Genomic DNA, 72,089 nt, shown 5'->3' on the forward strand with positions numbered 1-72,089 from the left:
AAACTTCGGCTCTTGAGGCAACGAGCCTGGAAGGGCGAGCGAGGGGGGGTGGGGGAGCTGTGGCACTCGCTGGCTGGCACCAGTCCAAGAAGAAGCGTTACAACTTTCTTTTCTCAGCCCGTTCATCCATGGTAGGCAATGGTGGCGTCAGGGCAGGGCTCTGGGACAGGATCCTGCTCAGAACGAGTAGGAAGGCCCTTCAAACACAAGGTTAAGGGGCCATAGAATTACTGGGCTGCTACTCCTTAACTATTGAAACATCCGGGGGCTGTGAAGACCGTATGTGCAGACAGATTGAAATAATTTAAACTCCAAAGCCATCCAGGTTCTACAGTGACTTTGATTAGGAAATGCATACAAACCTAAGAAGCTGCTTGATAATGAGTCAAACCATCAAGCCATTTAGTTCAGCAATGTGTGCACTGACTGGCAGCAGCTCTCTCCGGAGTTTTGGACAATAATCTCTCACAGGCCTACCTAGAGATACTGGAGATTGGGACCTTTTCCTGACAGACGAACTTTCACTTCAACCCCCATCCTCTCACCCAATGATATGTGAATTAGTGATGGGCAAGCCCTCACCAAACTGCCTCATAGGTCATGTGCTTTTTGAAGCCCCTGGTCTTTGTGAGTGCAGATGCAAAAATCCTACACACATGAAAGCAGCCTATAATTAAAAGCTTTAAAGAAAGGTTTCTTCCTATTCTTGACTATTATTTTTGTGACTGACCAACAGCTCTTCCTCCCAGGTTCACAGCCTGTGTATAACAACTTTACAACTAGATGGGATCTGTCCTTTCTATATTCAACAGGGCTCCAGAATTTAAAGAACCAAAAAAGAAATATTTTACCTCATAAAAAGAGCTTGTGTGAAGTCTGAGAGGTTAATTATAGTATAACATTTCTATTTTAATTACCCTGTGAGAGATGGCCCATTTTCCACAGGAGACTTCATCCCATTTGAATTAATTGATCCAACACCATCTCTAAGGGTCTTTTCTGGGATATATTGTCTGACGGAAGACTTTCCTTCATTGTCCTCCAAGGTCATGCACATGCCAAAAGCTAAGTGGAAATTGGTTATCCACTTATCTTTTGTTGGGATAAGGTCACATGCTTTTTATTAAACTAAGAACTTGTTTGCAGGATCATTACACCCCAGCTTACATAAATAACAATGCAGCATTTCTATGGATGCGTGGATTGCATTCTACACCTCAGTGGAGGGAGGAGCCAACCAACCAGCCCAGTCTCAGGGGAGGGTACTTGCCTGGAGGCAGAGTCCGTAGGCAAAGTTCAGTCCAGTCCTGAGGTCAGGAGTATCTCAGTTCACATAGTCAGATGATCCGGGGGTCAAGAAAGCCGAGGGTCCATTGTCATGAGAAGCAAGAAGCAGCAAGCTCTTGCCAGGAACGATAAATGTTGTTTCCAGTAACTGACTGAAATCCTGCTTAAGAAAGCTGGAGCCAACTGGTTCTCATCAGGAGCAAGAAGGCTGATCAGCAGCAGGTGGAGTCACTTTGCCTCCTGCTCCTTCAGGCTGCTACTCAGCAGGTGAAGCCAACTCCAGGCCCAGGGCATACAATCCCCAGAATTCCATGGGAAGAAGGCTTGGCTTTAAGCACTGTGGGAACTTAAGCTCTGTGAAGGGAATAGGGGCCTTCTAACAACTCAGCAGTATTTGACAAACTACAGCTCCCAGAATTGTTTGAGGGAAGCCATGACGGTTTAAAGTGGTATCATAGTGCTTTAAATGTATGGCATGAATGTGGCCTCAGAGTGGTGTTTTCTTCTTCCAGGAAATGTGGAGGGTTGGGCTCTTCCCCTCTCTCTTTCCAAGGCTTCCCATCTCATTGAATTCCCAACCTCAGCATGCACACCGTATTTCTAATAAACCTAATAAAGCAGGACAAATGCTATGAAAATGTTATAAATCACGGCTCACTGGCCATCCTGTCAAAAGTAACATCTTTGACTTACAGCAGAAGGAAGGAACTGAATCAACTTTTCTCTCTTTCTCCAGTGAAACATGTTTTTTCTATTCTGGTGGTGTTTCTGATTTCTCATGTCTCAACTCACTGAGGCATCCATCTTGGGTAACCATACAAACCACACCTACAGGTTTGGACAAAAAGGCAAATACTCACCCTTGTCTCCCATCGGTGGCATTTTAACCTGGAGAAAATAGGGTGCCCCTCTTTCAGCTGTTAGTAGGAACCTGACTAGGCTTTTTCCCCCTTAGTGTTTTGCAGCAAAGGGTGGATTTCACACACATTTTCAAAGTCATCAATTTTGCAAGGCAAGATTACTAAAGAATCAGATCCCTGGATCATTGATTAGTCTGCAACAGAGCGATGTGTCTTATATGATGGCTGCAGAAGCTTAAAAATATCTTCTCCCAAAATGTGCTCAGACAAACTTGGAATGTTGGACCACCCCCCACCTATCTTTGAAAATCAGATAATACAGAATGCTATTAAAAACTTTTATAGGGACACGGGTGGCGCTGTGGGTTAAACCACAGAGCCTAGGGCTTGCCGATCAGAAGGTCGTGGTTCGAATCCCCACGACGGGGTGAGCTGCCGTTGCTCAGTCCCTGCTCCTGCCAACCTAGCAGTTCGAAACACGTCAAAGTGCAAGTAGATAAATAGGTACCGCTCCGGCGGGAAGGTAAATGGCGTTTCCGTGTGCTGCTCTGGTTCATCAGAAGTGGCTTAGTCATGCTGGCCACATGACCCGGAAGCTGTACGCCGGCTCCCTCAGCCAATAAAGTGAGAGGAGCGCCGCAACCCCAGAGTCGGCCACGACTGGACCTAATGTTCAGGGGTCCCTTTACCTTTACCCCCCACAAAAATTGTTCATGTTAGTAACAAAACAAAAGATCCCTTCTTGTCAGGATCTCATGGGCTCTTTCCTGATAAAGGAAGCAGAGCTATTCCTCAGGAGGCGCCTCGCACCAACCCACCAGCCTTGCTCTGATGCATATCCGACAGTTGCACAGCATTCCTGACATAAGTGGGCAGCTTTCAGTAACCGTAGAGTTTGGTGAAAAAATAAAATAACAGCAAAGCACTAACTGAGAAGTATACTAATTATCTTGGGTAGAGAGGTCCTTGCCAGCTTAAAAAAAATCAAGGCATAAAAAGCAATTATTAAAATTAATGCAACTTACCATGTGTTCCACTTCTTGAAAAAGCTATTTTTGGCTAGAGTTGCCATCTGTCCCATTCAGAACGATCGGCTCCCGAGTTTTTGCTCTCTGTTCTGCCTCCTACGATTCCCACGTGGAGTTCTCCAAACATACTCGCTTGGAAAGGAAAACTCAAAGAAGTTTGGGTTTCGGCACCAGCTGAACTTTCCTGAAACTGGCAACTGTAAAAGGGGATGAGAGGAAGGCAGAGAAGGAGAGGGAGACACCAGCCATCTAAGGAGCTATTGCTACTTTCCCAGTGAAGGTAAGATCTCCCTTCAAGGCCTACGTCAAAGGATCTCCTCAGGGCCTCTTTAAACATGGCGGACCCTTAAATACGTAAAATGTGGATGTGGCAAAGCGTATTACAATATATGACTCATGGAGCCACTCTGTCAGTTTGTAGAGGTAACTGAATGGCATTCCTTATTGGGCACAATTGGAGCTAATCCAGTTTTGTTATTGCTACGGTTACTATTACTACAAGAAGTATTAGGAGCTAGTCTGGCAAAGCGGTTAAAGAGATAGTGTGGGGCCTGGAAGACTGGGGGTCAAATTCCCCACCCAGCCATGACCTGCATCACTATCTCTCAGTCTCACCACCCATCTTGCAGAGTTGTTGTAAGGAGGAGGGGAGAGAACCGTGTAGCCAACTGCACTCCTTGGAAGAAAGATGAGGAGAGAAATCTAATAAATAAGTTAGTACAGCAGCAACAAAAATATGTTTTCTCTTTATTAGACATGAATTCAAAACAACATATTGTTTGATGTAGCAGCCCTCAGTTCCTGGGGTCTGAATGTATGGAAGATGTACTAATATTAAGACTGTAACTTATTGGATGATCATTGCTTGCCTGATGCATATTGTTGTTGTTTAGTCGTTTAGTCATGTCCGACTCTTCATGACCCCATGGACCAGAGCACGCCAGGCACCTCTGTCCTCCACTACCACCCGCAGTTTGGTCAGACTCATGTTTGTAGCTTCGAGAACACTGTCCAACCATCTTGTCCTCTGTCATCCCCTTCTCCTTGTGCCCTCCATCTTTCCCAACATCAGGGTCTTTTCCAGGGAGTCTTCTCTTCTCGTGAGGTGGCCAAAGTATTGGAGTCTCAGCTTCACGATCTGTCCTTCCAGTGAGCACTCAGGGCTGATTTCCTTCAGAATGGATAAGTTTGATCTTCTTGCAGTCCATGGGACTCTCAAGAGTCTCCTCCGGCACCATAATTTAAAAGCATCAATTCTTTGGCGATCAGCCTTCTTTATGGTCCAGCTCTCACTTCCATACATCACTACTGGGGAAACCATAGCTTTAACTATACGGACCTTGGGTGTTCAAAGGAAACACCTCGTGCACTTAATGAATCTAGTGAAAGCAGCTTTTGACTACGCCATTCACATACCCTCAGTAGCTGCAACTTATGAATTAAAGTGGTGTTTCCAGCTGGTCTTCAAAGGGATACGCTTCGCATGTAGCACATCCCAGTAATCTCATCTGGACGTTACCTGCATATGGATAACTGTGACCCTATTTTCTTTGGGGAAATGTTGGAGGGTATGGAGGGGTTGCACTTGACACCTTACCAGTGGAAAGTGCTTATTGCCACTTGGCCTCCACTGACAAAACTGGACCAACCAGCGTTGCCAGAGTGGTTTTTTAAATAAGTAATTTATTGATTTTATAATAACAAAACAAAAGGAAAAAATGAAAAAATCATAAACACATTTTTAAACCATTACTTTTTGCTTGACTTCCCTCCACCCACCTTCTTGGTTTCATTATTTTAGACTTGTTCAAGCACGTCTATAACGCCTTATATTTTTAACAATCCAATTTTAAAACCTTCTTCATCCTATTACAAGTGACTTAAAAAAGTTATACTAATGTAGAAACCTATACACAAAGCTTAAAAAGTATGCATTAAACATTGACCTTTTAAAAATAAACTCAAAGTCTCTTTCTTTCTTGGGCTTCAAATTGCTAATTTGTCCTGCATAGTTCAATAGTTAATTTTGCCAATCTTCTTTATCTTCTTTGACGGAGGCTTCTTCCTTCTGCAGGAGCTGGTCTTGGCCTGGCATCCACTCTTAGCTACAGGCCAGAGTGATTTTTTAGGGCAAGGGTGGGGAACTTCAGGCCTCAGTCCCAAATGCGGCCCTCCAGCCCTCTCTATCTGGCCCTTGGAATTCTCTCCAGGCCACACCCCCTCTGCAGCCACACCCATTTTCTCTAGGCTAAACCCTTCACCAGCCTTGCTAGGCATCCTCAGGGTTTTTTGCCTTGCTGGAATGCGCCCTTGAACTCCGCTAAAGCCTCTTGTTCCCCTGAATGGAGGCTATAAAGGGGGTGTCTGAGTGTGTGGGGGAAACCAGCCCACTGTACAAAAACAAAATATATAGTTATCGCTCCGCCCACTTTTGCCTCTGGCCCCGCCCACCCCTGGAAGACTGCTGGGAAGATAAAGAGGCCCCAGGCTGGAAAAGTTTTCTACCTCTGCCTTAGGAGGAATGCAAACCCACCCAGAACAATTTTTGAAAACCCATCCATTCAAAATGTTTTGGGTTTTTTGCATTTAGCGGTTTGCTGCTTTTCTGCATGCTTCAGTCTAATGCTGCCATTTTATAGTTTTAATTGTTTAGTAGTTTTAAATGCAGTGTTATTAACTGGATTTGTTGTGTTTTGCACTCTTGATGTTAATTTTTTTATTTTTTGGCTCCATAAGTACACACATTTATAGAAAAGCAGCAACAACAGTAATGATGGTGATGGAAGACTATCCTTAACCCAGTCCAGTCCTGCATGCTGCACCAGAATAAATTCTCCAGAGAGGCTGGGTGTATCATCCCTGCATGAGCAAAGAAAACTACACTAGTACTGATGTTTAGCATCAAGAGTGTAAGTCCAGGAAAAGGGTTATTTGGAAGTGTTATGTACTGAAGTTCTCACCCTGGGCCAGCAGGGGGATACTGTAGATAGTTTTCAATCAGGTCCACATATGCAAATAAGGAACTGAAAGTGACGTTCAGTGATTGGATAGTTACAGAAGTTGTTACTGTTGCGTTGTAGTGGAGCTCTATATAATCAGGCTGACTGAACCCTTCAGTTCAGTTCTGTTCTGGCCTGTGAATAAACAAGAGCTGTTTGAAGAATCGCTGTGTCGTCTGATATGTTCATCCACAACTTAACAGGAAGAACTTTGCAAAAGTTCAAAATACCCTTGGCACTTATAGGGATCCAATCCTCAGCAGCTTAGTGGCCTGTTTTGTATCTTGAAAGAGGATTCCCTGGCTTGAAACACTCCCTGCTTTATTATCACCCCCACCCTCTCTTTTTTAGCCCTACAAATGAATAATTAAAATGATTGCAATTTGCAAAGTAAATTACACCATTAGCAACTCAGGAATTAATAAGCAGGGAACAAAGAGAATAATATATTGAGAGGCTGACAAGGGGAAAAATAACAATAAATCTCCTGGCAATTCACCACTCTTAGGATTTTAATTTTGAGTTCTCCACTCCCAGCTATCCATTCTTATTGCACATCCATCAAATTCCTGATGAATATAAAGGATCACCATATTTCATGTGTAAGGTTGCAGGTAGGGAGGAGCAATAGTGTGGGAGTCTAGAACTGCAGATGACACAATAGAGGGCCTTATCCCTCCTGCTACTTCTGAGTCCCCATCATCTCTGCTTAAAGGCACCAGTATCCAAATCTCCATTTCAAAGGCCCCCACATTCTTACTTCATGGCCAACCGCTCCCCAGGACTCACTTGTTAAAGTGCCATAGCTTTTAATAAAAGGCCTGTGTGATTTATGCCACAGTTTATTCATAGATTTTAGGGGTTCTTTTTAATTTCAGTACCTTGTAAGAAGCATTTGTCTTCAGCCCCCTTAATATTTACTGTTTACCTCCTAAGGGAGAAAGGAAAAGGAAAGGTAAGCAAGCAATATGTTCCTATTCGTCAGGTTAACATCCTTAGGCCTCAGGTAAAGAACATATCTGTCCTATTGTGCTGCTCCAAACAGTGAAGAATCCAAACAGAGAATCACTGCATTGCAAGATCAATCCCAGTCCAAAGAAAGATGATTGAATGTAGGCTTGGAGGTTAGGGAAAGTTATTTCTTTTTTTTAAAAAAAAAAAACTATCTATCTTTACAACAAACAAAAACAATTTGAAAAATTACACCTGCAGTTTTTGATTACGGTAAATTGAAAGAGAAATTTAAAATATTTTTAAATGTGTGTGATGTTTTTCAGAAGAGGTCACTTATAAACAACAGCATTGTGGGATATACATATTTAGAGTGTTGGGGAGAACAATAATGAAGACTGCAGCTGTTTGACTATTTTATTGTCCCAGTCTCTTGTTGCTTCACTGGCTGTGCTTCTTATTTATTATGGGTGTGGATTTGACAGAAAATGAATGTCATGAGTAACAAATGTGTATTAATTCGTGTTTTTCCATTATCCTGTTTAGAATATTGTATATTGGGGAGGGGACTTTTTCTTCTCTCTTTCTTCCTTTTTGGAAACAGCTGTCAATTTCAGCAGCTATCCCTTTGCAGTTGCCATTTTACTTTCCCAGAATGCTCTAGATGCTGTGCCCTTCCAGGGCCGTGCAGGAAAATTCAGGCCTGGGGGCCACATCTAGGGTCTATCTGGTCCTCAGGATTCTCCGCAGGCCACACCTTCCCATCAGCAACACCGCTCACTCACTTGGCCTCACACCCTCTTCAAGTGTTTTTGCCAGTCTGGAACGTGTCCTTAAACTCAGATAACGTCTTTTGCTTCCCTTAATGAAGGACAGAGAAGAGGATGTCCATGTCGAAACAAAACTGCTGTACGAAGACAACATTGACATGCATTGCTCCACCCAATTTTGCCCTTGGGTCTGCCCACCAATGGTATGTGCCCTTGGATATTTGCACAGGAGAGAATGTGGTCATTGGGGGTATAAAATTTCCCCACCCTCTTCCATGGCTTTCTAAGGGAAGGGACTGTGACTGCCATTTCCCCACCACCACCACCACCACCCCAGAATTCCTCAGAACAATGCAATAGCCAAGGCATTCTAGGAAAACAAAATGGCAGCCGCCAGGTGCTGACTGCTGAAAGCAGCTCTGCTGCTATAGCTCCCATAGGTGAAGGCACAAAAATTTGCAAAAGAAACAGGCAATGATGAAAAAACGAATGATGAAGGCAAATTCAAGTGAAAGCTTAGGTGCTGTGCTTTTGCTCCTCCGGGCAGAGTGGGGCATGAGGAGACCCTGCAACACCAGTCCTGCCATGGGGAGCACAAATGATGAGTGAGTGAGTGCTTGTCTGTCTGTGGCATATGTGTATGTGTGACTGTTCAGCCTCCTGTCCTCTCCTCCCGAGCCGAGTGCATGAATGTGCTGTGCATGTGTGAGATTCTCGCAGGTTGGCCTGTGACCCTTGGGACCAGGGCCAACCCTCAATGGGACCCTCAGAGGCTGGACAGGGTTAGACACCACCGGTTGAAGCAAAAGTAATGTAAACAAATGAATAATGAAACTAACAATGTTTTAATAATGAAAACAAATGAAACAAAAAATAATTTATGGCACACCCTATTATTTGTGTCGGCTCTCTATTCGTCTTTTATTTTGCTGTATTTTTTATTCTTTGTTATTATCACATTTATCTTGGATTTATTATTGTAATTTTTTGATTCTGTAAAGGGTAGGCTTTCTGCAGTTATTTAACATGCTGTAGTACCCCACATTGTTCTAATCTCTTTGTAGGCTATCTAGATTATTTATTTCTTGTTTATAGAATAATTTTCCATTCCCTTAACTTGGCTCATTAAGTATGTGCTCTTTACCATCTGACTGCTTAAGCCTAGTTTTGTATGTGTGTAGCAATATGTGCAGGTCCCAAGTATAAATGTTTCTATGGTACTCGTGTTTAGTAATTAAACTTTTTTTAAAATGGGTGGCATTTAAATGGGTGGTAATCCTATGGCCGCTTATCTGGGAGTAAGACCCATTCAGCTCAATGGGAAATACCTCAAAAATCATGCATAGGATTGTGCATGTCTGCTGCTTTCCTATACACACCCCCTGTGGATGCAATATGGAACATCACAAGCCCCATTGGGTCTATTCAAAGTATGGCCAATTCTGGCTCCAATCCACTGAGTTGTGTCCAGTGGGCTTTTTTCCCTTGGAGGGAGGCAACACCGTGAGAAGAAGACTGCAGAGATATAACCCATCAGCTAGAATATATATTGTGTTTGATGATGATGATGATGATGATTAATTTCTACCCACCCATCTGGCTGGGTCTCCCCAGCCACTCTGGGCGGTTTCCAACAAAAGATTAAAAATACATTTGAATCCCTCTCTCTATCTACTCTATATTAACAACATTTAAAACTGGATACAAATCACACAAGGGTCTCAAAAGTACAAATGTGAAACTGTCCTCATTCTGAATAAATGGGAGGTGCATTCTTAAAACAAACAAACAAACAAACAAACAAACAAACAAACAAAAAACCTTTGGCCAAAAAAGAGAGAGCTGGTCAGATAAGCACAAGAGATCATACATTGTTTTTATTTTAGTGATAGTTGTAACAAGGGCAAACTTTAAAGGGAAAGAACTGAAAAAAGACTAGAATTGTAAATATGTACAACTGGTTGGAAGATCAATGTGGCAGTGGAGAGAGAGAACGGAGTCAAGAGGACAGTAGTGTAAGGGGAAGACAGAGGAGGGAAATAATGCTATTTATAAGAGCAAAAGTATTCCTAAAACAATGGTTTGTGATCATTTCCACCCAACCATTTTACAGCAAGCTCTGCAAAGAAACTTGGATTACACATGCTGGGCTCTTTTAGCATATCCAAAGTTAAAAAGGCAAAAGGCCTTTGAAAAGGATGCAACCCCCCCCCACTGTGTCAAATACTTCTTAATAAATGAAGCCTTTTATCAAAGATTATGGATATCAAAGGTGACTGTAGAGATGAAATCAGAGGAAAAAGCAAGAGGGAGTTGCAAAGAGTGCCACATGTGCGCTTCAAAGAGGACTCTGAATTTAGAATGGAAGTGTGTATTTAGTACCTGTTGCAGTACAATTTTATGAATGCCTGTAGCCATCAAATATACTCCATGGCAAAGCAATGACATCAAGTTTGTTGTTCTGATGGCATCCATTTTTTGCAACACCTATTCAGATATTATTATTTTGAATGAAGCAGTAAGAGAATACTAGCTGCAGTAAGAGAAGAATACTAACTTTGCACATGACTGATTCATCTTCATGTACTGAGTGGTTTATCGTGTGAAAGGTGGCTCCCAAACATTTTTATTAAGCCCAGTAAACCCCAAATTGTATATCCTAGGGTGCAGTATGCATTCCATGCTAAATCTTCCAAAGGTGAGTACTTGTTTCTTCAGGTCAACTTGCTTCCTGTTGGTGGTTAAAAGGCCGTTCCTGCAACCTTTCAACAATAAATTGTGCTTTTTTTCATGACACCAAATGAATACTTGGTTGCACAAAGGTATGAGCAGCACTATCTGAAGTGAGCATAATATCTGAAGTGTGTGTGTGAAGACATGGAGGAGAGGACGGACTGAGAACTGCAGAATCAGCATTTGAAATGGTGAAATATCTGCCTGTCCACCGAAAACCCCTTGAAAGTGGGAAGAGGCTGTGCTCACTTGCAGGAGAAAAAGCTGCTCTTAGATGCTCAGGCATAGTCCAATTCATCTTGCAACCACACTTCTCTAACATTGTACAGTGGTACCTCGGGTTACATATGCTTCAGGTTACAGACTCCGCTAACCCAGAAAGAGTACCTCAGGTTAAGAACTTTGCTTCAGGATGAGAACAGAAATCGTGCTCCGGTAGTGCAGCAGCAGCAGGAGGCCCCATTAGCTAAAGTGGTGTTCAGGTTAAGAACAGTTTCAGGTTAAGAACAGACCTCGGGAATGAATTAAGTACTTAACCCGAGGTACCACTGTATATCTTAGCAATGGAAGTATCAGAAACATTTCCTTATCCTTGAGGGCCACATTCTTTACAAGCATGCTGAATTAGAGCCTAGAATTTTTCCATTTGTCTTAATCAACTAAATACATAAAACAGGATTAACTTGAGGGTAGAACAGCGGGATGGCTTGTTTGCCTAGAGCTGCTGCACTCTGAACTTAGATTAGTGCAATGGATGAGAGTGTGTGTGTGCATGTATGCGCACCTTCAGCTGCTCAGGCTCTTTGAGCAGAGATGGCCAAAGATACTTTGTTTCCTGAAGTGGACAAGATTCTCTCCACCCCACAAATAAAAACCAACTGGGCTGACTGCTGGATTATAGTTCAGCACTGGCAGTGGGACAGCACCTTCCTCTGCACCAGGCTAGCTGAGGCAGTCCCTGCGGAACAGGCACCCCCCCAAACTCTCCCCTCCAGATGTTTTGGGACTACAATTCCCATCATCCCTGACCTGTTAGCTAGGGATGATGGGAGTTGTCGTCCCAAAACATCTGGAGGGCTGAGTTTCGGGGTGCCTGCTGTGGAACATACAGCTCTATCTCCCGGCAAGGAGCTGCTGCTCCTGACTCCACAACATCTGTTGCCTAACTCTGTCTAATTGTAGAGCCATCCCTGACCCTGGCACGAATAACGTGGACATATATTTGGAGCCATTTCAATGTAAACACAGATCTTGAAACTAAAAAAAGGCAAATGAGATTTACAATAAAAATTTTCAGTGCAGACTAGTGCTCCTATTCAAAATTACAGCTAGTCGACTGCGCCCTTTCCTGGAATACTCCATTCCATTTCCCTCCCCCATCATTTGCCATTTCTCCTCCCCCGACATCTCATGTATCTACTGATCATGCTTAGTCCACATTATGATAGGGGGGTGGGGGCTGCCCTTAAAAAAAATTGTTTCTACTTCTGCAAACCTTGGGATTCACCCAGCATGTGGATATTCTAATCACACAGTACAAATAGCATAGAATCATAGAATCTAGAACTCCCTGCAATACTGGAATCTTTTGTCCAACGTGGGGCTTGAACCCATGACCCTGAGATGACGAGTCTCATGCTCTACCAACTGAGCTATATTCTAATCATCATTCCTGTTTCTCAAAATAGCCCCATTTGTTCCACCAGTCAGGAAGCCACGCCTTATTTGCCTTTCTCTTCTGCATTTTTTTCATCTTTAAAAGTCAGTAAATATCCAATCATCACTGAACATGCTGTTTCCCCCCACGTTGCCCCTTAGATTTTATTCCCTATTCTTTTTTCCCCTTTTCTTTTTTTGGCACTTGGAGGTTCTCTCAGCCTGCTGACACTTCCCCCTTATGTTTTGGCTACATAATGATCCACATATGAGGAATGGTTTTGTCAGTAGCAGTGTGGCATAGTGGTCAGAGTGCTGGACTAATGCAATCCCCATTCAGCCACTGCTTCTCAGCCCTACCTACACAGGGTTGTTGTGAGGATAAGCTGTAGTGGGGGGGGGCATGTTCACCCCCTTGAGCTCCTTGAAGGAAAGGTAGGATATGACTGCAATAATAATATTTAATGATAGATTGATAGATGAAAACTTAATGTTGATGCAAGGAATACAAAAAACTGGTTGCACTTCTGACTTTTCCATCTTTCTCTTTCTTTACAAAGAAAACCTTCCTTTGGGGAGAAGTTGATGTAGCCTAAACAAGACAGACGCCCGTTAAAAAGAAGAAGAAAGCCTTTCACAGGATGGCCTGGGAGCTTGAAGCAAAGGGATCTGGCAACTGGATTGTGTCTTTGCGAGATAACAACTTTATTAAAGGTTGAGCTCTGACAAAAATCAGAAAAAGGGGCGGCGTTGGGAATATTTACAAATGCCAAAAGCTGAGGCTTTTATCAGCAGCACGCTGTGGAGATAAGGAGCTGGGCTGGTCCATCTGTGGCCTGGTGTGGCCACACACTCTTTGCTTTTGGATTCTCTTAGGGAAGAGTGCAAGGAGCCGCTGACATTTCTACTTAAAAGGAAGAATCGATGGATCTTTGTTTCCCCAATGGCTGCTTCTTTGACCTTATTGTGTTACGGAACAGAAGAAAAAGAACGGGAGTCCACGGGGGGTGGGGGGCGGTATTATAAAGAAGAGATTCGTGCCATGCAAGCCCCAGACAAGATCACAGCTTTCTGATCAACACTCACCAGGGATGGTGTTATTTGCTTATTTGCTGCTTTTGCTCATTTCAGATTCTTGCCCCGCCGTAATAAGTCACACTCGTTCAGCCATCATCCCTGTATTGACAGGCAAATGTCACCTGCATTTGATTGACGTCCAATTGCTCCTGAATGCAGAAGTATGATTTAGGAATCAATTTGGCCTATTTGTTTAAGGCAGCCCTGTTCTGCCTTGTGCTTGGAAGGGAAATGGTACTAGCTTGATATCTGTTGCAGAGAACTACCAGTTCAAATTATGGAAAGCTGGTGGCTTAGTCACCTTGCCGGAGAATGACATTCACCCCATCTCCAGTGGGGAGGACGGGAAGGGGGGATGGAAGGCAGTTTAAGAAAGGAGAAGTCAGTTGAGCAAACACTACCTCTCTTTGGGAAAACGTGCTCAGAGTTGGCACAGAAACTTCTTGTCTTTGTTGTATATCGCCTTTGCTGGAGGGTCTCCTAGCCTCATATATTTAAAGGAGCACTATTATAAAGATATTTACAGTGTTGCCTAAGGAAATATTGTTAACAGACGACTAATAATAATAATAATAATGCAGTGTCTGGCCAAAGAGCAGTGGAAAGTCCTTTGTATCCTACATACTACCATAGTTCCGCATTTAATTTCCTGAGAAACAGACAGAGGGTATGTTTTCCATGTGTTTTAGATAGATACAGATTTAAACCAGGAAAAACGTCCAACTCTGTGCATGACAGTGTTTGGAGCGGATGTTGTTTCCAAATGGCTTTTTGCTGGGTGAACTGTAATACACTGCCCTTGTATTAAAAGTGATATTTCACATGACAGACAGAGACCGCTGGGGGAACTATCCAACAAGAAGTGTGGGTGACCTTTACATTCTGGATCAGTGATCTGAAGGTTATCCAAAAGGTGCTAAGTAGATCTCTCTCTCCCCCCCCCCTCCTTGATCTGCTCCAGCAAAAAAACAAAAAGAAAAAGAAAACGGGGTGGGGGAACTGTCATCACTCAGGGCTCAGCAAGGGAAATGCTCACAATTTCTCCGCTCAGCGAGAATTAAAAAAAAAAAAAGTAAGACGGGGAGGGGAGTTGTGGAGGGAGAAGGGAGAGAGGGGAGGAAAACATTTCCCCACACTTGTCAGAGAGATGCCAAACTCTGGGCGAGTGGGATGAGCCGAGCAGATGCTGGGATGAGATGCCAAGGCAGCTCCCCTTTCCCCTGCGCTTTCGGGCGCTTATAAATTACCCCGGCTGCGCCTCTGCCAGCCTCCTCTCGTCGTGGCTGCGCGCGCTCCGACGAGCCTGTGGGCAGCTCCCGGCAGCGGCACCGAGCGGCTCGCGGATCCCGGCAGCTCCAGCCAGGAAGGCGGCCAAGGCGGACGGCGGGGAGCGCCCCTCTCTCCTCCATCCGGCTGTGGCGCGAGCAGGATTTCCCCAGGAATCTCCGATCCCGCTCCCCTCGCCGAGCTGGTGTAGCTGACTGCTGAAGAGACAGAATGAATGAGTGACGGAAAGAAGGGGTTGGAAAAAGGAGAGGGGGAGAGGTGAAGAAAAAAAAAAAACCCGCGGGAAGGCAGCGAGAGGCGATCGGGAGGAGCAGAAGAAGGGAACTTGATTCGAGCTGGCACAGGCGGGGGGGAAAAGTCGATCGCCAGCAGCAGCATAAAAGTGTGCGCGGCTCCTCTCGAGGGGAGCAGCGGCGGCGGCGGCAGCCACAGGTGCCCCCGACGGGGAGCGAGGCTCTCGGGACTCGGCCTTGGGGATCGGGCGAAGGAGCCCTTCCGGCGCGCTCCTCCCGGCCGCGAGGAGGAGCACGAGGGCGAGCAGCCCCCTGGGTCGCGGGGAAGGTGCCCCGCGAGGATTTCGGCTCGAGGAGGTTCCCGTCCCGCCATCAAGATTTTGTCCAAAAGCAGGCAAGAGGATCGCCCTGCGCTGAGCCGCCTGGTGGGCAGCAGGCGGCGGCTGATCGCGGCCGGAGCGCTGGGGGTGGTCATGGTGCTGCTGCTGGTCATCCTCATCCCGGTGCTGGTCAGCTCGGCGGGCACGTCGGCGCACTACGAGATGCTGGGCACCTGCCGCATGGTGTGCGACCCCTACGGCGGCACCAAGGCGCCCAGCACGGCCGCCACCCCGGACCGAGGCCTCATGCAGTCGCTGCCCACCTTCATCCAGGGCCCCAAGGGAGAGGCCGGCCGGCCGGGCAAGGCCGGGCCCAGGGGGCCGCCGGGGGAACCCGGCCCGCCGGGGCCCGTGGGCCCGCCGGGCGAAAAGGGAGAGCCCGGGCGGCAGGGCCTGCCGGGCCCGCCCGGGGCGCCGGGCCTGAACGCGGCCGGGGCCATCAGCGCCGCCACCTACAGCACCGTGCCCAAGATCGCCTTCTACGCGGGCCTCAAGCGGCAGCACGAGGGCTACGAGGTGCTCAAGTTCGACGACGTCGTCACCAACCTGGGCAACCACTACGACCCCACCACGGGCAAGTTCACCTGCTCCATCCCCGGCATCTACTTCTTCACCTACCACGTGCTCATGCGCGGCGGCGACGGCACCAGCATGTGGGCAGACCTGTGCAAGAACAACCAGGTGGGGAGAAAGAGAGGGAGGGACGGGGAAGGCCGCGGGGAGGGGAGTCCGCTTTAGGGGTGGTGCAGCAGCAGCAGCAGCAGCAGCAGCAGCTCGGATCGAGGCCCAAGAGGTCAGGCTTGCCATCTGTTTTTGTTTGCCCGCGTTGGTATTGCTTGGCGCGACTCTCCTGGTTGGCCAGCCAGGTGGAAATTCAACAGGTGAGGAGGCAAAGGCGAGAAGAGCGAGTTTGTGCCAAAGCTGCACCTGTTGAATTTCTGCCGGGGAGAGTTTGCCAGCCCCAAACCCAAAGGACTTCAGAGGAGCGCCGCCTGGAAGTGGTAGTGAATAGAAAAGAGGCAGCCTCAAAGCCGGGGAGATGGTGAGATTTGGGATGGTGCCCAGCGCTTATTTCCTAATGTTAAGAGATCTCTTTTGTCAAACTAGCTTGGAGACTTTTAGGAGCTGTGAGTGGTGAAGAGATGGGACTCTGCGTTTATATATACTTTAAGACACTCTTCCTTGTTCACGTGCTGAACGGCTGAACCTGAACGTGGCGAGGAAGAGGGGGCGGGGTGCGACGGACAGACAACCCCGGGATCGTTAAAAAGGTCCCGGGGCTCAGCCTGCCCGCTCAGAGGAAGGAGGAGCTGCGGGAGGCTCCCAGGAGGCAGCACAGTCTGGAAATGGCAAGAAAAAGCCACAGGGATCGGCTGCAGCGTCCTGCTGCCGTTACACCCGAGGCAGCCCGTCAGCTTCGTATGTGCAAAGTACTGAGTAAGCGTCGCTGCTTCCCGAGGCGACTTAAGTTGCGCGAGCTGCTCCCTTCTCCCAGCCCCAGCGGCTGGATAAATGGCAAGGAAGGGCTTTTCCCTCCCCATATGAGGAAAGGCTAAATTAGGGAGGAAGCTGTGCTCATCCATAAGACAAATCCACGTGGACGCCTTTCCTTTCTCCCCTCCTCCGCGAGGGAAAACAGCGGAGGCTCCACGGGACGTCGGACGCGCGTCCCTATGAAAGAGCTGCGGCTGGTGGCAACCCCGGGATGGGGGGCTTGCGACCCCCATCGACGTGAAACTCCAACTCCCATCAGCCTCACTTGGCAGGGCCAATGGCCAGGGATGGTGGGAGCTGCAGTCTGGCACCCGAGCCTAAGTGGGCGCGTTGGAAGGGGCGGTTCAGTCAGTCTCTGGGGCAGAAATGTTGGCAGGATGAGCCTGAGGGAGCCTGAGGAAATGGCTGGCCGCCATTCGCAGCAAAAGCGCACATTGCCCTCCGCCCCGCCCCCCATTAAGTACAAGAGAGTGAAAGTGCCCAATTGATGGGGCTCAGTGGACCGTGAGTCGCAAAAAGCAGGCGGGCGCCGGGTCAATCAATTCATGCCGGGGAGGGGGAAAGGAGTCCTGAGAGACAAAGAGGGAAACGGACTCGTGCGAAAGAGGAATCCGGGAATAGGAATCTGGGGCGGGCGCGTCTCCACTGGGGCACCCGCCTCCTCTCCCTTCCCGAGGTGTGAAGGCGGCGTCTAGTGGAAACCCAGCCCGCTTGTGCCCCCTCCCCATGGTGGTCGTTTCTGAGGCAAAAGAGAGGACCCCCCTCCCCCCGCCTCGTTTAATTGGGTCTCTTAATAAACGCTCCTCCTCCTCTCCCTGCCCCCCCAGCCGCCTTCTCAGAGTCACAAATGAGCGAAGCCACAACAACAAAATGGGTTTACAAGGACTCAGTGGACGCGGCGCGAATCCGGCCGCGCTCAGTCATTAAGGGCAGAACAACTCACCTCGGGGATTTTGTTGGCCAGGTTGCAAAAAGCGAGGAGAAAGAAAGTAAAAAGCGCACGGCGCGCAGGCGTAGTTTTTACGTTTGTGGGGTTTTTTTTTGCGCGTGTGTGCTTTAAATGGAAAAAAAAAACTGGTATGAAAAGCATTCCCGTCGAGAAATGCTTCCCCTCTCCCCCTCGCCCTTCCTTCCTTTCGCGCGTCGCCGGAGGGCGAGGGAAAAGCGCGGGCCTTTTGCCGCGCGCCTTCCTCGTGGCGCCGGAGTCGGGCCGGAAGGAGAAGAGGGAGGGGATTGTGGAGGGGCGGCTTCCCGGGGGTGAGGAGAAGCTGCTGAGCAGTGGAAGAAGGAGCCATTTCGAGACGGGGGAGGCTCTCCATCTGCTCCGACGACGGAGCAGGTTGGAAAGGATCTCTCTGGGGGACCCACCCACGCCTCCTCGAGAAAGGAAGAAAATGGCCGGCGCTGGGAAGGGACTGGCCTCAAGGGAATGGGAGCTTTCCGCCCCAGATTCGTGGCTTTAGGCATAATAACCTGGAGAGTGGCCAGGGTTTTGTTTTTTTTAAAAAAAACACCAAAACTTTTTTTATATATACAAACTCAGCATTTATAGATGGAAAGACGGGGAGGGTAAATGCTAGAATGACAAGCATAAGTTCAAGATTCATGACGCCGCTGGCACTGCACTAAACATAACCCCCGGCATTACAACCCTATCAGTAAATGTTTTTTATTTACTCAGCAACAAGTCCTGCGGTGCTCGGTGTGGCTTACACATGCACAGGGTCGCATAGGGGAAGGAACTTTCCAACCTCTGTTAAGAGGAAGATCTGTGAAGAGGAAAGCTTTTAAAACAACGTCATTTTTGCTTCCAAATTTGGCACCCCTTCCCAGCCACACTTCAAGGCTTCACTAGGCCAAACATTAAAAGATCACACATTTCTATAAAGTGAAAGGCATATATAATCCATTTTAAGTAGTCAAAATGGTGGCACAACTGCCTGCTTCCTTTGGCTTTAAAGTGGCCCCCAGAGATCTGACATACATACCACACACAAACACACTTGCATTAATTATTGTCTTTGTAAGCAAGATTGATAATGGCACAGGGTAAGATAAAATGAGTCAGAACGTGAGCCTAGAAGGGCTTTGTTGATGCAGAAGTCCAATAGATTGTTTATGGGTGAAAATAAAGTATAACAAACATTACAGATGTATGCACAATCAATAAACATTTAATCCTAAAAAAGGGAAAACCAAAAAAAGAGTTTGATCAAACTATATCACATGTCGTAAGTTTAGAAATAAGGTAGCTTTTCAAACCTTTATCAGAAAGTATGAATTTTACATTTACTTCTAAATAGTTATTTTATATCAGTAGGGTGCTAAATGCTGTCCAGTAAGCATAGATTACACCGTTTCTCCCCAAAGGGCTTACTGGTCATTGTTTTCATGTTTACAGCGACTCACCAGACTATTAGGGGTTCACTTTTAATATTTTATTTTCATTCATTACTTTATATAGCCTTAATTGTAGGTAGCACAGTGAACATGATTTCACAGTATTCTAACCAAGGTTCCAAAAAAGCTGAAATATGATACTGCATGTTTGTAGAAAGTGCCTGAGACTGAAGAGATTTTTTTCCTGAAAGGCAGAATAATGAAGCTGAAATTGCTGAACACTGGTACTGGGGAATACCAGTGTACCGTAACCAGATGAGAGCTCTTTCAGTCACTTCAGCTTTGTGTTAAATGGCAGATCACAGATGGAAGCATCAAAGGCTGGTATATTAATCTGATACGCCACTTAACCTTTTGTTTATGGTTTCTCAAAAGCACTGTAAAAATGAAATTATGGGGACATCAGTAGAAATTAATCAAATTAGCAAACACCTGCCATAAATATTGCTTTTAGAGATGAGACCACATTGTTAAACATTAAATACAGCACAGCAAATTGCCATGTCTCACACGTACAACCATCTGGTTCAGGAAAAAAAACTTTTTAATTTTGGTTATTAAAAAGCATTATTAACACATGATAGGAATAAAAACAGAACACAGTAGAGTGCATGGCATATTTTTATGATCATAAATATTAAAATAAGCCTGAAGATAGACTAAGTACATAATTCCAGACATTTATAAATTGCTTAATTTAGTCACTATACAAACAGAATAGACAAATATTGATCATGCAGCTCTGAACTCAGTTTATATTTATTCAGCCATAAGAAATTCTTAAGACATTTTTTTCATATTAGTGAGTAGCTTTAGTTTGGGGGACTGTTTGATCTGATGAAGCTGGCAGCTAATGAACTTGGACAATAGAGCTTTCAATACAAAATATTGGTGGGACTGGCCAAAAAGAGAGCAGGGTGTTAATAGATGCAGCATGGTAATGTAGGAAAGCATGAGTACTGAGAGTGAATATGACTCGCAGGGTTGGGGGTGGAATCATTCAAGAGCAACATTTATTGAATATCTCAAGGACTCCCATGTAACACATTGCCTTCCTTAACAGTTAGCTTAAATATAGAAGTGCTGAAGCTATAACATAATTGGTTTGTTTGCAGTTTTAATGTCCCTGTATACTTGTATAACTCAGTGAGGCGAGCCATTGTGAAACTTATGTAACACACACATTAATTGTTTTTAATTTTGAGGCACCTTTAACGTGTGCTGCAATACACATAGGGTTTTTTCCTAAGATTGTCCTTATAGGCTTTAAAAAGAAATTACATTGGTTGCCAAACAATAACAAAAGCGGCAGAGTCTTGCAAAGGTAGCACACACATTGTATGGGATCAAGGTTAAGTCACAAGGCATTGTAGCTACACACAAAATGACTGCAATCTGCAAAGTATTTTTAGGAGTTCAATCAATAAATCTTTCAATTCTTTTAGTGCAGACAGTGTCCATTGCTGTGGAGAGTGCCCACTGCCTTTACATAGTGTTCATAGTGATATATGAAGCACATTTAATGCTAGAGCCAATAGCAAAATAGACCTCGTGCTTTTTTGTGGGGGGGTGGGGAGGATTCATCAGACTGTAACATGAAATGCTACATAAATTCAACGTGCAGCATTTAAATAGTGCATGAATGGAATTTGCACGATAATTTAAGCAGTCCGATTGAATAAAATGCAGACATTGGTTGAACTTAAAACGCTGTGATAATAATTCAAACCAAACCAATCATCCATTCTTCCTCTTTACTATTTGTAATATCAGTAATGATCTCAAAACAGGGTAATTCCTAGGGGTGAATATTTCTGGGATTAATGGTCTGAAGTCACCTGCTCTTCCGAAGCACCCGTTAACCCTTAGGAAATACACAATTTGATAGTTTTTGCTTTATGAGTAGCCAAGGCAGATCACTTCAGTATGTGTCATATTTCTGAAGGTACGAATCCAAAGTAGAATTGCCTAGGATATTATGCAGTATATCAGCTTAAATTAGAACATTTGTTAAGCAATTACAAATCTTTTAAGCCTTTCCGAACCTTGCTATATGATGCACAAGAGGAGGTTTTTCCTGCCTCTGTGATTTCTAAGCTTCCTAATACCTTATGAGATCTAGCATGGTGAAAAGTCTTATCCATTGTTAACATTTCTGAATTAATGTGGGATCATATCACATGAAGATTTAATTTGAAAACCTGTCATTTATACTTTTGAAAGGCATCTGTGTATTTATTATTTTTTTACTTACTGTACATTTTTCAATTCCAAAAAGATTTTAAAAATATATATCCAGGAGATTGCATGCCAAGTTATGCATTATTTAGTTCAGGTTTGCAAAAGCACTAAATCACCAGCAGTCATGTATATCTGTGGTGGAATAAGAACAGGCAACAAGGCAGATGATGTGTTATACTAACATAAATCGCATACAAATAAATAGTTAAATATTTTGCTACTGAAACCAAACTATAAGTTTTCTGAACAATTCTGTTAAACTGGTCTACGTGCCGTTCTGCTTCAGTGGGCTTAGGATTGTGGCCAGGTTTGTTAATTATATAAAATTCAATATGGCATTCTTTAAAACTCCAAGACACTTACAACTCTAAGCTTGTAGACACTGCATAATTAAGAATTCAGGATTTTAAAATATAATCTCAAATCAGAAAAGCTGGTGCGATGTACATGTTCCCTGCATTAGTTAAATTTGCTGAATGGCTTTCAAACTGCATATATTCAATGAATGTGGAGGTAGTTGATTTTGTAGCTTGCTCCTGCTCCTGTGTTGCATCTTCTTCGTACATCAATTTAAACTCTGCCTTCAGCATGATGTAAAGTTCATTGATTCAAAGGCATCAAGGGGTGGTTTTATTATATACTTACCCCTCTTGACATCTCTATGATAATCTCATATCCTTTTTCCTACAATGGGCCTGATTCTGATCACGAACCAAGCCAACAGGAGTCAAGTGCAATGTTAGACGGATGCATACCTGTTGAATCTGATATGAAATCGAGACTGTGGCTGGCTTCTCCTGCCTCCCCCACCCCCTCCCTCTGCTTAGGCTCATTAGGTGGGATTGTGCTGGCCCAGTGGAATGCTAGCTTATTCCTGTTTCATTTCATATGTTCACAAGCTGCTTTGAAAAATTCCCCTTCGTGTCAGAAGCAATTTGACATGCATAGTGGGAGGCACAGTTCAAGGAAAATAAGGTGCAAAGCACACCAGGCTCACAGAACTCGGCATCATGCTCTAACCAACTGAACTATCACTGCTTGTTTCACAATTCTGTATATTTTGGCTTAAGTCTAGAGCAGTGATCTGGTGAAGAGACTAGTGTTGTACTGGTTCTGAACACCTCTTAGCATTACAATTCTTGGGTTGACCTTGGACCTGTCTGTTTCTCATCCTAACATGAGAAGAATAATCCTCACCTATACTACCCTGAGCAACTAAGAGCATGGGCTATGTACAGTGCCGGATTTACGTATGAACTAAACAAGCTACAGCTTAGGACCCCACTCTCTTGCCCCCCCCAAAAAAATGTAAATAAATAACCCCTGGATGTACATTTCCAAAATATAAGATAAAAAGCAAATAAAATAAAACCTACATACAGCAACAGTGTTTTGTGTTGTGTAGGCTCCTATGATGGAAATAATGGGCCCTGCCTGCTAGCCTTTTGTTATGTCCAAATGGCTTTAGATACCTATTAGGTCCATAAATTACTATATAGCATATATTCAACACAAAAAACAGCGACAATTTGTTGACAAAGAACAGCTGGACATATAAAGGGCCCCATTACCTTCAGTAGCTTTGGCCTCATCAAACCTAAATCTAGCCCTGGCTATGCATATGGGAAACAAATACATAAAATAGTGTTTCTAGTTATTATAAGTGATTTTGCGAAAGGTTACAGGCGTATGTTGATAGACGGTAGTCATGTATTATTCAGTCAAACAAGCTGATGTTGGGTGGCGTAAGTTAAAATATTTTGCTGTGGCTGACTCTTCTGCTAGTCTGTAATATGTCAGTAGCCACAGTGGTAAAGGCAAAACCTTTTTCTACCAAGAAGAGCATTTGAGCAAGCCAGCCGTGCACTTCCGTTCCAGAGAACTGACGAGTATTATAATTGCAAACCACATATTCTCATTGTGTTTTGTTTCATTTAGGTGCGAGCTAGTGCAATTGCTCAGGATGCAGACCAAAACTATGACTATGCCAGTAACAGCGTCGTTCTACATTTGGAGCCTGGAGATGAAGTCTACATAAAATTAGATGGAGGGAAAGCACATGGAGGAAACAACAACAAATACAGCACATTTTCTGGATTTATAATTTATGCTGACTGATAATTAAGTGAAACACAAAATCACATTCTTCTAAGTGATGGATTCATGTGGCAAAAAACACAAAATCGACGAATCAAGAACCCCAGAGGATACTGGCCGAGGGACACCTCATTAACGTGGGGCAAAATGCTACCTGACTCACATCTGTACAACCCAGAGAGTGTGTTTTAAAAAAATATAGAGCAAGTTAAACAGATGTGTGATCCACAATCGCCAAAGCAAAATACTCCTTGTTGTTAGTGTCCATGTGAATGAAGTCCTATATAGATCACAACTTTTATAGAGGAAAAAAAAATCTTTAAAGCACTGAATTATTTCTTCGGCATATATGATACTTTTGGTGTGCTATGATCTTGCTGCTTTTATCCATCCATCAGCTTTGGTACTTGTGACTTACCTGCTAACTATGATGCGTGTGGATCCAACTCATAGTATGTGGTGAGGAATGATTTTACAATAAAAAGAAGATGTAATTGAATTTTTGCTTATTCCCTCCGAAGGAATTATTTGCCTTGTCCTTATATGCCCTTAACTACCTAGAAATAGAAAATTAACCTGCTTCAAGCCTTAGCTCTAATTTAACTGTATATAGATGCAAGTCAGGGGTTGAAAATGATTGTAGCACAGTTGTGTCTCGTTTTCCATTTTTCTCTGTTGCTGCAGTCCGCTGATTTCTTACACACATTTTGTAGCTCCAGCATATGCAGGAGTTGCATCACCCACAAGGGTTGACCCATTCATCTCAAGAGAGGGAGCAAATCTCTGTATAAACTCCTTTATGCAAATAATTCTGCTGCCTCCACTGAAGTGAATGGGCAGTCTCTGCACAAGCAAAGGGGCCACATGCACATGGAAGCACTTGCAGTGCTCTGAATCAATGTGCAAAAGAGAGAAAACCATAGAAGAGTCCAGTTCTGTCATGCAGTTTCCATTAGGTATATGATGTGGTGTTTTACCTTTGCTTTAAAAGCCTAGTCAAGTGTTACAAAGACTTCTTCCCACCATGTGGGCCATCTTTTTGGGGAGACCATACCCTATTTCCAGTGTCATATGCCCACTATCAGCAGTGTCTCCAGGTGCAACATTTTTTTCACAGGCACGAATAACCTATAAGGAAAAACTGTAAAAGTGGATACTCGATGCTGCGGGAGCAAGTGTTGTCCCAACATGTTGCCAAATGCAGCCCATTTGCTTTGCCCTTCAGAACTTGATGACGCTTGAGCCTGATCCTACCTACATTTCTTGGGCTCCATCCACACTTAGCTACTGCTGGATGGGAGTGTCTCCTTTATGGTGCTAACACACGCAGCATGTAAGGTAAATACAAACAGGTACAACTATTTATATAGCTTCTCACACAGGCAGCAGGGTGCCAGTCACACTGCCAATGATCCAGTGCAGTCCTGTCTGCAGGGTTTGGTATATTTGCACACATAAAGTTAAACATTTCGTGCAGGTACATGTGTATGGGTGCATATACGGAAAGGGGGCTTTGAGCATAATCTTCTATGCATGTCATCTCAGACGTAAGCTCAAGTATGCATGCATGGGATTGCAGCCTTCATCATGTTAGAATGTGAGATATATGATTGTTGGTGCCTGGTTATTTATCAGATGAGTAAACCATTTTTACACCCTAGTTGTAGAGCAAGCTGTCCCAGCATGTGCTTAGGATGGTTTATGCAAATAAACTTCCACTGCAGCATCAGAAAAGTCCTACAGTTCGATAGACCATCAATTACATTTAGGATGGTGTTGTTCATGGGCAGAATGCCTTTCAATCATCTTATTTCTGTAACAAGCCTATAAATTAATAGCTATGGAATTAGAAGGTGGAGTATATGGTATGCCAAAAGCCACCAACAGAACCCATAGCTAAGTGCTGGAATATACAGGTCCGCTAGTGTTAAAGCAACAGTATTTATCATTATTTATATATCATTTTCCCCTCAAGAAGATCAATGATGTGTGGTAAATCACTATAAAACATAAAACATAGAAAGCAGCAGCCTGATTAAACTGATTTGCCTTCCTAAACACGTGTAGTAAAGGAGCCAATTCAACTCATTATACCCTTTTTACCAGGGACACTTGCTCTCTCCTGCACCTGTTAGTATATACACAATTTTAAGACAGCTGTTCTTAATGGACTATTTAAAGTCCGACTGAAATGTGTGTTCAAGAAACAAACAATATTGGATGAAAACTTCTAGTTTCTATTTCTTTTGTCATAAATGTTTTAAGATTTTATATACAGTATGACAAAGCATCACTGTAATGATTACAAAGGGAGTAATGAGGATATATTAAGATGCAACCCTTATGTCCACCTACCCAAGATACTACTGCATGGGACTTGCTTCTGAGTAGGCATGCAGGATTGCACTGTAAGAGTGCCAAACTAAAAGGATGGGCTACTTCTTACCATTAGTCCAATACAAAGGCCTTCAGAGTGCCAGATTGCAGAATAAATAATAGGATTGTTTAATATATGTATATTATTAAAAGGTAATAAATTATGCAAAAGGAGATGTCCTCAAATGTGAAACAAAAAAACCATGTTTACTTTAAACCTATTTTTGTTATGTCAAGAGGTTTAAGAGACTTTTCAGTTGTATTTCCATGAAAAACCATTTGACACAATTAATGCTTCTGACAGTTGTTTTTAAACCCACTAAACAATTGAAAGCAGAAATTATAGGGGGAACTCTAAATTTGACTGCTCAAGTCCACCTTTGAAATGCTTTCCTAATTGCTTGTTGTATTCACACCTAAATGCATTTACATGAAAGTAATTTCCAACAAAACCCAGTTGTAGTTAACTCTGGGTATAATGGTTTTAGGATCAACACGTTGCAAATATGGAGCTCGCTTAAATGAACTTATTTTAATATTTTGCTTATAAAGAGAAATAACAGCACAAGCCCATTAACAGAAACCATGAAAGCTCAACTTCCATTTGAAAGTATGTTCAAGTTTCCAAAATATCATTCCCTTATTTCATAATGCAGTCTTATTTTTTAAATGTTTGTAAATCAGATATTAAAAAGGTAGATCTATTCTCCAAAAGGAACTTTGGAATTATGTCATTATTCCATTCTCTTCTCCCTCTCTGGAAGGCATTCAGATTCATGATGCTCCACCATGCTATTTATATATAGCAAAATATGTATCCAACAGCACATATTCTTCTCTCAAAATAAGAGTACTTTTCACTAGATTAGCCGATTCTGATTAAATTATCCTAATGATTGTTTGTGAGTTGATGCAGTAATTTTTATTTCATTTTAATGTAAGCATATATGAACTGAATGTTTCTGCTTTGATGAAAAATACATCTGACTTCATCTACTGATTTCACAATTGATTTGATGGAGAGTACACTTGGTATACATCAATTGACCGCAAAGCATTGAAGATTTTCCCCATTGTCAAATAGCGTGTTTCAAGCGAGACAAAAGTCATGAAGGAGCAGATTCACCTATGCAGAGGGGCTATTCCCCCCCCACCCCCTGGAGAGAAGCTTCCATTGCAACTTTGGATGCAGTAGAGAGTGCTGCTTTTTTTGGAAATGCAGAATAATGTTTCCACTACACATGTGCAATCCCTTTTTCTATGCAGTTCACTCAAATGTGGCCTATAACTAGACATGCACAGCCAATATGAAATAATACAAGAAATTTATTGCCACAGGATATCAAATGCTGTGCACGCTTGGAAATATAATAAACGACGTTAGATCACCAGACTGTCATTTTAAACAGATATAACACTTTCTTTAGCAAAATCAGCATTTTTCTTTGGTTAGAACCACAGAAACAATAAAAGGCAAACTTCTCTTTTAAATCATATCTTGACAAACTGATTTGTAAATTATAAGCTTTGTTACATTAGTTCGTTATTGTTATTACATATTTTGATTTTGGGCATTGTCTCCACAATAATTTGTGACACAAGCATTTCTAAAAGTGAAATCTTGCTCAACTGCTTTGTTTATAAAATACATCATAAATGTTGGGGGGAGGGGTTAGAAGAAAAACAAAAGTTTGGATCATCTGAGTCCCTGGACCAATAGCTGATGCAGAAATGAGCATGTTTAAGCCTGTTGAAATCAAAGCAAGGACACCTCATTTTGTGCGCCTGTGGCTGCTGATTTTCAATGAGATTGAAGTGCATTCAATTGACGCTAGTGTGTATTGGAGGCTTTTAAATGCTTTTATTCACCCTGATATGGTTTTGCAATCCAGCCCTTAAAATGCTATTTAAAGATATTCTCAATATGTAATTATACATTGTGAACATTTTTAAATTTTGAACATAATTTTGTAAAAACTAATCATTAAATAAAGAGCATATGGATACTTAGTAGGAGCATCAGTATTAGGAAAAAAAATCATTTTGGAGGGAGGTAATTTTAGCCAAAAATAACCCTAGGCACACCTACTTGGGAGTATGCGCCATTAAACTAAGTGGATAAAGATTGTGCTTTTAAGTGGAAATCCTGAAACTACAAGCGCTTTACTTGGGAGTAAATCCTGAATGTCTGAATGCACATGGATAGAAAATTCCTAAAGTAATACAGCCATTACATCATCTTCAAAAGACCCACATTTTTTAAAAAAATGCAACCTCTATATTTTTTTGGCGCCCCAGTCATATTTTTTTTGCTTTCTTTTTAAATTTCAATTCAAAGTAGCATTCACACAAAATATTAAAAGAGAAGGTCAAAGGAGGCACAGGGGTTAAAGTGTTTTGACCATAAATATCAGGAATACAAATATACTGGGCAGCTGACGTTGATGTATGTTTCATGAAAAGTCGACAAAAGTATTATTTTATTTCTGCTTCTACTCATGGTTCCTCCCTTCTCTATAGCAGCTCTCCTGCAGATCAGTGACACTAAGACAGGGATGGGGAACCTTTACCCATCCTTATATTATTAGGACTCCACTCCCAGCAACCCCAGTTAGCATCTAGCCAGTGGTCAGGAATGATGGGCATTGCAGTCCAGCATCTGGAGGGTAACAAATTCCCCACTCCTATTTTCAAGTGTCACCTGACACATCAAAGTGAAGTTGAAAATAAAAAACGAGGAATTTCCTGTGCCTGTGCAGAAGTGCCTTAGGCATGCAGCTGGGGTTTACAGGATCCCAGCTAAGATTATGCGTAAATGTTCCAGCAATGGTGCTTGGGCCCAACTCCAGAATGAGTCCGCAGAAGCCATAATTACCATATTTTTTGCTCTATAAGAATATTTTTTTTCTTGTTTTCCTCCACCAGTCTTGTGGTCTGGTGCATCTTACAGAGCAAAAAATACGGTACTCCATCAGTCTAGGCCCTTGCACAGCATGATGCTGTTCTCAAGGCTGTTGTGAGTATCCACTAAAAGCATTGCATGAAGGCATCCCAGCAGCTTTAAGCAGTTTTATGGTGATTTTAGAAATAGTATGTGGAACAGAGCTATACAGTTCTGCCATACTTGCCAAGCAAATACTTATTACAGATAAAAATTGCCGTTTAGCGAAGCTGTGTAACTGCCCCCACTCCCTGTATCTGAAGGGACCAGGACACAAACAGTAGGTATACTATGGCTTATCTTACTCTTAAGACGCCAGATTTGTAGGACTTTAGTTTCCTTCAAAGAATTTAGGTTTCAAATTTCCAGTTTCACAGAAGGAAATCTAGCCACAGCAATACTTAGAACTCCCTACTCGAAAGTCAACCATCGTCTGGGATTTCCTGCCAATAGCTTATCAATCTTTTCTTGCGATATGCCTCTGATTAACATTTTTGGTACTATGTTTTCAAGTATGTGAGAATATCCATGACCCCCATATTTCTTCAACCTATTTTTTGTGTGCACGTCATGAGCAAGCAAAACTCTGTCTTCATAGCCTTCATCAATCAACATCCGAACCCTGCAAAAATACAGACAATACACATCTGTCAATGTATAGTTCATATTAATCTGATAGTAATGTAGAAATAATTATCAGGTACAGACTCACACTATTTTAAATTAAATGACCTACTCGTGTGTGTTTTAAAAGAAATGTAGCAAACTAACATTTCCCTCCTTCCTGAAGAGGAACAGTTTGGAAACTTTTGCTTCTGTTTTTGCTTATCTGCTGTTTTTCATATCATTTGGACCAACAACTGCGATCAGTTTCAAATAAGCAGTCTTCAACCCAACATTACTGAAAGTGGCTTGTCTGAAACTTACCACAGTTTAAGGTGGGCTACAGGTCTGGGATCCAAGGGACATGGCAGATGACATGGCAAGCTGTAGATAATCAAAAGTGGAAGTAGTAGCTTCTGAACTCGTCCTGGTTCCATGGGAGGAGGAACAGGGAGACTGCACAACCCCGAGGCTTGCTGTGGCTTGTCCCTGCTAGTTGAGCTAAACTATAGTTTAGCATGATATGCAAACACAGCTGCTATGCCTATAAATTGGCTGAAAATGATACTCGCCCAACACTTTGGTAATTGCCTGCCTCGGCACCAGCTATTGGCAGAGTTGTTGTGACATAATGGAATATTTATCCAAGTTATAGAATGCTTTCAAATAATGCAGCTTCTGTGAGGGAAGTGAAAAATCAGTTTGGCTGGGAAACATCTAGACAAAAGGAGAAGTATGCATTTGAGGCCTGGCAGCTGAATGGGGAGGGAAGTTGTCTAACCGCTAGGAAAACTGAAGATGAAATGCAATGCAACACAGACAGCCACCACCCACCTCCTGAAAATCCTACAATGCCTGTAAATGAAGGCTGAGGTTTGGCGATTCCATGCCCAAGATACCAGCAAACAGAACTCTGCACACTCTCAATGCATGAAATCTATAAAGAATAGGCATCCAAGAGTATTCTGTCTTAGATCTGACTACATAAACCTATGACCAAATACAGGTGTGATGAAGCAACAAGACCTAGTCAGCCAAGGGCTTATTCACATGAGAAAGTTTGCTTCCTGAAATCCTGTGTATGAGATGACAGAGCTGGATCTCTTATTAGCACCGTGCTTTGAATGTTCTACTAGCAAAACAGGTGTAATTCAGAAATACTGATGGGACAGCACAGTCCAGAGAGCAGAATTCTGTAGTTGGACATGGGTGGTTTTGGGATACTCAGTTATTCGTTATTATGAACACTGTAATCATAGTGGAATGAATCAAGATTATCTGATCACAAGCATTAAGAGTTGCCTATGTTGCTGTGAGGCTGAGCTTTACATGATCGCTGCAGCCACATCTGAGCTAATAAGCAGCAATATATTATTATGAATGCAGTATTACAAGAGCATAATCGCTTCACCCACCTGAAACATCCTTAAATTGACAGATTAATAAATAAGCAAGCCAGCAATGATTTTTAAAGAAAACAACTTTCTTTCCACATAATTGCTCTCAAAACTCACCATAACAGAACTATACTTTTGAATATTTCAGTAATAATAATAAAATAATAAAATGTTGAGAAGTTATCGTAAGACACTCCCCCCCCCCAAAAAAAATCTCTATACAATCCTATGCTGTCTCAAGGGACATATTTAAAGATGCACATGCAAATCTGGATATTTACAAATCTTTTATTCAGCGTTAGTGGAACTGAACATGAGTGAAGTCTGAAAAATACCTTTCCCTCTCCCGTGTTTATACAACCAGACACAGAGGTCAGCTTGATTTGTATGACTATGATGAATACAAGTCAAACATGAGCTGACTATGAATTAATAGTAGCCTGCCAGTTTTCCTAGCATGCTCACCAACAATAAACTGAATGCACAAAAAGAAGTTTAATGGCATCTCTAGCATAAATGCGCAAATCGTTCTGGGTGAAAGGCAATCTTGTCTCCCTATAAAAACCTACTGCTACTTTTGTTCAATGCCAGTTTCGGGAAGGAATTATGAGGGAATTGTCATGGCGAGGTGTATTGTGAACTGTTGCCACAATCAATAGCAAAAGCATTACTGATAATAATAGCCTTTCTACCTGCATAACTTCCAGTCGTATCTGTCCAAGGAGCGCTTTCATTCATCACAAAATTGGCTCCAGATTAGTCAAGAAGCAGAGGTTTTAGGAGCAACTTCACAGTGTGTTTATTTAACTCGGCATAGGGCAGGTTGACGGAGTAGCTGAAACAAAGCTCAGTTTTACCTAGCTTAACTTATTTTCTAATGAGAGCGGCAGGATTTAAAGCAATGTGTTATTATTCTGTGATGCGCAATCATGCTTTTTTTGCAGCGTCCCCATACACATAAGAGCTAAAAAGAAGGCGCTGGGTTGTATTGACAAACAAATAGTTAAGTAATGTGTGTCAACAGCCAGAGTGCCAGTATTTATTTTGTGTTGAAACTTCTGTGGAAACGTTTGTTCTTGTCCCATCGGTTCTTGATTCGCTTTGCTTTCTGTAACGTTGTGAATTTAGTATTGATAGGTAAGCATAGGGGAGAGGAACAGACTTCCTACATGAAGAAGGTCTACTGCAGATGTACGAATCCCATTTTCTAACCCTGGTTAGCAGATCAGGAGGGGGCTGCAGGACTGCACATTCCCTCTGCTTCTGCACTCATTCTGCCTGCACTTCCATGTACAGCCTTAAGGCAGGACTCAGGATTGTGACTGTGGTCACCTTAACCATGATTAAATCATAAGCAAGTTTTGAAGCTGATTTGCTAACTGTAGTTAAGGAAGATCTTGGTTAGCATTAACCAGGCATAGGCAAACTCGGCCCTCCAGATGTTTTGGGACTACAACTCCCATCATCCCTAGCTAACAGGACCTGTGGTCAGGGATGATGGGAGTTGTAGTCCCAAAACATCTGGAGGCCAAGTTTGCCTATGCCTGGCGTTAACCCTTAACCATGAAGTCAAAATGGAAGCTTAAGAGAGTTACAACCTCTGTTACAATGCTGGTTGTGCCAATTTCTTATCAAACAGGGTATATCTTCTGGCCGAACCCTTCCCCTATAGATGCTTTCTCCCCATATATTGTCTCCTATTGGGGCTGGACTTTTGGTCTCAGAAGTTTGAATTCCCCCTTTATGCCACAGCTGTGCTTTAAATGGTTCTAGCATTGCTACAGGTTTGGCCTATGGTGAAAGATAAATTTTATGGTGAAAGAGAAGGATAAATTTTAATGCAAAGGAATGTGGACGGGCTCTCCACTTCTTATTTCTTAACCATGCTTAGTGACTGAGTGTTATGTCTGCCCTGGACCTTTGTGATTTAAGACGTTAAACTAAGTAGAATACCTATCCATGGAAGTCAGGGACAATGAAATGCCATGCTAGTGCAAGTTACACACAGGGTCAGTTTGTGGTACTTTCAAAACCTGGACACTAACAACATTGCTATCTCCAGCAGAAGTTTCCATGCATATGGGAATACATACCTTAAAATTCTTTCATTGTCACTTGGCATATCGATATCAGGATTCATTTGGTACAAAATGAATTCTGTTCCAAAGAGGTCGTACTCTAAGTAGCATCCAAGCTCAGCAAACTCCAACAGTTTCTTCTCATCAAATATAGTCCTGTACAAATCACAGTATACACTATAAACTTGCGCAATGCAATTCTCTCTCATAGCTGACTTGAATCATTTAACCTCATTTGACAATAGCCTTCAAACACAACAAATATTCCTTCATAACGGATTCATTCATTAGAAGTCAGCTCCACAGCACAATCCAGCATGTACAGGGTGAGTCTTTTAAAAGAGGCCCCGTGGAACATGTGTACTCTATATCCACTGGGCCTCTTTTAAAGGACTCACCCTGTATGTCTGCTCTGATGTAAGTCCCGCTGAGTCCAATGGGATTTACTCCTAGGTAAAAAGAATTGCAGCCCACATTACATAACTGCAGAGTTTCTGACCCCAGATATGCTTACAAATATATATATATATATTACACATACGGGTATCAACAGACTAGCTAGTCATCATGGTTTGATTTCTTACTTATTTTTTACTCTTCAGCAACATTTATGGTGTAAAGTCAATTAGCAAAGAAATTGTAAACACTTCTTAAAATAAAATTAATTTCTTGAACTTTCTCCCCCTATTCCTATTTTAGGTTGGTTCAGAGTATTTCCGGTCTCGTCACCACCGTAACATTTTGCTGATAAAAGTTTTTTTTAAGGATTCATATACATAACCAATAGGTCTCAGGTAGAATTACAACCTTGTTTAATTTGTCACCAAGCCTTGAAATTTGAAAACATTTCAAGCTACAACATATTTATCCTTATAACCATCAAAACAGTGGACTGTATTAAATTACATTTTATCTTTCCATTTTGTGAACTATTGGAAGGGATAGACTTTGTTGTGGAATTCTATGTCAATATGTTTAAAAACAAAAATGGATAGAACAAAATGTGCAGTCTCTCAAACAAGAAGCAGAGTCTATCAGTAGTATTCAACTAAGTTAAAATTAATCTACAGGACTAAGTTAGGTCCATTAATTTGGTTGGTCACTGTCAGAACAAGATAGTGGACTAAATGGGCCACCGGCCTGATCCAGCAATCACTTATTATGCAATCACAGTGTGTCTGCTCTGAGTAAAACTTAGCTGAATGGCGCACAATATTTCTAGGTTAAAAATAGCAACCTATAACCGTCAACCCAGTGGCATTTAAACTCAAGTTGCCCGACAGCATGAAGATACATCTGGTGTTCCATAGGTCCCTACTTTCACATTACAGGGAGGGTCGGGAATTCCCGGGAAGGGAGGGAGGGGTTACCACCCACCCGTGGGTAGAGGAGAGGGAACTCTGTAACGAAGCTACATAAATACTCGATTCAAGGTGGCAGGGTCACCAGGTAGAGTATTTGGTAGCCTGGGAGGGAGAACCCAGGTCGGAAAACACTTGGGTCCCTGCTGAATCAATCACTGACGGGTATCTGGTGAAAGAGTTTCATGGTTTGTTCCTGGATAGGCCTAAACTATTAGCTAGATTCTGGGAGGAAGAATTTGGACCCACAGACGACGAAGGGGACTTTGTGGCGTTTCCCGCCTCCGAAGAGGAAGGGGATGTGTCCGAGGGAGAAGAATCAGACTGGGAGGTTCAACCAGCTGGAAGAGATCCGAGGGGATGGGAGGCCGGTTTTGAATCCTCAGAAGATGATGACAGTTCTTTCAGGGGGTTCCCCACATCGTCGGTCGAAGAGATAAAGGAGGAGGTATCGGAAGATCACGCTGGGGGTGAGGGGGGTCCTGAGGAGGGGGTGGATGTCAGGGAACTGTCATCAGTACTGGAGGGAGAGTGCAAAAGCCAGAGGGATTCCAGAGAGCATCCAGGGATCGGGAGAAGCAGCCCATCTTCTGGGGAAGAGAATCAGCGTAGCACCAGTGGAGAAGGCGGGCAGGTGGGGGAAGTGGCGAGGCGGTCCCATGACTCCGTCCTGGGACCAGCGGGGAGAGTAGAGGTCCTCCGTTGCCCATGCCCTCCTTGCGCAGAAGGCTTCCGCGCAGAGAGGGTAGGCGAAGACTAGGTGTCAAAGAGCTTCTTTGCTGGAAGAAGTTTAAGAAACACCTACTCACGGATTCTGCCAGCGACTGAGTCAGCCATGGGTGAGTGGCGGTCCGGACAGATAAGGTTCACTTTGGCAGCCCAGCCAGGTGTTTGCACCCAGCCAGGGAGATAGGTATCTGCTTACGCACGAGCAACCCCTTAGAAACCATCACAGGATGTTTATTCAAAACCTGCCGAGGAGTCCAGTTCGCTTTGTTGCATCTTCAAATACTTTGTGAAAGGTTCCCATTCATTCTTAAAGTCACAGTTATCCTTGTCCCATAGCTTATGAGTCAATTTTGCCAGTTCTGCATAATCCATCAATTTTTCTTGCCGTGATTCTTTAGTTGGGATTTCTTCAGTCTTCCATCCTTGTGCTACCAGAACTCTCGCGGCAGTTGTCGCATACATGAAGATGTTTTTCAACTTTTTTGGCAGGTCTTTCCCTACAATCCCCAACAAAAATGCCTCAGGTTTTTAAACAAATGTTAAATGGAACATTTTCTTCAGTTCATTGTATATCATTTCCCAAATTTTTTTAATTACTTTACAATCCCACCACATATGATAAAACGTTCCCTCCTTTTCCTTACACTTCCAACATATGTTTGAACTAGTTTTGTACATTTTCCCTAACTGCACTGGTGTTGTGTACCATCTGTACATCATCTTCACATAATTCTCCTTCAATAGGGAACAATCTGTAAATTTTAAGTCAGTTTTCCATAATTTAACCCAATCCTCCATCATAATGTTGTGACCTACATCTTGTGCCCATTTAATCATAACTGATTTTAACTCATTCCAGATGTCTGTTCTTAGCCTGAAACTGTTCTTAACCTGAAGCACCACTTTAGCTAATGGGGCCTCCCGCTGCCGCTGCACCGCCAGAGCACAATTTCTGTTCTCATCCTGAAGCAAAGTTCTTAACCCGAGGTACTATTTCTGAGTTAGCGGAGTCTGTAACCTGAAGCGTATGTAACCTGGAGCGTATGTAACCCAAGGTACCACTGTATATATATTGCCAATAACTTACTGCGTACATTTGGCATAAATGTTGGCAACGGACAGAGCAGAAACAAGGAGGGTTTGCCCTTTGCCCTCCATGAAGTGCTGGATGTTGGGTGTTGTCAAACTACCGTATTTGCATTCTTCTACCCTTTCTCCTTTTCTTGCCTGACTACCCAAAAATACTATATGGGTGAACCTCAAACAAATCATTCTCACCTACATTACCTTGGTGCTCCTTCTGCTTAATGCTGCAAAGCCATTAACAGTTAATTCAGTTGCATCATAGTCTGTCGCTATGGAAATGACTGATGTCACAAATTCAATATTGTGACTTAACAGCAGGATTAAGTAGAAGGAACAGATGGAACGAGTGAGAGAAAGCTCTTGTTCAAACACAACTGGCACCAGCAGGACACTCATTATTGCCAACTGTAATTAATAATAAAAATCTTGTTTAAAAATAATAATAATAGTCACAGTTTACATAGGACCACAGATTCTTATCCAATGAACTTTCAAAGTACTGTGCAAGTAGTATGGCTTTCATTTACAGCTCAACACTAGAAGCCAAAATTGCTATGTAAATGTACTTATACGCTGTAGTACCATGGCAATATTTTGTATTATTATAATTTTAAAATCACGTTCATAGGAATATGCTTTTCTAGGTATAGGTGTGAATATATATTAAAAGAGTTGGGGATTTATTTAAATTAGGCCTGTCAATCGCAATCGGCATGGTTACCTGAAGCAATCAAGAATTAATTCTAGGCAATCAGACAAGAAAGTAGTTGCAATCTGGAAGAGAGTTTGTGTTGTTGTTTTTTAAAAAATCATTTAGGCTTCCGTTTTCTCATAAATGCCTAAGCATGAGTGGAAATGTAGGTAGTAACATACATTGTGTTTCATGTAAAGCACATTTAAATTATACATGTATGATCAGTGAAAATCATTTTACATAGTGTGCTATAGAGCACTCACAACAATTCAATGATAAGTCATATGACTACAAATAGCTTCCAGCCTTCAGCAATGCTAATCAATACATGGTCATCTGCCAACTAATCATCAACCACACAAGGTCATATAAATGTGGCTTAGCAGAACAGATCATGTTTTTTTAACTGAAGGCGTGAAGCATCCACTACTTTGCTCTCCATGGACGTTCTGTGACTTTTGTTTACAGAGGTAGCAGCAACATCTTGCAGTTGTAGCAGGAGAGGATTCAACCGATGTGATGTAGCTATTTAAGGAGGTGTGGAATTGTTGCAGTTTGGGGGGTTTTTTTGCAACATAGTCTGGAGAAAGAGGAAGATCCATTCTTATCCTGCAACAGATAACTCAGGGAAGAGAGCCAGGCTATTTAAAGCTATCTGATCTGCAGATACATAGTTCTCCAGTGTGCCCATGCCAAATGTTGCCACGTACTGGCGGGGAAGGCAGATGGCCTTTATGCAGCAGGTGGAACCAGCTACCAGTTAAGAACATTGGAAGCTCTTCTTACACAGAATCAAACCTTTGGTGCGAAAAGCTCTGCACCGTCCATACCAGCAGTTCTCAAGCTTCTATTTGCTAACTATCTGAAAACTGCAGAGGGTCTTGGTGTACCACTTTATAGCAGTTAGCTGACAAAATGCAACCAGTTCAAACGATAGGTGGTATTTACCTAAAACTACAGTTAAATTAATGGACATTAAGTTTGTTGTTTAGTCGTGTCCAACTCTTCGTGACCCCATGGACCAGAGCACACCAGGCACTCCTGTCTTCCACTGCCTCCCCCAGTTTAGTCAGACTCATGTTTGTGGCACCGAGAACACTGTCCAACCATCTCGTCCTCTGTCGTCCCCTTCTCCTTGTGCCCTCAATCTTTCCCAACATCAGGGTCTTTTCCAGGGAATCTTCTCTTCTCATGAGGTGGCCAAAGTATTGGAGCCTCAGCTTCACGATCTGTCCTGCCAGTGAGCACTCAGGGCTGATTTCCTTCAGAATGGATAGGTTTGATCTTCTTGCAGTCCATGGGACTCTCAAGAGCCTCCTCCAGCACCATAATTCAAAAGCATCAATTCTTCGGCGATCAGCAATCTTTATGGTCCAGCTCTCATTTCCATACATTACTACTGGGAAAACCATAGCTTTAACTATATGGACCTTTGTTGGCAAGGTGATGTTAAATAAACAGGTTGGTTCTGAGAAAAACTTAGCAGAATACCCCATTTGAAGAACCTCTATTTCCACTAAAGGGCAGCACCTCTTCAAGAATTCAGACAGCAGTCTTTCCCAACCCCACTGGAAGATGCCAGAGGTTGAACCTGGGGCATTCAAAGCACGTGCTCCACCAGCAAGTTATGGTCCTTTCCCTTGCCGCTTCAACTAGATGCATGCACACAAATGGGCTTATGGTGCAACCCTATGCATACTTACTTGAGGGAAAGCTCCACAGAACTCAGCAGAACTTGCTTCCAAATGAACATCCGCAAGACCGGGCTTTTAGCTGATCTTAACTAATGTACTTGAAGATGCCCCCTCAACTAGTATCCCACCTAGAGTTTTTGCCACAGGAAGTATGCTAATTTAAGAAGCCAAATTAGTCAAAGATGAAAAGACAGGAGATATTTGTGTCTGTTCAAAGTTGTATGCAACTCGTTGCTATATTTCTCAAACTACAGATTAGGCACCCTTAGGGGAATGTGGGACACTAGCAAGGATGCTTCATTGCATCTATGCCCAGTTGTGAGCTCCAGTGTGTTTGATGTGGCCTCACTGGAATACTGAATGGAGGGGGAAACAGGGTCACAATGCTCTAAAGACATGAAGTGGCAGAGAGAAAGGACAACACAGGAGTCCAAAGGGAGGAGCATCACTGAATGTACACCTGTGAATGTGGGGAGTTAGCAGTAATTGTTGGGGGTGTGCAAATCTGGGGGTGGGGAGCAACTAAAGAGGTTTAAGAGCCAGACAGGGATTACCCAATGACATTGGGAAAGTGACACTGATGTGACATTGATGTTCAAATAAGTTTTGAAGGGGGTTGTGCAACTTCATATAGTTCAAACACTGTTATAAGTGTTGTATCTCAGCACAATATCTTAGTTATGGTGCTGAACGTTACTCTGACATAAATGGATCTTCATAAACACAAAGTAGACTTTGAAAATGTGATAATTTATTTAGGTGCTCAAGGAGCGACTCCCCAACATGAACAGACACTCTTATTCTAATGAGCACTGAGATCTACAAACCATTTAGACTGCCGGCATTTTGGAATTAAAGATTTGTAGATGTGAGTAGGACTAAGCAGTTTTTGCACATACATGCCACTTTGAGGATTGTCACCAACTTCACTAGAGTTTCAGTCTGGCAGTATGGTATGTATCTGCATTAAAGTATTCCCTGCAATTGCCATATTTTGGGTACTGCAATTGCTTGAACTGTTACAATGCTTGCTGTAATGAAGTATCAGAACACTGATAAAACCTGATTAGGTTCAACCTGCTGTGGGTTTCTTAAAAGTTCCACTGTCCAGAACAGGGGTAGTCAACCTTTTTATACCCACCGCCCATGAATGCATCTTTCTTGATGGTAAAATTTTCTTCCCGCCCACCAGTGCTCGATGGAAGGAGGATTCAGCTTGTGCCGTAGAACCCCCTACCGCCCACCTAGAATCCTGAAACGCCCACTAGTGGGCGGTAGGGACCAGGTTGACAACCGCTGGTTTAGAAGCAGAAATATTTACAAACAATCCAACACCAGAGTGGCCCATTTACCTGTCCATGTGAGACATGACGGTTTTTGAGGTATCAGCTCCAGCTTCCTGCAAAATTCGAATGATCTGGAAAGGTGAATCACTATTCCTGCCAGGGTGGATGATGACAGGGCAGCCAAGCTGTGACTGAGCATGTGCCGTTGCTTGTAGTACTTTGTTTTCACTTTCTGTCAGAGGCCACGAGCAGCCAACTTCTCCTATGACCCCACACTTTATGTCGGTTCCATCGGCTCCATTGAGAATTTCATTAACTATAACCTCTGTCAGCTGTAGAAAATAAACATTCTTTTAGTTAAAGCTCTCTGTGCTGCATAGTATCAAAACTTAAGTAAAACAATGTCGTTCCTAATTTCAAGGTTGCCATGGTCAGTATCTTTCGGCCTTCAAATGCCTGAGTGAGCGGGAATGTTTTTATATTTCTCCTGAAAGTCAATAGACACACCTCACCAAGGATGGCATTGAAAAATGGCAAACCATCACCAGAGGGTGTGGGCAACAGAAGCTTAGCTCACACATGCATCCTAAGATACTGTGCATGAGATTGCAGGATGCACTGTGATAACAGCAGCCAACCTACTGGTTTTCAGTTCATTTTCTCATGGAAGGATCTTGCCATGTCAGGAAAAGCTCTTCTACCATAGAGGTGAATTCCTCTGTATCCAACCCAGTGTATTATGCATGCACACACACACTTAATTCCCGGTTTCGAGGGATCCTATTTTAATTATGTTAAAGGCAAACAACATATCTTGAGGTATTCAGAGGTTGCCAATAAGAGCGCCCAACTTTCAGTACGTTTTGAGACCCACCTGCTCCACAGACATCGCTCGTGTTTCAGGAGAATGAGTGGCACCCACATAAAAGCCAGCGCCAGCAATAATATGGACACCTGTTTCTTCCGCAAGCTGCTTTAGGGTCTTCATGTCTCTCCTTATCCCTGTGGTTGTATTTTCCACTATGGTCCCACCACCTGCAGCTTTGAACTGCAGCAGTTCTTCCTTCACAGCACTTGTTTCTTGATGCAGCAGGAGGTTCTCTTTGTGGCTGTAGGGATTCTGTTTCAGCCAAAACAAGTTCTTCATCTCAATGGATGTTTCAGAGAGTGCTTCATGGCCTGAAGGAGGTGGGTAGTAACAGCAAGTGTAATCCATTGTCAAGTGCTCGTGGGTCATCGTGTAGCCAAGCTGGCTAGGCTCAACAAGGCCCAAAACAGTCTGGACTTTGCCCTTCAGCGAAGGCATCTTTAAAAAGGTGTATTCTAGGAAAATAGACAGAAAGATGTTAAAGACCCTTACACCAATTTTGCTCCATGCATCAAAGAGCAGACTAAACTAGTTTTGATGTGAGTTCCCTTCTTTTGGCTGAGAAGGGTGGTTTAGACCACAGTTTAGACCATTGGGTAGGCTTTATTTCGTAATCTTTGATTGCAGTGAGGGATTCTGTAAGGTCTTAGAGTAATATTTTGTATATTGTGGATACCATCCCCTTGCTGTGTCCCTCTGATGTCAGGAGAAGTTTTTCAAAGGTGGCCAGAGGCCTAGTAGTTGCTGCTGCTTTTACTGTTGGGTTATTTAAGAAGGTGCGCTGTTGGTGATGGGTCAGACAAGGTATTTGAGTATCCCCTAGTTTGTCTTATATTTCTGGTGTTGGTATAGGTTTGCCATTTTCACTGCATGTCTATGACAGCAGTGTCTCACACCAAATGTAACTGACCTATAGAAAGGACTCTATGAACTGAGAACAGAGATGTTGTATGTACAGTGGTACCTCGGGTTACATACGCTTCAGGTTACATACGCTTCAGGTTGCAGACTCCGCTAACCCAGAAATAGTACCTCGGGTTAGGAACTTTGCTTCAGGATGAGAACAGAAATCGTGCTCTGGCGGTGTGGCAGCAGCAGAAGGCCCCATTAGCTAAAGTGGTGCTTCAGGTTAAGAACAGTTTCAGGTTAAGAACGGACCTCCGGAACGAATTAAGTACTTAACCCGAGGTACCACTGTACCCTCATTGTCTATGAAAATCCTTCAATAAAAGAAATATTTTAAAGAGAGAGAGAGCAGGCTACACAAAATGAACAAGGATACTTTAGAAGAAAATCAAGATTGGCTGGCATAGCTTGTCCTTCCATCTGAAGATTCTTACTAAATATTCTTAAAAGAGTCATCAAATCTATGTCATGTAGTTATAATGCTGGCCAAATCTTTTTATCAGTGTACAAACTAATGCACACTGATGAGTCAAAGCAAAACTCAAGGCTTTATGGAAGGACTTTTCACCAAAACTGGATGACGAGCCTTTTTGTTTTGCAGTCAGTTCAAACATTACTAAGTCTGTATATATGGGCTTCTTCTCCCCACCCACCTCCAAGTCTGTAGCTTTATAGTCCCAAACACAGTTTCAGAATAGTTTGTCAGGCTTTGGGGTACTTTGGGGATAGTGAAGCACAAGCAAGACATCGGTACAGAGAATAGCTGATAAAATAAGTGAATCTAGGTAAGGCGAAAATTCCTTTTAAATTATTGCCTATACCTCTGTCCTGATACTGAAAGTACTTGCAAACCAGAGGCTTTTCTCTTAGGAATTGTTGGCAATGAAATAAATAGAAAGGACCATAAAATTTTCCAATATGCAGCAACAGCGGCAAGAATATTACTGGCTCAGAAATGGAAACAAGAACAATTACCAACGTTGGAGGAATGGAGGACGAAGCTGATGGACTATGCAGAACTTGATAAACTGACTGGGAAGATTAGATATCAACGAGATCAAAAATTCATCGAGGACTGGGGAAAATTAACAGATTACTGGGAATGTATAAGTGATAACGAAATAACGTTAGTGGCATTTAGAGAAGCTCTGTGATAAAATAAGAAATATTGTAAAAAAGTAAAATATAAGAGGGGGGTAGGTATAAAGGCAATATCAAAATTTGGAAATGTGTATTTAAATAAATTAAATTTCGAATGATTGGCAGAGAAGCCGAAGGAAGTCAAAAGATCGAAAAGTTTAACAGAAATTGTAATGTGGTACGATTGTATGGAAAAATTAATAAAATATAATTATTAAGATACTGAAAGTACTTGCTGGCTGTTTCTGTGGTACAAGGGAGAGGAGAAAAATATGAAGCAATTTTAACATCTTTGCTCTTGTTACAGCATGAAAACAACCGGGGGGTGGGGCAGAAATTGTGAGGATGAAATACTGGCTTTTCTCCAGAATTTTAGTTACATTTTTCTTGCTTCGATTCAAAGCCCTATGGGAGGTTCACACCAAACTGCTATTGTACAACCACAAGTCCTTAAAGATTCAGTAAAGCCTAAGTAGTTGGCCTTGCAACAGCAAGACTACCCAAGTGGGAATGCAACCGCAGGAAAAGAGATTGGGAATACAGAAAAGGATGCCAGAGCATTAGAGACCTTGCATTTCTAAGTGAAGGGAAAAAATACATCAATATGCCATTGTGTTAGGCAAGCTGTCATCAAGGATGAGGAAGAAAATCTGTGCAACTCAGAAAAAAAAATAGATAGGAATAATCAAGGAGAGTATGAACTTACAGAGAGCCTTCAGTGCAGGAGACTTTTCCAAGACAGATGCTGTTGCTTTTAGGACACAACTGAGTTATGGATACTAGTATCATGAAAGCACCATAAATTATGCAAAACAAATGTCTGTATGCAGATTTGTTGAACTTGCACAAACCTTTCTGACAGATGAGTATCAAGGCTTCCTTAGCACCAAAGGTGGATCTTCCTTTCCATTAGAAATGAAACATATCGCAGAATTAATAATGGATTTAAAGGAAAACATTATTGCAATTTATTCCAGAGTTCTAAAAAGTCAAGGGCTTAAATAATTAAATAAACAGCAATGTCCGTTCATTCAGTACTCCTCATCAACTGTTAATGTCATTGGCTTTCTCAGCCACAAGCCAAAAAAAGTTGGTAATTGCCTGGTTCTTTCACTTTGTCTACCAAATATCATTTATCACTAAGAGCCTGATCCCACATGTTTAGTTGTAAGTAGAGCCCACCAAGTGCCATGCAACTTATTCCTAAATAATCAGAGTCAGAATGCAAGCCTAAGTATCAACGCATCTTAGGTGTGCATCTTTCCAAGCTGGTGAGACATTATGGTATATCTGTTTAATGGAGAGCATTTGTTAATTGATACTGCTCTATTGACAATTAGAGACACGGGTGGTGCTGTGGGTTAAACCACAGAGCCTAGGACTTGCCGATCAGAAGGTCGGCGGTTCAAATCCCCACGACGGGGTGAGCTCCTGTTGCTCGGACCCAGCTCCTGCCAACCTAGCAGTTCGAAAGCACATCAAAGTGCAAGTAGATAAATAGGTACCGCTCCAGCGGGAAGGTAAACGGCTTTTCCGTGCGCTGCTCTGGTTCGCCAGAAGCGGCTTAGTCATGCTGGCCACACGACCCAGAAACTGTACGCCGGCTCCCTCGGCCAATAAAGCGAGATGAGCGCCGCAACCCCAGAGTTGGCCACGACTGGACCTAATGGTCAGGGGTCCCTTTACCTTTATTGCCAATTAACATTATTAAGTAAACCTTGAAACTACATTTCCTTACCATTTAAACAAAATGTAGTGTGGTTTTATTTGATTTTTAATATACAAAGTTTTTAAGCTTACTAGTAAAGCTCCTCCATAGTAGGCTACAACATTTAAACATCAAGCCTTACTGCTGCTGTCTGACTGTGTTCAGAGAAGCATGAGGTCTGCTCTTGCATACCCTCCACTTCTACTATTTATAATTAACTCCCAACTCTCACTTATTTTTAAGTTTACTTTCCACATTAACACTAAACATAGCTGACTGCCTAGCTCAATTCAGATCTGCCTGATGGTAGATGCAAAGGCTTGAGGATATCTAGTTATAAACTCCAGTCAGCCAAAATCATCAGTTATGAAACAAAATACATGTTTAATGATGTCCAGAGGATAAGACTAACTGGAGCATACATTATTGATTAAACAGAAGCCTTTCCTGTCTGCCTTTTAGCGCATAATACCATAAACATTGGTTTGTTACTGGTAAAAAGCCCTCCAAGCAGATAGTCTGTGGTTCCCCTTCCCCCTGAGAATGCAACAGATAAGCTGGAGTCAAGAGGGCAAAGAGCCCAAGAGGCTCGTTTCTCCAGCAGGCTCATTTTTAGGGCTGCAGAGAAGCAAAGCATCAAATTGGCACCCTTCCATAGCGCCATAGGATGACCTACCCACAGTGTACCACTATAAATATCAAGCACCAGCAAATAAGCAAATGGAGTCTGTATCACCCAGCAGTCAGTGAATGGTTCAGCTGTTTTCTGTGAAACCTCACCTCATGCAGAAAGAATACCTGCCGATTTGCCATTGCATTTATCTCTTGCATAGAATCATACAGTACTGCATGGCTTATCTATGTTAGAAAAAAAATGCTTTTATTGGGAATGAAAGGGCAGATGTGCCTGTCCTCTTCTAAAGAAAAATATCACTGGAGGACAGAATGAAAAAGGAATTCGAGTCTTAATTGGAAGGGCTCTCAAAAGGTAAAGATAAAGGGACCCCTGACCATTAGGTCCAGTCGTGACCGACTCTGGGGTTGCGGCGCTCATTTCGCTTTACTGGCTGAGGGAGCCGGCGTACAGCTTCCGGGTCATGTGGCCAGCATGACTAAGCCGCTTCTGGCGAACCAGAGCAGCGCACGGAAACGCCGTTTACCTTCCTGCTGGAGCAGTACCTATTTATCTACTTGCACTCTGACGTGCTTTCGAACTGCTAGGTTGGCAGGAGCAGAGACTGGGCAACGGGGATTCGAACTGCCGACCTTCTGATCGGCAAGCCCTAGGCTCTGTGGTTTAACCTACAGCGCCACCCATGTCCTGTCTCAAAAGGTGCTCTAGTCCAAACCACTGCCAAGGAAGGGAATCTTTTGCTACACCATTCCTCATATGGGTAAGCTTCCAACCTCTGCTTTAAAATGTCTAACAAAGTAGAGTCTATCACCTTCTTCGGAGGCAATCTGTTCACTGCTGAACAGCAAACGCCACCAGAAAGTTCTTCCTAATGCCTGGTGGAAATTTCCTTTCTTGTAATTTGAACACACTTGTTTAGGCCCTATCTTCTGGAGCAACAGAAACAAATATTTGAAGATGGCTACTATTAATCAGCCCTTCTGTTGCTAAGCATGCACACTCCTTCAACCCTTTCTCAAGGGATTTAAGCTTCTGTCTCCCTTGCAGTATGTGGGTCAAAGTACTGATTTGTTTATTGAAGGTAAAGAAATATTGCTTTGCTAGCGCAGATTCCTGGTTCCAGGAGCATACAGAAGTTAGGTCACAAACAGTGCTTACAATCAACAAGATTTCCAAGGGGATTTCTTTAGTGCAAAGCATTAAAAGCAAAATACATCTCCTGTACATTCTGATTAAACTTGAGCTGTCTGCCCTGGCTATTAATTGACTACTTTTGATGGGAGCTAACATTCTGTTAGAGTAGGCTATAGTTCTGGTGAAAATTCAGTGATCCTACCCATGCTTACAGTCAAGGCAAATAAGGAAAGAAAGGTTAATGTGATTGCATAACACAGACTGGCTTTCGTCACTTAAAAGAGATGTTCTCATTTTTAAACAAACACCAACTGGGGAGTTAATTAGATTTAAAGAATATGCTGAGCTCAACATAACTTATTCTGCGTGGCTCCTTTTCATCTCTGATAAAACTACACTGCACAAAAACATTTTAACCACCGAGGTGTGTGTGTTTTTCATCTAGTTTTCCATAACAATGAAGTCAACAGCTGCCCCACTATTTCGGTTTGGGAGATACATGGTACTTCTAGCAACTGGTGGGCGCTTGTATGTCTTGAGTAAACAGCAGAACCCATGTGCGAGAACTTCCACAATCTGCCTTGAGCACTGATTTCTGCCACTGGATCTCACCCTGCTTCAGAAGTCAAGTTTGCATCATTACATATGCACCGTTTCTCAAATGTTACACCATCTTCGTGGGTTGTTTACTTGCACATACTGTCAAATGCAAATATCAGTAGCTGAACATAACACATGAATCAGCCCAAGTGTGAAACCTCCACACACACCCCAACTACATTCTGTAGTTCTGACTTGACCCAAAATTCCATTGAGCTTCCTATGAATTTTTCCTATAATTAAACATGTACACAGCAGATAAGGGATCAGAAAAACCTGACCCTAAGCCAATACTCACGTTCCTTTTTTGTCAAGAGAGTCATACTTGAACATGAGAAACTGTATGTAAGGTAACTTAAGAATACTGATGCAAGCACATCCAACTTCTTCTTGGCACAAAACTTGATTGTGTACGTTACTGGAGAAAAATGTAGAACCATAGACTTGGAAGGGAACAAAAGGACATATAATCCAAACTACTGCCCCCAAAGAATGATCCATTTGTTCTGACCAACCTGTCATAGATCAGTCCATTCCAGTGTTTTTTTAAACTTGGTTGCACTGCAGACCACTCTTCTACAGTGTTTGAAACTAGCCGGGCGTCAGGCACATTTTGCACCTGGCTATCAGCCACTTGCAACCACGTGAAGATGCCTGGACACCAAGATGGCACCTGATGGCACCACTGCCTGGAGCTGCATGCCTGGGGAACACTGGATCTTGACTGTTTCCTTACACTAACGCCACAACCTGTAGATTTCTATCAGCTACAGGTATATTTTATCAGCACAATCAGAAGGGATTTCAGGAACCAAAATGCTTTCTCTGTGCAGTCTCAGCAGGAGCAGTGAACACCATAACAGTGAATGGTTGCAGCTTGTATTCGCTTACCCCACCCCACCGCCCTGCTCACGGTTGTGAAGAATATTCGTGCCACCACTAAGAAAAGGAGGTTGGAATAGGCTAATATATTTGTGGACAGTCCCTGGATAAAGCAAACTTTCTTCTTTCAGTTCTCAAACTTCTTAACCTAGCTCAAGGTTGTCATCTGAACTAGCCAGACGTTTAACTGATAATCAACCGCAGCCAGTCCATCATTTGAAAAATAAAAGTTTAGAGCTGTCTTGCCTCAAAATGACAATTGCGTATTCTGTTTTGGAGACTGCAACCTTGTTTTAAGGAGCCATTTGCTTCTATATCTCAGTTTCTAACACTTCTCTTCTGGCTAGACAGTTCTTTGCAGATCACATTTTCTTATGTTCCAGCCACCACATAGGAGGCTAGTAAAATATTTTGAAATTAAAGCTATATTCCTTTCTATTCCCACGAAGCTTCTCTAAATATGTAGACCCTACATAGTTAGCAGCAAAGGAACAAGAGAAGCTGGTATTCTTTGCTAGATTCATCAGATGAGACTAATCTGGCAAGTTAACACTCTGATCTAGAAAACCCCACAGACAGAATCGACCTGAAAGCACACCACAAACAATTGATCAGTCACCATAGTTTAACAATCAATTATAAATATAATCCAGAACCATGCCCACAGGCAAAACACTTAGGTGACAGTACTTTTTATTTTCAAACAGGGGTATTCATTTCCAATGAGATTAGCATGGTTCCTCAAATTATTATAGCAGCGCAAACATCTCTCTACCAAATAAGGTTTGTGCCAGTGGAGTAGTGTGAATATCAGCACCGAGTCATTATAATGCTTTTGTAAGGAGTACACTCCCTAGGTTAATTTCCTATAGTAATCTCTTATTGCTGTACTATAATAATCGCGCACACAGTCTCTGCAGTCATTTCAGCTTGGCAAGCGCATTTCAATGCTGTTAGTCCAGGCTCTCTATAGTGGCATATTAAAAATGAATTTTGTTGCAAATGCGATGCAGAACAACAATGCTAAATCCAGATTGCTATGACCCAAAATGCTCAGTACAGGCATGTCCCAGTAGCTATTTATTGCCTTCTATGGGGTGGAGAGATAATTGCAGCTTGCTCTTTTGGAAAGATGAGTTGTCCTCAATCTGCCCCCCTCCCTGGTACTTTCACAGAGTTATTTACATAGTCATGCAAAAAGCATGTCTATGCAAAGTATTGTATCTTGGTTTAGAACTGTTATTTCTTAGAGACAGCAGTAAATACTTTAATGGCAGGCATGGTGCTCTGTCACTGACATTTAATAAGACTGCAAAAAACTGAAATGGCTTGAAGAAATTTCACAGTGGAACTTTACTGTACATATCAGTATGTTAGGAAAGGTGTGAAAAGCAGTGAAATGCAAACTGTAGAATGGAAAAGTCATATTGTGAGAAATTGCTTAATTTTAAAATTGCATAATTTCAAAATGCTTCAAGTTCAAACAAAACAAGGACCTGCGAGCTCATGGAGACATTACATTTTTTTAAGAGTACCATGGGCAGCAGCTTAACTAGCAGAAGTACAACCCCACTAGTCAAATTCTGGAGTAATTGCATGATTATTGTTTCATCCTAATGGTGGGAGAGTGTTGCTGAGGGATAATACATTTTTTCCTCCCATCAGTAAGACTATTTGCTGTTTTAGAGGCAAGCCAACAAAACACATGCTCCCCACTGCTGAGGTGAAGTGGGACATTCACTGTCAAATAAAATCTTTTTAAAACAATGTAAGGGATAGACTTATTGCTTAAGTCTACACACCCACACCATTTTTTTTAAAAAAGAAAAAAAGCATGCAGTAGAAGAGGTAAGTATTCATCCAGAAACCTGTTTTAATAAAACCCAAAATATACTTCTTCTTTTTTTAAAGGCCAACTTGCTCATGTAGGGGGTGAGGGTGGGGAACAGAAACTATGTCCCTTGTAAGATTAGGACTGCAACCCTATAGCTACTTGCCTGGGAGAATTCAGTCCCCACTGAATTCAGTGAGATTCTCTTCTGTGCAGGCATATATAGGATGGTGCTGTCAATTAGAGCTCCTTACTTCAGTGTTTCCCAACCTTGTGCCTCCAGATGTTTTTGGCCTACAACTCCCATCATCCCTGACCACTGGTCTTGCTAGCTAGGGATGATGGGAGTTGTAGGCCAAAAACATCTGGAGGCACAAGGTTGGGAAACACTGCCTTACTTAATGCCACTATGTTTTTCAGCAGCACCCCCCCCCCGCACTTATACACATTCCACTTGTGTGCAACCATGTTAAGCAGGTCGTCATTAGATAGATAGACAGACAGACAGGTGTTATTTCGCCTGGGGCTGCTGCTTGGAAGTGAGCAAGGGAAGGCATACTGGGCTGCTCTGCAGTGAGGGAAGGCATGCCAGGCAGTGGCCTGAGCGAGGGAAGATTTGGGGCAGGCTGAGCAGTGGTCCTGAGCAACTTCCAGACAGCAGCCCCAGCAGCAAGTGAATTTCTTTCTCTCTTCTCCTAGCACACCATCCCTATTAAAGCAGAGTGCTCTCTACTTTACGAGATTTCACTTATGCTCACAGAGGTTCAGAAAGTAACCTCGGCATAAGTAGGGGGCTGCCTGTAGTCCCATAGTTCTAGTTTCTCTCTGTCTTTCCTTCAAGCCAATCCAAATTTGCAGGCCTTCTCAGAACTCCCTGCTTCCTACTCCTGCCAGAACTGCACCATGACCAAACTACAAGCCTTGTCATGATGCCCAAACCCAGGTTCCCCCCAAACAAACCACAAACTGCAATTGGATGACATCAATAAGTCACGGTTTGTGGTTTGGTGCTCCTGCCACAGCACAGCCAGGAGAAGGGAAGGGGTAAAGTAGGAACTTTTGAGCAGCATGTGAATGAGCAAGCTGCTCATCACATCAAACAAACCCAAATGGAGCCCCCGAAATGGGGTAAAGTCAACCTGTCAACACATTTATTGAGCCAGCCAACGGACCTCCAAATAAAACTTCTGCAACTGTTAACATGCACAAATGAGATACAGGATCAAAAAATCTATTGATGGGTAAGACAAAGTTGTTACATTTATTTGGATGCAGCTGTAGCTTGCTCTCAACAGGAATTTTGCTACAGTTCATGTAATAAACTTATTTGTATCAGAAAGAAAGGTTGGGGAAAACATAAAGTACACATATCCTTCTAGGATACAAAATGATTACTGGATCAAGCAATTCTTTCCAGAGATTTCTATAAAGGTTGCTAAACAACAACAACTATAAAGGCTGCAAAACAACAACATGGCTTACTGTTTCTATTTATTCTGAGCCACAGGGACATAACCTTATCAGAGAGTTTCCCTAAATCCAAAGCAGAGGAAAGGCTGGAACCGAATGGTACAGCACCTGCAGAAAGTGCCTGGTTCAATTTTTTTGCATCTCCAGGTAGGGCTGGGAAAGATTCTGATCTGAAAACCTAGAGAGCCATTGGAAATCAGGGTTAACGACATTGAGCTAGTTGGAAAATTGGTCTTCCTCATTATATGCAGCTTCCTATGTTCTCATCACCCTTATAGTAAATTAAATAACTCCATTTTTTGCTGGGACTGCAAAAAGAAGGGGGATATTGGTAGGATGTCCAGATGCCAAAGACAGGACTCCTGCAACTCTAATAGTTGTAGACAAGAGGGTATTTTCAGCAGATAGACTAAGCTACAACTGAAATTCCTTCTTCTGCATCCTATTTGTTAGATTATGTTTGGCTTGATTTAAGTTGATTTCAGCTGTGCAATTCTGGAGTAATATTCAGCAGAAAGTAGGCTAAACATATCTACTCAAATGTAAGTCCCACTGAGTTCAAGGGAACTCAATCCTACAATCCTCCCAAGTTTTTTTAGGATTGCAGCGGAATGGCAGAAAGCACACCAGCTGCGAAGAGATATATCACATTTCACGCTTTGTCATAAACTGAAACATTTCACTCTCTCAAACACCTGCGGAGTTCCTTTTGACTGGGAAGAGAGACAATGAGTCCCAGATCTGGTTTAGCCAGAATAGTTGAAGGTTCTCTTTAGCAGGACTGCATCAATTTAACAAACAAAGAACCAGAAGTAGCAAAGAAATGGTAACACTCAGAGTGAAAATATATTTGGCTATAGAAATCAAGATGGCACAAATTTATTTCCTCCTAAGATAAGTTAGAAACTTTTCTCTGAATTCTTAGCCAGACTAAGATAGTACAATTCAAACAAACAATGAATTATTTGCTTGTGGTTTAATATTTAATTCCTGTAGGTAATGCTAACACCTGGCTATTTGGGATAGCATGTTAGGTTTCCAAAGAATAACATGGAGTCATTTGAAAAAATTAAGAGCCAGCCAGAAGATCTGCACTGAATCAGATAATGAAACAAATTGATTCAGTTCCTTCAAATGGCTTCTTATTCCATTTTCCTCTCTGGCACAGCACTCATCCTGGATTTTTCTTCTCTAATGGACTTCGTGACCACTATTTTCTTCTTCCTAACTATGGTCAGAAGCAGTCAACTTTGTGTGCACTGCATTAGCCGCTAATTTTATGAGTTAATTCTGGTCACCTTTACAAAATGTAATTAAACATCTGACTGCCACTGTTGCCACCTCTAATTAAAACAGCAGAAGTGATTGTGACAATGGTGTCACTACAGAAAACAGTATGTCCATTAAATCTTCTAATGTAGGAAAGAGATTAATAATAACAATTGACATTTATATAGCCTGTTTAATACAACACCACTTGACAGGAAAACACAAAAGTCCAGATCACAAGTTTTGCTTCCACCATCCCTGAAGCATAGCCACAGAGTGCAATCTTGTTTGTGTTTACTCAGAAGTAAGTCCCACACTGTGTTCACTGGGGCTTGTTGAGGATTGTAGACTTAATCTCTTGAAAGCAGTGATCAGACAACAGCTTAGGACAGAAAATCGAAAAGGATCACAAAAGCTGTAGGGAGAATCAAGGTGAAAGAAAAGGAACTGCCTGTTCCTGTTTGATCTGTTCCTTTGGAGCACGTTGTACCTGTTTCTACATCCCATTCATGACTATCATCCCACCAGGTTTCAGGAATGCAAGTTCTTCTTGCTCGCTTCCCATGCTCTGTGCATTCATGTAGAGACAACTGAAACAATGAAACATTCCTCCAAACACTGTTGCCTCTGCCCCCCTCTGATGGGAGTCCCTTGCCACAACCACGTCTCTTCCTTCTCTGAGGAGTGACACGAATTGTTTTGCTCACTGCACCTTCCACAGCCACCTCTGTTATTGCTCCTCGGGCTGAGAATCAGGTGAGAGCATGGAATCAATTTTGCAAAGGCACCATCTGCCCTGCACTGTGAGGAGGAAGGGAGGGACAGAGGGAGGCACAGACAACATCAGGGCCAGCTCCTGTTGGGCTGCATACCACCACCCTGCCAACATATTGGCTGGGGTCAGCAGATATTGTTAAGAGGCCCTTCAGCATTAGTTTTAGGATCTATGACAACATTAAACACTTTAGCATTATGATTATTAATTTTCTTCAGGCACACATTTGTGCACAGTACATTTTAATTACAGACTGTCCAACAAACCCAATATGTTTTGCTTCTGTCCTTCAGCTCTCATTGTTGCTTCCCTCCTATTCTAGACAACAGGCACAGCAATCAACTGGTTCAAACTTCCCTCAAATTCTGGAGCTCTCAGGGCCTTTACAGACAAACATTTTTAGAATAACTTGCATGGAATACTCATGGGAAACATTAAAATTATGATAATAATACTGGTTTTCCAGTTCCAACATAATGCTTTCCAAAACATTATTCTAAGAGAAATTCTTCCCAAAGCACTCCCAGGAAAGACAGCATGACATCAGAACAGCTCTTAATCTTATGTCATAAAAGGTAAAGGTACCCCTGCCCGTACGGGCCAGTCTTGACAGACTCTAGGGTTGTGCGCCCATCTCACTTAAGAGGCCAGGGGCCAGCGCTGTCCAGAGACACTTTCCGGGTCATGAGGCCAGTGTGACAAAGCTGCATCTGGCGAGCCAGCGCAGCACACGGAAACGACGTTTACCTTCCCGCCAGTAAGCGGTCACTATTTATCTACTTGCACCCGGGGGTGCTTTCGAACTGCTAGGTTGGCAGGCGCTGGGACCGAACAACAGGAGCGCACCCCGCCACGGGGATTCGAACCGCCGACCTTTCGATCGGCAAGCCCTAGGCGCTGAGGCTTTTACCCACAGCGCCACCCGCATCCCCAATCTTATGTCATAGGATATCGATTTTATGGGCCACGTTATCTATATACAAAAAGATGACAATGGTAGATATCTAGTCTAGTCAGGGCACCTGTTTCCCAATGTTATCCACAAGGGCAGCATTCAATCAAGGAGTCAAGGTTGTAGCTTTTCCATTTATCTGCACCTCCGACTCTCATGGTGGCTGAAACTGAAGAAGTGCTAGCTAGAACAGAAGCATTTGGTCCTGACGCAAAACCTGTTGTTGACATATGAGTACTTACAAAATCATTAATAATAGCAAGCAGCTTTGTTCATTACGCTACCATTCATCTTCATGTGACTCAGAGTGTGTCCATAATTCAGCTACCAGATCTTGCATTCTGCGAAAACCCTGCCTATCCTACCAACGTCATCGCTTTCCAGGACAGAAAGGCAGTCATCTATTCCATGCAAACCATGGGGCTATAGTCAGTGACAGCTAGTTTGTCAAATCCCAGCTATGTTCAACTGTAAGAATTACCCTAACTCATCATGTCCAGTAAATAGTCTGCTGCTCTGGACAATCCCAAAGCCTGAACAGATAATGGGGACAATGAAAGGCTGCTGTGGGTCTCAGCACTGGCTCCTGACATCACCTGCAGGGGCTGTGAAGCAGCAGATCTGCCCTGGCAGGGAACCCAAAAGCCTCAGCTGGCAAGAAAGTGGGGTGGCTGCAGCAGCCCCAGTGGCTTCCAAATGCCACTGGCAGGCAACACAACTGGGGGAATAACTGAGGAAGAGGAGCATAAAAGGACTGAGCAAAAGGTGGAGGAAGAGAACCACAATGAGTGGGTGGCATGCAAGAGAAAGCATGCAAGATGGTCCATGAAGAAAGAACGAGGACAGCCACAGGGAAAAAGGGAAGGACAGTGGAAATACGTAGGTAGGGACAAAAACCTGGAGCTGGGTCTGCCTCCACCACTTGGGCACGACAAGACCACTTTCTGACTCCACTGGGAATTAGGTACAGGTAAAGGGACCCCTGACCATGAGGTCCAGTCGTGGCCAACTCTGGGGTTGCGGCGCTCATCTCGCTTTACTGGCCAAGGGAGCCGGTGTACAGCTTCCGGGTCACATGGCCAGCATGACTAAGCCGCTTCTGGCGAACCAGAGCAGCGCACGAAAACACCGTTTACCTTCCTGCCACAGCAGTACCTATTTATCTATTTGCACTTTGACGTGCTTTCAAACTGCTAGGTTGGCAGGAGCAGGGACCGCTTGGCAAATAATCACTTATAGTCACCCTCATTTCGATCACTACATTTTCATCAGTTGCATGCTTTAATTACTTTTGGGGGACAGGACTGGTAAAATGATAAAAGAGTTTACACTTACACACACACACACACACACACACACACGCCAATCCTGTTATAGTGGGTTACAGCATAAATTCTATTTAGTGCTTTTGAGGAACAAACACAAAGCACTTTGATATAGTAATCCAGATTCTTACAATATCTTAACAGCAGTTTATGACGATTGCAGGTTCATAACAAACTAACAACAATCTCAGTGGTGACTGATTACAGAACTAGGGTCTGCAATTCCAGATTAGGTTTTAAAAAAGGAGGGGGAAAGTACGACCCAAAGTCCACCACGATGAGATCCCTGCGCTCACCGCTATTAAGCTAGTGACAATGAAAGGCCTCAACCCCCCATATATATCCGAGGGGATTCAAGGGCTAGTTGCCTGACAAAGAGAATCGAGCAGCAGGGCCGGGGACCCTTCAACCGGGTTTCGCGCCCTTTTATTAAACCCTGGGCGGGGAGAGAGCCGAGTTCCTACCAAACAAAGCAGGCGAGACTGACAAAAGCGGCGCCCTAAACTTCCCGCCTTGCTAGCGCGGGTGGGGCTCGCAAGGCCCCTAAAAGAAACTTATTCTTCACTCCTTTTTCTCCAGGCTCACCGACTGTCCCAGGTCACTCTCTGCTGCTGCTGCTTCTGCTGCCGTCGCCCTCGCAGCTCCCCTCCCCGCAAGGAAGTGGACTTCACTCCGGAGCAAGAGGGCCCCGCTCGTCTCGCCGCGCCTCTCCGCCTCCTGAACTCCGCCCTTCTCCTGGGCCAACCAGGGCGGCAGCCGAGGCCCCAGGCCGGAGCCTGCCCAGGGAGGCGGTTCCCGCCTAAAGCTCGAGTTCCCTTTTGGTCGCCTCAGGACCTGTCAGAAAGCGGCGCGTCCGTAGGAAGGGAAACGCCAAGGCGGCCTGGGGGAAACCCCGGTTAAATTTGCAGGAAAGGGGCTTGGTTGCCTTGCAAACCACCCGATCTTATGCACGTTTACTGAAGGAGCCCGCAGCAGGGGAAGAGCTCCGTGCACCCTCTCGCCATGCGGACAAGAAGGAAGCCACACTCGTTTCTCCCCCGCCATATGCGGCAGGTGCTGTGACGGTCAGCAAGGAATTAGTCTGTGGACACGTCACGGGCGCAAAAGGCAGCCGGCTTGTTCTTTTCCCCAGTTCGAATCAAAGCTGCTTGTTAACCTGTTTTAGGATCTGAAATATACTCGCGATTCGAGAGTGGATTTCATGCTCTTTATTCAGCTCATAATCGTGAGGAGGAATGAATGTTCCCCCAAAATATCTCCTTTATATACATTATTTACACAATGGGCTGCACGTGATTGGCGAATTCCGGAATTCTCCTGTAGGCCAATCAGGTTGTGGATCCACTTCCACCTGGAGCTGGATTGGGTGGTTCCTGCGCACCAATCATACTGCTGCATTGTTCTAGGACCAATCAGACTGCTGCATTCTGAATCCTATTGTTCTAGGACCAATCAGATTGCTGCATTTTGGATCCTATTCAACTCAGTACATAACAGGATCCCAAGCCCATTTCGCACAATTCTCCCCTCCCGTTGAAGCCCCCTAAAAGCTCCATCCCACATTATTGCTGCCAATTAGCTTGGAATCCGGATACGTAAAACATGGGGCTCATTTTCACAACGGAATATGACATTCTGTAGGAGAGGGCATCCTAGGCATGGACGCAGCTGGGGGGGCAGGGAGGAAGCTGCCCCCCACATAATCAATACAATACAAATATGAGGTGCTGCCCCCCTAACAAAAGGTTGCACCCCCTATGAAAAATCTTGCCTACACCCATGATCCCTAGGTATGCCATCTTAACAGGCGGCCTGATCTGCACAATGCCAGGGCAAAAGGCAATCTTTAATGAGAACAAAACAATAAGTGCTACGTTAATCAGTACCTTGTAAACTCGGTGGCATTTTATATAACCAAACACCAACAACAGTTTTAGAGCTTTAAGTGCATTGTGCATCTAGAAGCAAAGCAAAGGAAAACCGAAAGATTTAGAAAACAGCCATGATAAAAATGGTTTCACACTTTACATAAAGAACATTTCCTGTGGCATCATGTTCACCTTAATCCAGTTTGGTGAGGTTGCATGGCCAAAACCTGCAATGTGCTCAAGATGCTGTTGCGTGGCAGGTGTGGAACATAAATTAAGCATATGAAGCTATTGCAGGTGCTTTGATAGCATGTATGTTAATATAATGTATTGTCAGAAGGTGGACAGATGGATCTGAAACGATTTAGATCAGTTGAAACTGAAATTTCTCAAGCTGGTGTCCTAAGACTATACTGTACTAAATTGAATTTTAACTGTGACAGGGTCCTCGTGTGAGGCCTTTTATAATATTGTACTTTGTCCTTATCTGACTTGATCCAGAGAGACAAGCCTGTTAATACTTCATTAGCACAGCAAGGTCGCGGGGTGGGGGTGGGGGGAGGAGCAAGATGGGAAGAGCTGCGGTGGGGCGAGAGAACTTTAAGCCTTCACTTTTCAGGCTGAAGTTTGTTAGCTTTGATATGTATTATATTTCTATTTCTAGTAGGGGGTGGTTATTGGGTTGTTGTTTTTATTTTGATTGTGTATTTTGTGGTTTTCTATTTTGATTTTATTCTGTGAACTACCGTGAGACCTGTGGGTGTAGAGCAGTATATAAATTCAAATAATAATAATAATAATAATAATAATAATAATAATAATAATAAAGTGGCATGCCCTCAACCAAAACCAACCCACTCCAGGAGAGTTATTAATAAGATCAACAGAGAAGCCCCATCAGTATCTACTCATATTGCCTGGACGAATTATTCTGATGAAACAATTCTGTGTGGATAATGTAGGTCAGCGATGACTTTCAAGGAAGAATTCTAGGGTGCCCATGACTATATTAAACAAATGATCATTGCCTAGTGGGAATGTTACCAGTTTACATGGTCAAATGGGGGAAGTATTGTCCAACCATGAGGAATCTCTTATTACACTTTTGCACCTAGTAAGAAATCAAGAGAAGCAATGGGATTGTTTAAAAAAGGAAAGTACTGCTCACTACTTGGCTGAACAACACAGACAACCAGCTTGTCAAATGGTTATGTGAACACTGTGATAAATGAATACTCAGCATTGGTTGCCTATATTTGATCACCTATTGAGAAAATGTAGCAAATGTTTTCCTGACTGTAGGTGTATAATTTACAACAATAGAAGCTTCTTTCCTGGGGAGAATACAGCAGTTTGGAAGAAAGGGGTTTGTTTCTCCTCCTCCTCCTCCTCCTCCTCCTCCTCCTCCTCCTCCTCCTCCTCCTCCTTCTTCTTCTTCTTCTTCTTCTTCTTCTTCCGACTATGGTGCAGGAAGAAGGAATCAAACCCTCTTCCTTGCATATTGTGGTCTTGATCCAGACCAGGGGTAGGCAACCTAAGGCCCAGGGCTGGATCCGGCCCAATTGCCTTCTCAGTCCAGCCCGCAGACGGTCCAGGATTCAAGGATTCAGTGTGTTTTTACATGAGTAGAATGTGTCCTTTTATTTAAAATGCATTTCTGGGTTATTCGTGGGGCATAGGAATTCGTTCATTCCCCCCCCAAAAAAAATATAGTCTGGCCCCCCACAAGGTCTGAGTGACAGTGGACTGGCCCCTGCTGAAAAAGGTTGCTGACCCCTGATCCAGACCCTGCTGTTTATCATGTGCTTATCATGTTTATCATGTTTATCATGTGCTGTTTATCATGTGCTTAATATCACATATGCTTGCAGCAGCATAGATATAAGGAACTCCTGAACTTGTGCTACAAAGGAATCTAATGCTGCTTGCCTCTGTGTATATTGAATATAGTTTAAATTATTTTAAAAATCACATCACTTAAACAGCCCATATTATTCCCAACCATTAAACATTTGCTTAAATATAATATAAAGGACTTTATCATTGCTAGTAGATATTATTGTACTCTGGCAGCTCATGAAACCAAATGAGTATCACAGAAATGGAGGTGGGATTTTAATACTTTCCCTCCAATATTTACATGAAGCTTATCCAAAGAAAATTAAAATAGTCATCTTGGGCAAAATTTATATTGAAAAACAACCCCCAAAATTGGCAAGGCCCTCAAGAGCATCTGCAGAATAGGGGGCCATTTTTTTCCATTTATTTGCTTCTCAAGTGTGTGTATAGGTCGTAGTTCCATGCACATTTACTTGCGAGTAAGTCCTCTTGAATTAATTGACTTCTACTCTTCTTTAAAAAGTCATTTTTATTAAAGAAAAAAGAAAGCCAGTTTAATAATTGTGCCTTACTTCTGAGTAAACTTGCCTAGGATTAAGCAGCATTATGTGCCTTCCATGGTAATGCATATTGTAAACTCAAAATTGTTGACACTGTCACCTTTAGTGCTAATAAATTTCAGAACAGAACCAGAAGTTGCTATGTGTAGGGAGCTTCATCCTTCTACTTTTTTATTCATTGAGGGTTTTCCATTAAAACAAAACAACTGTCCCCGAGAGCAGACGTTCTAGCTTGATTATTTAGTATGTTCTTAAGTGTGTATCCTGACAAGGAAAGGCAAGGTCTATTTTCTTTTAATTGAAAACAATCACCCATTTGGCTGCTGTGTTGCTTTGATTTATTGCCTCTTGGGCTCCCCTGGGCAACAAATAAATTTAGACTTTGCATTGTGATGCTATTTGTTGATCTTGGATAAATAAAATCTATTACATTTTAAGGATGAAATCTGCACCTTGCTGCTCTTATGTTTAGATTAGCTCAGTCAGGCGAACTTGAGTTACAAAGAAGGTGGTTAGGTCTGCACAAGGAAGCTGGCAGCATACAGAAGAATAGAGAAGTATGCAGATAGTCCCAAGGACCCAGACCTAAGCATTTGGAACAAAGTTTGTGTGTAATGTACTATGAAAAGTAGTTATCAGAAGATGAAAAAAACCAACCCCATCCAGTGCTGTTGCTTTTAGACTCATTTTATAGCTGTTAGCAGGCACTAAGGAGTGAGCCAGGTACAGGCAATCAGAAAGGCGGTCATAATAACATAAGACCCTGCTGGAACAGGACAATGTCAGTGGCCCATCTATAGTCCAGCATCCTGTTTTCCTAGTGGCCAGCCAGGTATCATGACAGGCCCCAAAGTAGGACCTGAGCTCAACAGCACTCTCCCACCCTGTGGTTTCCAGCAGCTGGTATTCAGAAGCGTACATCCTCTGGTGGTCACATACTGATTTTGGTAGTCACACCCACACAATACATTTTAAACACCTTAACAGTCATGTTTCTCCCTTGGAGCTGGAGCTCTGTGTAGGGTACCCAAACAACTCTCTCTCTTCTCTCTCTCTCTCTCTCTCTCTCTCTCTCTCTCTCTCACTTTTATTAAATTTTCTGTTTTACAATTTCAAACAAACATTTTACATACTTAAGATATCAGTGACTTCCCTTCTTCTCTTTCCATGGTTCATTTTACATATCTTATATCCCTTCATATTTCACAAAAACTATAACAATCCATTCCCCATTACTGTATTGCATCTATCAGAACTTATTTACACTGTTAATGCTGCCGGTGTTTTCAGCTGTACACAATTATTTTCCATATATTCAATCAATGTTTTCCAATCTTCTTTAAACGTATGTTCTTCTTGTTCTCTTATTCTATATGTTAAGTCTGCCAATCTTCTTTGGTTGGGACCTCGCTTGTTTTTCATTTGGGGGCTAACAAAAACATGGGCCACAGTTGTTGCATACATAAATGACCTTTTCGGGGGGGGGGGTGTACCGAAACAACTCTCAGCACCCTTAATAAAGTACAGTTCCCAGGATTGTTTGCAGGTGGGAAACCATGATGGTTGAAATGCAATAAATGTCTGGCGCATAGCCGTCAACTTACAGATTTGAAAATAAGGGACCAGCAGCCTTGAAAATAAGGGATCAGCAGCCAAAATAAGGGATTTTAGTCAACCAGCAGCCAAACGAAGCCTCAAGCGGTGGTTCCCATAGTGCAGCAACCGGGCAAAGAGGATGCAGCAAGGAAAACCACCGTCACCTCTCTGCTGGGAAGCGCTGAGCAAAGGCGAGTCCCCAGGCAATGCGGCCGATTTGATCGGCACAAAGCATGCAAGCTCCACCCCCCCCCCAGTTATACTTAGACTCCTTATTGGATGAGCAACGAAGCCAAGCAACACAGTTGGAGCCTCCCTCCTCCCTGGTCGGCAGGGAGGGAGGGAGAGGAGCTGCTTCCTTTGAAACCCAGGAAATTTAAGGGACATCATCAATAAGGGACAGCCGCGCTGGGATAAGGGACTTTCCCGCCAAATAAGGGACGGTTGACAGCTATGGTCTGGCGTGGGTGTGACATCAGTATGGCCAGACTGGGCCATATGGGCACATAGTCTGCCTTAATAGAGTTTCGGATATGTTTGTATCCCAGAGCTTGGTTGTGTATGCTGACACGGGAAAGATGAGTGGGAACGGGGATGGTAGCACAACAGGAAACGCTTCTAGATTGTGCCTCTGATGATTTAAATCACATATGATGTCCAAACCTAGACATTCTGTATATTGCAGCAGTATGTAATATTATGTTCCATCTGGCAGCTGCTTTTGAACTACTCCAGTGAGACAAAATCATGGCTCGGTGATAGTATGCCCATTTACAATGTTTCACTATTAATCAGTGAGTATAACACACCATGATCCCTATGAATAAATGCAGGCGCCAAAGGTGTATATCAGCTCTTGAAAGGCAGAATTCACAACAGATATAGGAGGAACCTTGTAATGAACTGGGTTATACTTTGGTCACACCCACATCATACATTTATAGCACATCCATGCCACATTTTAACAGCTGTTGCTCCCTTCGAAGAATTCTGGGAACTGTAGTTGAAACCCTCGCAGAAGTAAAATTCTGAGCACTGTTGACAACCTACAGATTCCAGGACTCTTTGGGGGGAAGCCATGTGCTTTAAATGTATGACCTTGGGTGAATAACAGAGGGAAGAGAACAATTTGGAGGATAAAACGAGAACCAGGATAATGTGGCGATCTGTTTATAGCAAGTTAAAAAAACCTCTGTAATCAGTAATATGAAAAGCAGCAGGTCCTTCTAACCATACTGAAATGGGAATGCATTGTAAGACTTCTACTTCTCTCCTTAGTCCCCCAGAAAAGCCCTATTATGTCAAAGTAAATTGTCCCAAGTGCCTTAAAGTGGTGCCTGTCTCTTCTAATTTTACTGATCTAGCAAGAGAAACCCGCATGTAATAGTGATTGTAGTGTCTTATTAGGGATGTAAATGATACAAAAATGCAATTATTGCATAGAGAAAGAGGAAAAACAACAACTTTATTTTGATACCGGTGCCATAGAAATACATTTCTGTACCAGTGCCATTCTTTGCAAAAGCCATGGCACTACCATTGTTTTCCAATTACACAAAGCCTCTGTAAGCTTACCACTAAATTTAAATGGGGTTCCTTTCAGAATGCCTTCGTCCATCTGGAAACACTACCAGAATAAATTAGTTTTGTTTAGTGCACTGCTCCGAAAACATCTTTTCAACGGCTCTGAAAATAGAGCCACTTCCCCAGTTTTATTGGTTTATTACAGGTCTCTACAACTCAACATCATTTTATTAAACCAGGCTGTGCATTTTCCCTTTTTGCTTCTTTATGGTGCGAATTTAGTTTTCATGAAAAGTGTCAGATTAACAGCCCTAGAGACTTAACTCTATTTATCTAGAGAGCAGCTACAGTATGACCAGTGGCAGGTCAGTGTTTAGCACTTTGCTGCAGCAATTGCACGTAACATTGATGTGAACAAATGAACTGCCATAGTGTGTCACATCAAAGGCCCACCTAGCCCAGTCTTATATATCCAATAATGGCCAGTAATGGATGCTTCAGAAGAAATGTACGAACCTCCATAGTGCAATAATAGCATCACCAGGTGTTCCGTCCTCTCTTTCGGCAAATGGAAATGCTGTGACAATTTGACTACAAGCTACTTATTAGGTCATTGACTACTGAAGGACCTGTCTTCTTCAAACTCACCTACTTGTATTCTTTTTTTAAAAAATCCCCAATAATGTTAGTCTTTTAATTAATATCACATAATATTGTAACATTTTTATGACCTCTTCTACAATGTCAGATCAGTCATTTAAACCAGGAAGACTAATCGGTGGACCACCAAATATTGTTGGACTACAACTCCCATCACCCACAATCATTGATCATGGTGGCAGGGTCTGATGGGAGTCCAACAATATCTGAAGGGCCATAAGTTTCCCAAGCCACAACCAACCGTTGCAAACCTCTTTGGCGGAGCATCCTAGGTATTGCAGGAAAAAAGGAATTTGTTTTTGGTCCACATTCCAAAAGGTATGCAATGAGGAATGTTACAATGTGTATATAGGTTGGACCTTTGCCTATGTTACGCATCCAGCCTCCCAAAGACTCTCTGAATTTACATGGGTCGCCTCCAAGTAGCTTGTTTCCTCCTCACATACAAAAAATTATTGCTGGTATCTGAAGATCCAGCCAGCAGCGGAAGAAGCCGCTCATGTGCCTGGGAAGGTGCGCCCAGGGGAGGGCGAGCTGCCCATAGGGGGGGAGGCAGCAGGCGGACCATTTGGGCAGAGCGGAGCCTGCACATGCCTAAGCCACTGTGTATCTCCCAGGAGAGACGTGTGGCTCTGGCACACTGCAGGCCCTACAGTGAGTGCCGCCTGGCATTTTGTCACCCCCCCCCAGTGGTGACACCTGGGGCAACCTGCATCCACCGCACCCCCTTCCTCTGCCCCTGGATCCAGTATTGCCAGTGGATGTCCCCTAGCTCTTGTCTTTGAAGATAGGATTGATTACTATCTACAAATGATTAATTTGGGACCCATCAGTATTCCACAGAAACATTGTGTGTGAGTTGCCAAGCAATGGTTGTGGATGTTGGTAGTGTATGCTACACAAAAACCTTAATTGCTATGGCATCCACGTTAGATCATTGTGCCAAGCAAACACTAACATTCTTTCCTCTTTCCCCGCTGAGGTCCAGCACAGAGGGCCTTCTGGCGCTTCCCTCACTGTGAGAAGCGAAGTTACAGGGAACCAGTGGCGCCTGCCCTGTGGAACACCCTCCCACCAGATGTCAAAGAAATAAACAACTATATTACATTTAGAAGACATCTGAAGGCAGCCCTGTTTACAGTAATTTTTAATGACTGATATTTTAATGTATTTTTAATCTTTTGTTGGAAGCCGCCCAGAGTGGCTGGGGAAACCCAGTCATATGAGCAGGGTAGAAATAATAAATTGTTGTTGTTGTTGTTGTTGTTGTTGTTATGCTTATAAATTTCTGGGACTGAATACTGTCATCTCTAGATCTATCCTAATCCCATCCAAGAATGCCATTTTAAGAGGAAATGTCCCAGTCTTTTACATTTACTTTATGAAAGCATTTCATTTGATCATTATGCATGCTGGCCTGTGCTGGTCAGTATGCATTTCATCAGCATGGGCCTTGCTTTGTTTTAAAAAAACTTTTAAAGCACTGATCAGAATTGCACATAATGCACAGAACTGACAGTGTTTTATTGTACTGTTTGCATTGTTTTCTGTCCATTTTGCTGCATATCACATTTATTGACTACTAAAAATCCAAGTACAGTCAACTGGGCCATATTAAGGAATGGGAGGTGCACAAGAGCACAGAGGGAGAAGTAACGTTACCACTGAATTGTGCGCTTTTTCTTCCTAGCAACTCTCCCCCTTTAAATCAGCTGCTGGTGCATTCATTATTAAAGCTATCTCCTCCATTATGAAAGGGTTTCTGATAACCCAAGTACAATATATAGCTCAAATGACCTGTATCCATATACTCACTGGCATTCTCAAAGAATAGGGAGAACAAACAAGGAAAAAATATTTCAGGAAAAAGAGCTGCATAGCAATCCCAACCCCACTTACACTAGAGTAAGCCCCATTGGGGCTTCTGCATCTTGAGTAGGCGTGGTTGCAGCCTAATTTTCCTTCCCCTCTTTTTGCCCTCTAATATTCCAGTTCTAAATTTCTTCACTTCCTCCCCCCCCCCCCAAGTTGCAAGCTCGGAATCATTTTTCAGTGTCACTCCATAATCAATTTTTAAAGGCTTTGAATGTCCTTTTTTAAGGTTAAATTTAGACTTTTATTATTTCCCTAGCAGTACATTTTACAATGTTGCTAGGATGTTCTTGAAGCTGTTTCTGCTTGTTACAGAATGACATGAGATTCTTCTGCTCTTGGGTGCCGGTTGTGGAATTCGAACTGTGCTTTCAGAATAGCAAAATGACATGGGTAATTTATCTTGGACCTGAATAAATGTATCAATGGTCTGATTATTTGTTTAGAAATTAGGAACCAGATAGAGTTTCCAGGAGCTAGACTGGAAAGAGGAAATAGCAGAGACCTGATAGCACCAACAGCTGTTCATGCTACAGGATTGGCCTTGCCCCCAACTTACATATGTTCAAAAGAGCTTGACAACACACTCTGTTGAAGTACAACTCTGTGACAGTAGGCTTGCCTGCATATTTAGGGATTTTGTTTTTTACGAGGTTCTAGACTCCACATACAAAGCCTATATAGTTTGTATGTACGTAAAGTCCTTTTTACAGCCTCTATTGAAAACACATAGTTAGGGACGTGGGGCAAGCAATTGAATTCAGTTTATATTTAAAGACAACCCTTCCTAATTTGCACTTTCCAAACAATAGTGTGTGTGTGTATAAACAGCCATTCTTTGAAATTTGCAGTTCTCCAGATTTTGAATGCAATTATCCAGTCAAATATTGTGTACAAAAGGGCATATACTAGTGGAATGTGTGCATATATCCATGTATTAGTGAAAATAACATACATAAATTTGCCAAAATGTGTATATGAGCAAAATTGCGTAGAAAAACGTATGTCCAATGAGAAATTCACAGTAAAGTGTTGATGGATTTTGATGAAGTTTTCCTTCACAGACTGATGTGAAAATGTATAGGACTGAATTTAGGATTGGAAAAAAACAAGAACTGGAGAGAAAGCAAAACTTACATATTTTCCTATCCCTAGACAGGGTGGGTCCAACTGGGCTCAGTTTTGACATGCATTGTTGTTGTTTAGTCGTTTAGTCGTGTCCGACTCTTCGTGACCCCATGGACCAGGCACTCCTGTCTTCCACTGCCTCCCGCAGTTTGGTCAAACTCATGCTGGTAGCTTCGAGAACACTGTCCAACCATCTCGTCCTCTGTTGTCCCCTTCTCCTTGTGCCCTCCATCTTTCCCAACATCAAGGTCTTTTCCAGGGAGTCTTCTCTTCTCATGAGGTGGCCAAAGTATTGGAGCCTCAGCTTCAGGATCTGTCCTTCCAGTGAGCACTCAGGGCCGATTTCCTTAAGAATGGATACGTTTGATCTTCTTGCAGTCCATGGGACTCTCAAGAGTCTCCTCCAGCACCAGAATTCAAAAGCATTAATTCTTCGGCGATCAGCCTTCTTTATGGCCCAGCTCTCACTTCCATACATCACTACGGACATGCCTAGCTTTCCCCATGTTCCTTGCACATGCTAAGTTGCATGTGCAACAGCGGGAGAGTGTCTATCCTTGCTGGGGTTTCTGATTTGTCACCCTCTCCTCTCTCCCTAAGCAGCAAGGTGTAAGATGAAGAAGTGGCCAGCTCCCACATACAGCGGCTCATACTGGAGGAGAAGTAACATGCTTTATGACCTCTTTGGCAACCAGGACCATTTTGTCAGCTGGATGCCTGGATTTTTTTAAAAAACCTGCTCCCATCTCTCTCTCTCTCTCTCTCTCTCTCTCTCTCTCTCTCTCTCTCTGTGTGTGTGTGTGTGTGTGTGTGTGTGTGAGAGAGAGAGAGAGAGAGAGAGAGAGAGAACTATTTTTATCCCAGGTGAGGGCAGCTGAAGGCTATTTCAATTTAAACTTCCCAGACTGGAAAGAGAGTGTTTGCAAACCTATGCTTTGAAATATGACAGAGAAAATGCATTTGCACAGTATCATCACCCCAAACCCTCTATCTGAGCTGTGACTAGATATGCAGTACAAAATCATAGATTTTTTTCCCCACAGGCCAGGTGAAGTAGAAGCATTTCCACTCTTACTTATAAATAAATCAGAAATGGGAATATAAATTGATACCCCAAATAGCTTTATTATCTCCCAGAAAACATTCACTTTTAACTCATAGTTCATTAGTATTTGTTACCCGAGTTTCATTAGGTTATGCTCGCAACCCAGAAGTCCAGAAGGAATAAAATGTGCTGCAAAAGGTAAATGCCTAATTCAAATTCATGGGAATGAACCAACACAGGAGTTCAAGAATTACGGTAAAAGGAAGAAAACCAGTTATACTTTTCTCCCCTGAATAATATGTGTTTATATTTCAAAAACCAATATTTCCCGTATCTTCTTCCTCCCAGTTTTTATTCTTCTTCCTCCCTTCCTCCCTTCTTACTGGGGGTTTCTCTTATCTGTGTGTCTTATTCACAGCTGTTCATCTCCATGGACTCAAAAGAAGATCCCCATATCTCTCTATTCTGATTTATGTATAACTGGGAACAGGGAGGGAAGAAACAAGAAACAGCATGGGTGGTGGTGGAGGAGGAGGAGGAGGGGAATTGGTGCAGGAAAGGTATCCAACAGGCAACCTTGCAACCTTTTATTGACACCCCCCCCCAATAAATTCATCATAGTCACTGCCAAACAGTTAACTCAGTTGGCAAACCAGCAGGACTGGAACGGAAAGATACACTAAAGAGAAAGAAGAGGTGGCTGCTAACCGTGATGTCTCTGTTGGAGGCAGTATGCTTCTGAATACCAGCTTGCAGGAAACTGCAGCAGGAGAGCATGCTCTTGCACTCAGGTCCTGTTTGCAGGCTATTAAAAGGCCTCTGGGTGGCCACTTTGAAAACACTATGCTGGACTAGGCTAGCCAATGGCCTGATTCTCACGTATCATGTGTGTTCGAGAGAGCAAACTCCCGACGAGAGCCTAAGGAAGACTGGCCATGCTCAGTTGCCACAGGTGGTTGAATGTGAATTGGAAAGGAAAAACAGAATAAGGAGTGGGAACACAGGGGGAGTAGAGAGCCTGTTTTCGGCCCTTGTAACTTATGGTAACATGGCAGAGGGCACAGCTGACTGGAACCCTGAACAAGAATACGCCTGACAATACGCAAGCAACATCTTGCAATACTACTATTAGTGATTAACATCGTCTTCCCAGGTTATTACCTAGTCACGCTCAAAGTAATCATTGGCTTCAAAGGTCTTAAATTAGTCATGACGAACTGCATGGATTTCAGTGGATCTACTGCGTATTGCTCCTTGTGGAACACCCTCCCATCAGATGTCAAGAAGATAAATAACTATACAACATAACTATAACATGACAGCCATGTATTGGGAAGTTTTAAATGTTTGATGTTATTGTGTTTTTATGTGTGTTAGAAGCCACCCAGCCAGATGGGTCGGGTATAAATAATAAACATAAAAATATATAATAATAGTAGTAATAATAGTAATAGTAATAATAATACTGTAATAATAATGCTAGGGGATGCGGCTGGCGCTGTGGGTAAAACCTCAGCGCCTAGGGCTTGCCGATCGCATGGTCGGCGGTTCGAATCCCCGCGGCGGGGTGAGCTCCCATCATTCGGTCCCAGCTCCTGCCCACCTAGCAGTTCGAAAGCACCCTTAAGTGCAAGTAGATAAATGGGTACCGCTTTATAGCAGGAAGGTAAATGGTGTTTCGTGTGCTGCTCTGGTGCCGGTTCGCTGGAGCAGCGTCATCATGCTGGCCACGTGACCCGGAAGTGTCTGCGGACAGCGCTGGCTCCCGGCCTCTAGAGTGAGATGAGCGCACAACCCTAGAGTCTGTCAAGACTGGCCCGTACGGGCAGGGGTACCTTTACCTTTAATAATAATGCTCTGTTTTTTGTCATTGGTATCATCACTTCAAGGGGCAAAGCATATGTAGGAGAGATTAGAGAATAAAGCAGTGCTGAAAGTTGTTTCTCCTTATGAGTTGTAGCCCATATTGATACTACTCAGCCTAGGCCCATTGAAATTAATGGTCATGACAGCGTTTAGGCCCATTAATTTCAATTGGTCTACCATGAGTAGGACTTTGGTGGCTACAACCCTATGTTCACTATGGCAATCAATAGAGGCAGAACCACACAAAAATAGGATTTCTGGTTAGAGTGGGTTATTCACTTAAGCTGAGCCAAGAAGGTCCACAAACTGTAGCAGTGACCAAATAGAATTAAACATTGTCTATATTCAAAATGTGTTACTTTTTCAGATTTAAACGGATTTAAAAACAAACAAGAAATAGCTGTTTTTGCCCAAATAACATGACAAAATTCTGAAATGTATTTTTAAAAAATGGAACTCTTCGATTGAAATTTTTTATATTTGAATTTCATTTCAGCTTGAACATGGAGTTGGCCATGACTTAAAAAAAAAAACAAAACCCAATGCAAATGTAGTTCTTGATCTAGCAGGTTCAACTTGCTTCATCATCAAGTCTGTCCTATCTTCAGTGAAGGGATGCCTTACATTCAGATGAGCTAATTATTATTGTTCCTGTGAATACCAAAGCAATTAATAATGATTAATTGCTTAAGTTAAATGTCACCATCTATATTTGATTTCCGAAAAGGATTTCGGATGGCAACTTTGCTTGAAGACGATGGTCGTGCCTTTGGGGAAAAGGTATCGAATGAATACTGAACAGATTTCGGAAGTTGGGTGTGTCAAAAGGCCAGGAACGGAAAAGGCAGCTCTAATGTTTACAGTTGGATTTATGGGTCGTGCTGGAGACAGATGATGCTTTCCTTGAATGGCTCTTGCTGAAAGGCTGGGACCAGAAGACAAACGTTCTCAGGATCAGAAAACTAGTATCAATCTAACTATGCGTATATATAACATATGTACCACAGAGCCATGAGGTCAGTAATGCAAGGAGAATGCGCGCAGGCAAGTAATGGCGGCTCTACCCAGAATGCCTTGGGTCAATCTTGAAGATGTACAGTGGTGTTGCCCCCCACCTCACATGAGTTTATACCCAATAATACTTGGCAAGGATCACAGAGGCCACTGCAACATACCATTTAAAGTGTTCTTATAGCACTTTAACGGATGCGGGTGGCACTGTGGGTTAAACCACAGAGCCTAGGGCTTGCCGATCAGAAGGTCGGCGGTTCGAATCCCCAGGACAGGGTGAGCTCCCGTTGCTCGGTCCCTGCTCCTGCCAACTTTGCAGTTCGAAAGCACGTCAAAGTGCAAGTAGATAAATAGGTACCGCTCTGGTAGGATGGTAAACGGCGTTTCCATGTGCTGCTCTGGGTCGCCAGAAACAGCTTAGTCATGCTGGCCACATGACCCAGAAGCTGTACGCTGGCTCCCTTGGCCAATAAAGCGAGATGAGCGCTGCAACCCCAGAGTCTGGACCTAATGGTCAGGGGTCTCTTTACCTTTATAGAACTTTAACAGTTGTGACTTCCCCCAATTCTGGGAACTGTAGTTTCTTAAGAGAGTTGTTAGGAAACCCCTTGCAGCTCTTGGGAGGGGCAGGAGGCAAGTCTTACTTCATCACATTCTTGCTGCTCAGTTCCAAATGTATTTGTTTCCAATGGCGCTTGCTCCAAAGTGGATAGAGAATAGCCGCCTTGGAGGATTATATTTAGAAAAGATCATAAGAATACTTAGAGCAGTCTTTCTCAGCCATGGGTCTGTAGATATTTTTGGCCTACAACTCCCATCATCCCTAGCTAGCAAGGCCAGAGTTCAGGGATGATGGGAGTTGTAGTCCAACAACATCTGGGGAGCCAAGGTTGAGAAACACTGACTTAGAGCATACCTATATCTATCAGGGTACAACGCATCCCTGATGTGATGCTGCAAAGCTTTAATTCCTAGCAAAGGGACTGTAGATCAGTGGTGGGACACTCACACACTCACAGCCTGCTCCACACCTCTGCCAGAAGACCCCTGGCATCTCCATTGAGAAGAATCAGAAGCTGCTTCCAGACAGAGTAGATAACACTGGGCTGGATGGAAAAATAGTCCAACCTGCTATATGGCAGTCTCCTAAGTGCTGCAATTAATAATAATAATAATAATAATAATAATAATAATAATAATAATAATAATATCACATACATGGGTGGCTTCTGGCTTCATTCAGACAGCACCTTACCAGATAATTTTTTTTTTAATATTATATTTCACCCAATGTAAAAGCCGCTTCTGGAAATCTAATGGAATCTAGTAGAAGCTTAGTGCCCATATCTATGTTAATCACTTCCCAAAAAGAAAAATGCAAGCCTGTTAACCTAGAGTTTTGTGGGAGTTTTGTACTATAATTTCCCCAAGGCTTTCATGGATCATGCCATCTGATGACATTTGGGTGGTATTCTAGCATAGCGTTTTTCCTGGCCATTTTTATGGGTGAATCATCATAGAATCATAGAATTGTAGAGTTGGGATGCTGAGGATCATCTAGTTCAATCCCTTGCAAGAATATGCAGCTGTCCCATACGGGAATCGAACCTGCAACCTTGGCATTATCAGCACCATGTTCTAACGAACTGAGCTATCCATACAGTGGAGGAACAGGAGAATGCATGCACCTAAAGGGGGTGAAGATGACCAATGATATTTGCTGTTGTGTCACACCATGCCCACTGGTATGAATTAAATTTAGTGCAGCTGGCAGTATATTGACCAAAACATCAACAACAGAGTCCCACAATGCAACAGGTAATGCAGTGTGAAAGGAACATTAAAGCACCGGGACAGTAGTGCTAGCTTTATACAGTAACCAGGAAAA

General features: G+C 43.0%; 2 protein-coding genes across 4 annotated transcripts; one reads left to right on the top strand and one right to left on the bottom strand.

Annotated features, from left to right (window-relative positions):
- The first annotated feature begins 14,915 nt into the window (after nt 1-14,915).
- Nucleotides 14,916-23,992, top strand: C1QL3 (complement C1q like 3). Its single transcript, XM_083705149.1, has 2 exons — nt 14,916-15,942; nt 23,335-23,992. The coding sequence occupies exons 1-2, from the start codon at nt 15,355-15,357 to the stop codon at nt 23,512-23,514; spliced, it is 768 nt and encodes a 255-aa protein (XP_083561275.1). The 5' UTR covers nt 14,916-15,354; the 3' UTR covers nt 23,515-23,992.
- A 3,185-nt stretch (nt 23,993-27,177) lies between these two features.
- On the bottom strand, nt 27,178-55,956 carry PTER (phosphotriesterase related). Of its 3 annotated transcripts, none has more exons than XM_083705101.1 (5): nt 55,822-55,956; nt 40,613-41,061; nt 39,805-40,070; nt 32,904-33,044; nt 27,178-29,432 (listed from the first exon to the last, which is right to left on the bottom strand). In XM_083705101.1, exons 2-5 carry the CDS (start codon nt 41,042-41,044, stop codon nt 29,222-29,224), a joined length of 1,050 nt encoding a protein of 349 aa, XP_083561227.1. In that variant the 5' UTR covers nt 41,045-41,061; nt 55,822-55,956; the 3' UTR covers nt 27,178-29,221. The 3 variants fall into 3 exon arrangements, with proteins under 3 accessions (XP_083561227.1, XP_083561228.1, XP_083561229.1); XM_083705102.1 differs by having other exon boundaries at nt 55,818-55,944; XM_083705103.1 differs by lacking the exon at nt 55,822-55,956 and adding an exon at nt 43,504-43,549.
- Nucleotides 55,957-72,089: the final 16,133 nt, after the last annotated feature.

The sequence above is a fragment of the Podarcis gaigeae genome, assembly GCF_964106915.1.
Source record: "Podarcis gaigeae genome assembly, chromosome: 12".
Classification (NCBI taxonomy): domain Eukaryota; kingdom Metazoa; phylum Chordata; class Lepidosauria; order Squamata; family Lacertidae; genus Podarcis; species Podarcis gaigeae.

What these genes read in the sequence shown, in the direction of transcription:
- C1QL3 (XM_083705149.1), top strand. Translation starts at nt 15,355, where the DNA reads ATGGTGCTGCTGCTGGTCATCCTCATCCCGGTGCTGGTCAGCTCGGCG. An exon ending in ACCTGTGCAAGAACAACCAG is followed by an intron (nt 15,943 to 23,334) that starts GTGGGGAGAAAG and finishes TGTTTCATTTAG; the next exon opens with GTGCGAGCTAGTGCAATTGC.
- PTER (XM_083705101.1), bottom strand. Translation starts at nt 41,044, where the DNA reads ATGCCTTCGCTGAAGGGCAAAGTCCAGACTGTTTTGGGCCTTGTTGAG. An exon ending in GAGCGATGTCTGTGGAGCAG is followed by an intron (nt 40,071 to 40,612) that starts GTGGGTCTCAAA and finishes TATTTTCTACAG; the next exon opens with CTGACAGAGGTTATAGTTAA. An exon ending in GTCATGTCTCACATGGACAG is followed by an intron (nt 33,045 to 39,804) that starts GTAAATGGGCCA and finishes TGATTTGTACAG; the next exon opens with GACTATATTTGATGAGAAGA.